The sequence below is a fragment of the Solea solea genome, chromosome 20 (assembly GCF_958295425.1).
Source record: "Solea solea chromosome 20, fSolSol10.1, whole genome shotgun sequence".
Taxonomy (NCBI): Eukaryota; Metazoa; Chordata; class Actinopteri; order Pleuronectiformes; family Soleidae; genus Solea; species Solea solea.
Genome location: NC_081153.1, coordinates 1,071,190 through 1,143,278, shown reverse-complemented (window position 1 = coordinate 1,143,278; position 72,089 = coordinate 1,071,190). Strand labels below are relative to the sequence as shown.

Genomic DNA, 72,089 nt, shown 5'->3' with positions numbered 1-72,089 from the left:
AACATATACGTGACCATGAAAACAAGTTAATATATGTAAGTAGACCTCCATAACTAACATATACGTGACCATGAAAACAAGTTAATATATGTAAGTAGACCTCCATAACTAACATATACGTGACCATGAAAACAAGTTAATATATGTAAGTAGACCTCCATAACTAACATATACGTGACCATGAAAACAAGTTAATATATGTAAGTAGACCTCCATAACTAACATATACGTGACCATGAAAACAAGTTAATATATGTAAGTAGACCTCCATAACTAACATATACGTGACCATGAAAACAAGATAATATATGTAAGTAGACCTCCATAACTCACATACATGTGACCATGAAGACAAGTTAATATATGTAAGTAGACCTCCATAACTAACATATACGTGACCATGAAAACAAGTTAATATATGTAAGTAGATCTCTATAACTAACATATACGTGACCATGAAAACAAGTTAATATATGTAAGTAGACCTCCATAACTAACATATATGTGACCATGAAAACAAGTTAATATATGTAAGTAGACCTCCATAACTAACATATACGTGACCATGAAAACAAGTTAATATATGTAAGTAGACCTCCATAACTAACATATATGTGACCATGAAAACAAGTTAATATATGTAAGTAGACCTCCATAACTAACATATATATGTGACCATGAAAACAAGTTAATATATGTAAGTAGACCTCCATAACTAACATATATGTGACCATGAAAACAAGTTAATATATGTAAGTAGACCTCCATAACTAACATATACGTGACCATGAAAACAAGATAATATATGTAAGTAGACCTCCATAACTAACATATACGTGACCATGAAAACAAGTTAATATATGTAAGTAGACCTCCATAACTAACATATACGTGACCATGAAAACAAGTTAATATATGTAAGTAGACATCCATAACTAACATATACGTGACCATGAAAACAAGTTAATATATGTAAGTAGACCTCCATAACTAACATATATACGTGACCATGAAAACAAGTTAATATATGTAAGTAGACCTCCATAACTAACATATACGTGACCATGAAAACAAGTTAATATATGCAAGTAGACCTCCATAACTAACATATACGTGACCATGAAAACAAGATAATATATGTAAGTAGACCTCCATAACTAACATATACGTGACCATGAAAACAAGTTAATATATGTAAGTAGACCTCCATAACTAACATATACGTGACCATGAAAACAAGTTAATATATGTAAGTAGATCTCCATAACTAACATATACGGGACCATGAAAACAAGTTAATATATGTAAGTAGACCTCCATAACTCACATATATGTGCGATACCAACATTCTATGTCACCTTTAAAAGGCACATTGCATCTCAGGTGGTGCAAATTGACTCCACTAATGTATCGGGAGGCTGCTGGATTAAACATTTTTATATAGTAGTTGGTTCCCTGCAACCCCATGAAAACCATGAAACAGTGGTCTGTGAATCAGTATATTTGTATATTTTGTCAATTAATATCACTTGATTTTTACAACCCCAGTGTTTCTGCATTCTTTTCCTCGTCTCAGCACAGCACAGTTGCTAACTGTCAGTACTATTTACTGCTGCTCTGTTTGCTGATGTTTGCATCTTCACAACATATGAATCTGAAAACACAGTGAGTGAGGGAAGCCACAAATGCAGGCTTAATCCCTTTGTATGCTTTCTGCCGTGTTCTCCTTCCCCACACATTCACTGATAACCCCACTTTTTGCTTTCTCTTTGTTTTCGCCACCACCGTTCTTCATGATCTGGAGCTTAGCACCGGGGTCATCGATCGCTCGCTCTCAACTTCTGATCCCACAGTATTTTCAGTGAAGATCACAAACACAACCTAACAAATGTCTCTGAAAGTCATTGATCCACTAGGAGCCATTAGCCTGTTCAATGCACGTTTTTGATCTGAATGGTTGTGTGCTATCCTGTGATATTTGAAGTCCCACTCAGGCTCCTTTGGGGGAAAAAAAAACACAGCACTCAGGTTTTGGGAAATTGGTGATTCAACTGAACAGATAAAAAAAGATGGACTTTTATATCTGTTCTGCACATGAGTGGATTTTTCCTGCAGAGTCGTGCTTTTTACCCGACAGTGTCAGGTTTGTTTTTAAGATTGAACACATTTACTCACCTGAAAACTGCTGCACTCTTGGTGAAAACAACACTCTTTGTTTTCCTCAGACCACGTCTATTCAACATCTACATGCTGCCTCAGCTTATAACGTAATTAGATCATCTCTTCTCACACCTATGCAGATGACACACAACTTCATATTTCAGTGTCATCACATGACTGCAGTCCCTTACTTTCACTCAGTAAGTGTATTCATCAAATCAGTGAGTGCAGGGAGGGAGGGAGGGAGGGAAGGGGGGTGAGAGAGAGAGAGAGAGGGAGAAAAAAAGAGAGAAAGAGAGCGAAAGGGAGAGAGAGCGAGAGAGAGGCCCCCCCACCCAGGGTCGACCCAAGGGAGTCGGCGGCGACAAGACCACGGACAGAGGCCAAGCCACCCCACACCCAGGCAGGCCCAGGATCCCCGCACCCAGAGCCCGCCAGCGCCCGAGGGCAGGGCCAGCCCACCACTGGTTCCCTGCAACCCCATGAAAACCATGAAACAGTGGTCTGTGAATCAGTATATTTGTATATTTTGTCAATTAATATCACTTGATTTTTACAACCCCAGTGTTTCTGCATTCTTTTCCTCGTCTCAGCACAGCACAGTTGCTAACTGTCAGTACTATTTACTGCTGCATCTTCAGACCGCCCACCGAGGAGGTAAGGCCAGAGACGCACCCCAGTCACCCCCACTGCCCCCCAGAAGCCGACCGCACGCCCCCCAGCCCAGGGAGGGACAGGCGGAGGCCCACGTAGGGCCACCAGCCAAGGGGGCCCCCAGAGACGGAAGAGAGGCAGACCCCCAAGCCGGTCCAGGGCAGATTCCCCAGGTAGAGGCGGGCCAGTGGTCCAAGGACCTGCCGGGGACTGCGGTACCCCGGAGAGGGGTCCCCCGACATCTAGGAGCGTCTGCGCCCACCGACGACCCCCGCTGGGTAAGCAGACCGCCGCCCACCACAGCATCTTCAGGGAGGTGTGTCATGATGGGCCACAGCCATGCCTCCCGGACACCCCCCAGACCGAGCGCAGGGGACCAGATCCCCCACATCCATCGATGCCCCCCGTCCACCACTGCTGCCCCCACCCAGATCACCAGTCCCAACACGGCCGGGGGGTGAGCAGGAATCGGGCGCTCAGGAGCGCCCACGACCACCACCCCCCACCCCAGCCCACCGGCGAATGATTTGGAGGTGTGTGCGTGTGTGTGGTGTGTGATATGAGGTATGCTGGTATCTAATGTGCAGTTAAAATGGCGGGGGGAAATGTGGCACGGGCGCCCCACTGCTGGCAGACAGTGGAGCCGTCGACGTGTCTCTCGCCCACCAGGCCCTAATGTCTAACATGCGATAAAATTAGGGGGAGAGTGGCAGATCATCGGGGGGAACGGAGAGCCCCATTGTGTGATGGTCCCACCCCCCGACCCCCCATCAGCTCAGCCACACCCTATTGCGTCTATTAAGAAGTGCAATAGTCTCGGAAAGAGAGCTTTGTGAGTGTTGGAGGAAAAGTAATACATCATCAGCATAGAGGCTTATTTTGTGATGTAGTTTTGTTGTTTGAATACCTTTGATATTTTTGTTTGCGTGAATAGTCACTGAGAGTGGTTCAATAAAGATGGCAAATAGTGATGGAGAGAGTGGACAGCCTTGTCTGGTGCCTCTCTGGAGAGTGAAGCTTGGAGAAGTTTGATCATTTGTTCTGACAGAGGCAATGGGTGAACTGTATAAAGCTTTGATCCAGGAGATGAAGTTTTCTCCGAATCCAAATTTTTCCATTGTGGCAAGTAGGAATTTCCAGTTTACTCTACTTTTTCTGCATCTAGTGAAACCACTGCTGCTCTAAATGTATTGATAGTGCAGTAGTCTATTATATTTACTAATCTGCGCGTATTATTAGTTGAATGTCTATCCTTAATGAATCCTGTCTGATCTGGGTGGATTATGAAGGGGGTGATTTTTTCCAGTCTCCTTGCTAAGGCTTTGCAGATGATTTTAAGATCTGCATTTATGAGTGAGATGGGGCGATAGCTGGATGGGAGTGACGGGTCTTTCTCAGGTTTGAGGTGGAGACAGATATGTGCTGTATTTCTGTGTGTGGGGAGAGTGTTACTTTCCTTGATTTTTATTATCATTTTATAGAATGTTGGTGCTAGTATGGACCAGAATGTTTTGTAGAATTCCACTGGAAATCCGTCTGGTCCTGGGGCTTTCCTGTTTGGCATATGGTGTAGGGCCTCATTTAGTTCAGCTATTGTGATATGGGACTCCATAGACTTAACCTGTTCATTATTAACTTTTGGTAGATCTATGGAGTTTAAAAATGTGTTTATGTCTGTACTTGATGAGTTATTGTTTGATGAGTATAAGTTTTTATAGAAATCTCTAAAAATTTTATTTATTTCTTCCGGTGCATGGGTTAGTTTACCGTCTGAGTCTTTTATAGAGTGGATAGTTGTTTTTCGTTGTTTAATTTAAATTGGTTAGCTAGGTATTTACTGGATTTATTGTTATGTTTAAAGTTTTCCAAGCGTAATCTCTCCAGTTGGAACTGCGTTTTTCTTTCTATTATTTTGTTTAATTCGAGTTTTAATTTTCTTACATTATTCAGCAAGTTCTCATCTTTGGATGCAGTATAGGCAGTCTCTAATGTTTTTATTTTATGTTGTAGTTCTAATTCCAGTAAGTTTTCTTTTTTCTTTTTAAATGAGGAGTATGATATTATTCTACCCCTCATAACTGCTTTCGCTGCCTCCCAGAGGACATCTGGTTGTGTTCCTGGCAGGTCGTTTGTTTCTAGAAATATTAACCACTCTTTTTCAAAGTATTTGATGAAATTTGGATCATCTAGTAATGATGTATTAAATCTCCAGTTTCTGATTGGTGGTGTGATGGCCTTATTAGTTATCTTTAGTGAAACTGGTGCATGGTCACTAATGGTGATAGGGTGAATCAAAGTGTCTGTGACGTCTGATAGAATTGAGCTGTTGGTGAGAAAGAAGTCAATTCTAGAGTAGGAATTGTGTACAGGTGAGAAGAAGGTGTATTCTTTATCAGCTGGATGACAGGAGCGCCAAGCATCACAAAGACCATAATCACTCATGTATTGTTTAAGTGTTTCTGTTGATTGCCAGTTCCGTGTTGTTCCTGCCTTACTGAGCCTATCAAGTTCTGGTCCCCTCCTATTATCAGTGTTGTGTCTAAGTGAGTGGACAGTGAGGAGACCATATATAAATATATGGTCCAAATGTCCATCGACATTAGGACCATATATGTTAGATATACAGAAGTCTGTATTATTGATTAATAAGTGAAGTATTATAAATCTACCTTCTGGGTCTATCATAGTGTTCTTATGTATGAAGTTTAATTTTCTAGTGATCATGATGGCGACTCCTCTCTGTCTAGAGTTGTAGTTTGCTGTGTATATGTGGGGAAATTGTGATGAGGTGAGCTGGCAATCTGACTTAGCTAGGTGAGTCTCTTGTAGTAAGACAATGTCCGCTTGGAGACTATTTAGGTGGTTGAGGACTTTATGTTTTTTATGTTTCGAGCCAATTCCAGTGACAAGCCTGAGTGTATTCATCTTATTAACCATATCTACTTATCTAGTGTAGCCTGTGTGTGTTTTCTGTGCATTTGCACAGGCTGATGTCTAACACAGGGTGTGTGTGCTCCCACGTATGCATGTGTGTGTGTGTGCCTGTCTGTCAGCCTATGTGCGAGTGCTGTTGTCTAGGATAAGGTATGTGTGTGCGTGTATGCATGTGTGTGTGCTACAGCCTGTATGTGGATGTGTGTGTATGTGTCTACGCGCTTGTAACGTGTTTGTGTGTGTATTATGTGCATGTGTGTGCGTCTGTCTGTCTGATAAACTGCAATACTACAGCTTGTATGTGGATGTACATATGTGCGTGAGTTTACGTGTTCAGCATGTGTATGCATGTATATGTGTGTGTGTGAGAGAGAGAGTGCATGTGTTTGTGCTGTTATATGCAGGGGCCTCGTTTTGATGTGGTCATTAATTACAGGATACATGTTGTAGATTGTGACATAGTATACTCTAGAAATACATGAACATAGAAAAACATAAAAACATAAACATGAAAAACACATAGAGGGATACAGTGACAGAAATAACCAACCAAAGTCCAACAATATTCTTACCGTGTTGTGTTTTTTTACCTTGGTGTACGTTACGGAGATGTGCAGTGATTGTGAATTTAGTGGCGGATTAAATGAGGGAGCGGGGGAATAATGTTAATGTGGATTTAATTATGGTTTTATTCTATTGATTTAATGTGGGCGATATATCGGTTTACTGTGTGTTTAGTAGAGCCAGGGGGTTACCTCTTTGTCCCGGTATATCTGACCGTTGACATAGAGCTTGTCCACTGCTATTACTGGATCCGCCGTCAATGAACTCTCTTCTCACCGGGAACAGTCTCCTGCGTCGCTCCAGGATCTCTTTCGGGAACTGGTCGTTTACGCTCCTCGCAGCTCCCTGCCTCGACTCTTGACCAACTCCTTTTGTTTAAACTGTTCGAATTTGACAACAATCGGACGTGGTCGCTGGCCTTCCTGTCTTCTCCCTCCTAGACGATGGGCCCGGTGGAACGAAATGCTTTTGACGGTGTCTGCCGGGAGTTTGAGTTGATAATAAAGTTCTTTAGTGTCGCTTCTGCATCTTCCTCGTTTTTTTCCGGGATCCCAGAGAAAACTAGATTGTCTCTCATACTGCGTGCCTGTAGATCAATAATTGTGTCCTTCATGTGAGTATTTTTGTCTCTGAGGCGCCTCGTTTCCTCAGTGAGGGTTTTAACCGACCCTTTAAGTGCGTCGTTTTCCGCCGCGAGCTGGGACACCTGTTGCTGGCTGAACTCTAGAGATTCTCGCAGTGATTGGAATTCCTTGTGCAAGACCTCTACCAGAGAAAGTCGGGCATCGAAGGTGTCCAGCTTCGCGTTTATGGAGGTAAGGATCTCCATAAATTCGCTGTCGGATGATAAGGCTGTTCCAGGGGAGTCCTCCGGGCGACTGCGTTTGGAGGAGGGGGTAACCGCTGGTTGTTTTGGTTTCCCATTAAGACTCGATGAAAGTACTCCTCCAGATCCTCCAGTCTCCTTTATTTGCCCTCTTTAGTGCAGAAAAGGAGATGTGACTGACAAGTATTTTTTCCTCTTGAAAGTATACGATGTGGAAATGTTTGGGCTAGACGCGCACCGCCATGTTTTGGTTTGATTGCACAATCTCGCAAAGTCTCGCGATACTACCACATCTCCTTTCTTAAATGTTCTTAAATTCTTAAATAATCTTCTTAGTTAGCATAAATGCACTTCGTATTGGTAATTCACACTTTTCTCTCGCATGATTTTAATGGAATTTAATATCTTGCTTTTATTATGATTCCTGTAATTTCAATGTTTTGATTAGTGTCATTTTAATGTCTTTATTTCTATGATTTTCATAATGTATTTCTATGCACTGTTTATGTTTAGTGCTATACAAATAAACTTGCCTTGCCTTATACAGTAAATTTCTGCTTCATTAGCTCTCTGCCTAATGAGCTTATCATCAAGTAAAGGTATGTCATGTGAAATAAGATTGCTGCAACCGAGGTCACCCTCAAAACCATTCTTGGTCAGACTCTGAAAGTACAGGTAAATCAATGGCCTGAATCTACTCCCTGACAGAGCTAAACTGGCTGTAATGGATGTCGACCCCTGGGACAATCTCGAAAATTAGCTATGGGGGTAGAGTGTAGCACGGGTGAACCCAACATTGACAGCAGGGACATTGTTCCTCGCCGTGCGGCTTCGTAGAAAAATGTTTAACCTCTGAAATAGAAGTAGCACACACACACACACACTGTTGTTGTGATCATGTGATCTACATGCATCCAACACGCAGAGCCCACGTGATCACAACGAGCGCTGCTGGATAGAAGAGCTGGAGCGGAATGGACTGTTGTATTGGAGCGTTTATATTGGAGATTTTAGAAGCAGACTGATATAATCCGATACTCGTTTTTTGGGTGATATCGGACCGATATCTGATATCAATATCGGATCGGGACATTCCTATTGCTAGGCCATTAGCAGCATGTCTATGGACACCATAGACTCTGTATCAAGAAGGCAGTTCACAATTAAACCCCCTTAGTGGCCTGCACGGTCCTGACATGTTTTCAGAAATTTCAGCTGACCTGCTTATCACAGGTTGGCTCGTCGTCATCAAGGGTTGTAATGAGTTTGAACTTACTCCAGTAATTTGTCTTTCTCCTCCTGTTCTCTATGATCTTCAGTTCAGCATCTCTAATGATTATTTCTGTGTCCAGGTTTGGTCTTTTTGTTGTTCTCCATTATCCAAACCTTGTCACCAGTGTAGATTCTGTAGTGGTACGTCACTAAAATGAGTCCGGGTTACCACAAAACACAACTCACGCCGCCCCTTGGATGGGTCTCTCGTTCGCCTCCAGTGCATTTATCTGTACTGAGGAAGGTGTCACCCAACGACAATAATTACCATAACTCCCAGAGTTTTAACCCGATTTCCACATGGTTTAGTTTGGTACAAACGACAGAGATGTAGTTATGATACAGGACGCTATCACACATTAAAAATGTGTGCTTTCATGTTGAAATACTTTGTATTATGCTTGTAGAACTTTCTAGCAGGCAAAGCTATTTGTCTTTCATTCTATTAATCTGTTCATTGTTGTAACTGGTATCAAAGCACCGTTGCCTTTAAAGTGCCTTTAAGGTGCATCGTCAAAGCCATGTTTTGTTATATATTGCCTTCGTATGCGCCTTTGTAAATCTATCTATCATTAGAACTTGTACGACTTGTCGCTTTTACAAACTAACTGACTGTCTAACTGATGTCTAACTGACTGTCTAACTGATGTCTAACTGACCGTCTAACTGACTTCAAACTAACTTCAACTTAACTTAACTGTTGCTTAACTGAGTATGTGGAATAAACCTTCAGAAAGACAGTCGAGTTGTGCCCGCCGTACTTGTTCTGGTTACCCTTTCCAGAAGGGAGCATTGGGCTGGAAAGACCAGCCAGCAGAAATCTGGACAGTTGTAAAACCGACAAGTCGTACAAGTTCTAATGATAGATAGATTTACAAAGGCGCAACTGGCTGGAAAGACCAGCCAGCAGAAATCTGGACAGTTGTAAAACCCCATCAGAGATTAACTGGTGAACCTGTCCTAATTGCCTTGCATGGAGTAAAAACATTCAAAGAGATAATACAAACAAAAAGGTACCTTGTAGCAATAAAGGTCTGGACTCCGCAAAAGACTTTGAGGCTTCGCCAATTGATCTGCTATGGGTTGGACACCATCGCGAGAGTGAGTCACTTAGTGACATCAGAGCGCTTGGAGAAGTTCTTCTCGGGAGTTGAACCGGGAGAGCTGACTCGCCCAGAAAGCATCGAGCTACTAATCGGCGCTGGAGAAAGCTCCCTAGCCCCAAACAAATTGCAAGAAATCGGTAATTTGGTGTTGTGGGATGGCCCTCTGGGCAAAACTGTGAGTGGCAGGCACCCTCGCCTTATTGAAAAAGTAAGGGCGACCGAACAGTACCTAAGAACGGCTATGTGCAATAAAGAGATCCTTGAATGGCTGAGATGGGATAGCATTGGCGCCGCCTGCAACCCTGCCTGTGGCGGGTGCCGTTGTGGAAAGTGCCCACCGGGAGGGAAGGAGATGACTCTTGCCGACGAAAGGGAGCTTGAAGTGATAAAGGCAGGCTTAACCTTTAAAGAGAGTGACACTCACTGTAACCAGCCGCACTGGGACGCAAAGTACCCCTGGAAAGAGAACCCAGCATCCCTTCCCAACAACAGGAAGGCCGTAGAAGCGACGTTCCTGAGGATGGAGAAGCAATTAACAAGGGATCCCCTTTGGATCCTACACGAGGCAGATTCACGAGATGGTGAAAAGAGGAGCTGCAGTCAAGCTTACCAAGGATGTGATGGACAGCTGGAAAGGCGCCGTGTGGTGGGTGAGTCACCTAATTGCACCAAACCCCCATTCTGTAACCACGCCTGTGCGCCTTGTCTGGAATGGTAGCCAAGAATTCAGAGGAGTGAGCCTAAATAGTATTTTGCTCAAAGGTCCGGACGTACTCAACCCCATCAGAGCAGTTCTCCTCCGATTTAGGGAAGGTAGACATGCCGCCATTGGCGACATCGCCAAGATGTACAACTCGGTGTGGTTGGAGGAACAAGAAGTCCATGTACACCGATTCCTGTGGAGAGACTCTCCTTCTGATGAAATTGAGGATTATGCCGTTGTAAGAGTGAACATGGGAGACAAACCCGCTGGGTGCATCGCACAAGTGGCCATGCGGGAGACTGCAAAGCTACCCCAATTCACCGACATGGTGGAGGAGAGGAGGGTCATCGAAGAGGACGCTTACGTCGATGATCTTCTCGTGTCACACAACGATTCACAACACTTAGACAAGATTCTAGAGAGAGTGGAGAAGATCCTGGGAGCAGGAGGCTTTTACCTCAAGCCTTGGGTCCGGTCTGGTCAAAGTGGGAGGAAGGACGAGGCAAAGCCCGACCAAATGACGCTGGTGTTGCCCAACCAGTTGAGGGAGGAGGACAACAAAGCGTTAGGGGTGGGTTACCTTGTGCAAGAAGACAAACTCTTTGTGATGGCCTCCATTAATTTCTCCAAAAGAAAAAAGATGAGAACCGGAATTGACCTTACCGAAGGGGAAGTGGAGGAGAAAACACCAAATCCATTAACTCGTCGCGTCCTACTGAGTCAAATTGCTGGATTGTATGACCCCATCGGTCTGATAACACCTGTGAAACAGAAAGGTGTCATTCTAGTGAGGAAGGCTTTCCAGGAAGCTGGCAAGCTCTCTAAGGACGAGTCCCTCTCTAACGAACTCAGAGGAAAAGCAATCGAGCTGTTTAAGGAGTACATTACATTACATTACATTACATGTCATTTAGCAGACGCTTTTATCCAAAGCGACTTACAATGGAATCAAGTACAATTTAGCCAGGGGTGGAATCGAACTTGCGACCATGATGTCTTTGGTACACAAGGTAGGGTCTTAACCACTGAGCCACTCCACCCGCTTAGGGAGCATCAAGTTCCACAGAAGCCTCACACCCCCCGGCTGGAGGGGCGAGCCCTGGGGAATCACATTCTCTGACGGAAGCTGTGAATCTTACGGCGCTGTACTGTATCTGCGATGGGAAACGTCAGATGGTGTAGTTACCCGGTTAGTGGACTCAAAAGCCAAGTTAACCCCCTTGAACCAGAAAGGTGACGCTGTCAAAGCCGAAACTTGTGGGGCTGTCTTCGCCGCACGCCTGAAGGAATACATGCTGAAGCATGGACGATTGGCTGTAGAAAAGTGGTACCACTTCATAGACAGTCAGACTGTGCTGGGAGCCATCCAGCGAGACAGTTACGGATTTCAAACATTCTTTGCAAACAGGGTCGGGGAGATCCAGAAGGCTGGGCCCGTAACTGATTGGTGGTGGATCCCAGGTGAAGTCAACGTCGCTGACCTCGTCACAAGAGGGTGTTCACCCGAGCAACTAGATGAAAACTCCACGTGGCAGAACGGTCCCAAGTTCTTGTCTAGTCCAGTTAAGGATTGGCCTATGAAATCTGCAGCAACAGTGGCAGCTGAAGCTAGAGAAACAGTGAACGGACTCCAAAGAAAAGCTTTTACAGCGGTCCTCACCAGAACTCAAGCCAAGGGGTCATTGAAACCTGCTAACAAAGCCACAGACGTTCTAGAACCCGCAGAACTTGAGGCCAAATCTGTTGACACGAAGGCGAATGAGACACTGTGGGGAGCTGCGCTCATAGATCAAGTGGGTCCGGAAAAGTACAGCTCTCTAGCTAAGCTCTGTGGAGTAGTCGGCTATACCAGAAGGGCGGTGAAGACGTGGTTGGCTTGTATAGGGAGAGCCCCTATCCCAGCAAAGTGGGGGGTGGTACTGTCAGTAAAGGAACATGAGGCTGCGTTCCACGACCTGTGCCTGGCCGCCCAAAAAGGGGTTGCATTCCCTGTAACGACACTAGACAGACTCGTCGTCAACAAGGACGAAGCTTCGGGGCTCCTGCGGTGCTACGGCAGAGTCCAAGCCATCACCCGGGGAAACCCCGGAGTACCCCTGGTCCCATATAATGCCTGGATCAGCACCCTCCTCACACGGGAAGCCCACGGAGCCAACCATGAAGGCATCGCTGGCACACTCCTCAGAGTGAGGTCCAAAGCATGGGTAGTACAGGGGCCAAGAATCGCAAGAAGCATCATCGACTCCTGCGTGCACTGTCGAAAGACCAAGGCAAGGTTATGCAGGCAACAGATGAGTGAGCTTCCTAGTGAACGATCTGAACCAGCCGCACCGTTTGAGCTAACAGCACTGGATCTCTTTGGCCCCTACGTTGTCAGAGACACTGTAAAGAGAAGAACAAAGATGAAAGTCTGGGGAGTAGTATTCAGTTGTATGGCTTCCAGGGCACTGCATGCTGACATCGTGGAAGACCTGTCAACGGATGGCTTCCTAAAGGCGTACCAGCGCTTCACAGCTCTCAGGGGCCACCCAAGGAAACTTTGGTCGGATCAAGGGACCAACTTCGTGGGCGCCAAGCCAGTTTTAAAGGAGCTCTACGAATTCCTGAACAACATCGACAAGGATCAAGTCCAGAAGAAAGCAGCCGCCGCTGGGACCGACTGGTCGTGGGTGTTTCACCCAGCAGACTCTCCCCATCGAAACGGAGCAGCTGAAGCAGCAGTCCATACGCTCAAGAGAGCGTTGAGCAACATCGGGGTGGAAAGTCACCTGACAGCACTGGAGTTCCAGACTCTCCTCTACCTGGCAGCTAATCTGTCAAACGAAAGACCAATCGGCGCAAGAGTCCAGGTACAAGACGAGACTGTAGGAGTCATCACTCCCAACTCACTTCTGCTTGGCCGTGCTGGGCCTAGCGGGGACTCTCGGGGGTTCGAATACCTGACTTACCCCGTGGCGCGCCTGAGAGCGGTCCAGATCGAGGTCGACAAGTTCTGGAGGCGGTGGAGCCAGCTGGCGGGCCCGGGCCTCTTCGTTCGACAGAAGTGGCACGCACCCGCAAGGAACGTCACAGTGGGAGACTTAGTGTGGTTGGCTGACCAGAATGCACTGAGAGGCCAGTTTAGGCTCGGTCGAGTTGTGGAGGCCCATCCTGATGCAAAAGGCATAGTACGAGATGTGAAGGTGAGGACGTGCCAAAGTTGTCCGGTTTCCAGTGGACAAGGTGGGAAAGGCAAAGAGAAGGAGAGCCGTCCCTCCACCATCCTTCACAGAGATGTCAGAAGGCTGGTGGTTCTGTTGCCAGTGGAGGAACAGAAATAGATTCCCCACCACATGATGGTGTGTTTCGGAAAAAGGGATCAAGACCCCCCCTCCACCATCCTCCACGAGAGGTGGTGGTGTGTTTCAGAAAGAAAAAGGATCAAGCACCCCCCTCCACCATCCTCCACGAGAGGTGGTGGTGTGTTTCGGAAAGAAAAAGGATCAAGCACCCCCCTCCACCATCCTCCACGAGAGCTGGTGGTGTGTTTCGGTAAAGGGCGCCACTGTGTCGTCAAGGACAATGTGAAACCTTTATTTGTCATTTGTATCTGTTATTCATATCGTGTGTAATACGTAGTTCCCAGCGATGTAGCTTTATGTACCCATTTGAAAGGTAAAAATTGTGTGTGTAATACGTTCATACCCCGCGATGTAGCTTTAAGTACCCATTTGAAAGGTAAAAATTGTGTGTGTAATACGTTCATACCCCGCGATGTAGCTTTAAGTACCCATTTGAAAGGTAAAACTTTGTGTAACAAGTTCGTACCCAGCGATGTAGCCATTTCGAAAGGCAAAATTTGTGGTTGTTGTGGCCTACTTGGATTTAGGAATCAGTAGGCCAAGTGGGAGGTGTAGAACTTTCTAGCAGGCAAAGCTATTTGTCTTTCATTCTATTAATCTGTTCATTGTTGTAACTGGTATCAAAGCACCGTTGCCTTTAAAGTGCCTTTAAGGTGCATCGTCAAAGCCATGTTTTGTTATATATTGCCTTCGTATGCGCCTTTGTAAATCTATCTATCATTAGAACTTGTACGACTTGTCGGTTTTACAAACTAACTGACTGTCTAACTGATGTCTAACTGACTGTCTAACTGATGTCTAACTGACCGTCTAACTGACTTCAAACTAACTTCAACTTAACTTAACTGTTGCTTAACTGTGTATGTGGAATAAACCTTCAGAAAGACAGTCGAGTTGTGCCCGCCGTACTTGTTCTGGTTACCCTTTCCAGAAGGGAGCATTGGGCTGGAAAGACCAGCCAGCAGAAATCTGGACAATGCTCTTTAACAACGACAGACATGGTGGGGCATGTAGCTATAAATATTATATTTATATTTGAATAAATAATGGAAATACTCAAGAGGTGAAAGTGCTCAGTGCATCATCACAGATCCCTTGTGTTAGAGGTTGGCATACAGAGAAGGAGATCTAATAGAGATCCGTGAATACAGATATAAAGAAATATTTCACAAGTATCACTGCATGCACTGCAATAAACTGGACTCTGATGAACAGTTCCTGCTGGTAGCATTTTGTTTATAGCCAAATAATGTAAGTTAGGAAGACATAATATTACAAATGGTCAAATAACCAAAATTATTCTTCAATCTTTCTTGTGAAAAGTAATCCACATGATCTGCTTTCAATCGAGCGCCGGTTATTGCAACAGTGTCGGATTTCACTCCCAGACCACGCCCCCTGTACTGCTCCTCACTCTACCTCACTCAGCTCAAATTCAGGCGTTGGGCATAGTTACCCTCAGAGGAGGGGGCTTAGTTACCTTTTAAAGTTAATCTGCAGCGAGGCTTTTCTGCTGTGATGGACCGGAGCAATCAGAATAACTGATCTGTAACCGAATCAAGATTCTTCACGTCATTTACAGGATGACATGATGGACTCCTCTCAAGCGCTCTTCACTTGGAATTCAATCATGGTGATGCAAGATGGAATGTTTAGTTATGAGCCCACACTTTCAAAGAAAATAGGATCGCTATCTCATTACTTCTTGTTTCTATGAAACCAAACAAGGGCTTGTGAGAAAAAAGAGCTACTTGATTTGATTTGATTTTGATTTTATTGATTTCTGTCACCAATCTCAGGTAGACTTGAAACACTGGACATGTTTTCTACAACAGATGCACAAGGAGAAGCTAATAAGAAGTATTACATCAACTCAACAGAATAATGAACATAATGTCAAGTATCATCATGAACTGTACTGGAGCAATTAGTTAATTAGTTGGACACAAGTCAAATTCACAAATGTACATGTTCACACAGGCATTTTTAGAATTCCATTTACAGTGTGAAGCAGTTGCATCAAAACAGAAACAACAGCAACATAGTTGATGACAATATCAATGCAAGATAGATTACAAAGGTATATAAAATGTAGGGTATGACAGCAGGGGACAGATAAAGCTTGAGTCCATCACTTGTTTCTGAAACATGTTTAATGTTGTTATTGAAATCCACTTCACATCCTCAAGAGAAAAAAACATGAACCAGTCCAGTTTTCCTTTTTTTCCTGAAAAGCCCAGCCAGGGACAGAAAACTGCGATATACTCTGTGTGCAGTACATTAGACGCACTTTATGCCAACTGTGTCTCACTGTGTTGTCCCTGATAAATAAAGATTATTTGGGACTGTCCACACAAAACGTTTTCAACATATCCAGATTTTGACAATTACAATTTTTTAAGTGTTTTAAAATGAAATTGCAGACTAGAGCTTTAAGGGTTAAGCGAAGTGTTCAGTCTGCTCTGCTAGCTCGTCTCCTCCATGCTTAGTTACAGTTCATTAATGTAACATGACAAACTATATATATAGTATATATAGTTATTATATGTATATAGTTATTATATGACCGCTATAAAACATTGAATCACATTCCAAAATTTACCAAAAATCCATATTAGTTTTTAATTCTAAAGTTTTACATCTCAGCACAGCTTAGCACTTACTTGGCAGAGTAACAGAAAGGAAGTACCAATTAATTATTCAGTCTGGGTTCATTGTTGTTATAAAGCTATTTCCATAATTATCCACAGCAATATAATGAGGAGGAATTGGATGTTAATGTGTTAGTGACCAAGCATAGAAATGTTATCTTCACCTGTCAAATCTATTTTATTTCTATTTATATTCTACTTCATTTGTTCATTATAAACACGACAACATTAATATTTTGAGCAGGTAATTTATCCTCTAATAGTGTTTCAGTGCATGAAGCTGTGGTGGGAACTCTCTCCTTGTCCAATCATTATTTAAAGCACAACATGTGCAGTATTTTGCAGCTTATTCTGTTGCTGGTTGCTCTTCAATTTGCCATGACAGTGAAGGTCAGAGGTCAGAGGGCAGTGGGGATGCAGACGAAATCTCCACAGCCGTTAAGGCAACATCGGATCCTACATTGCTTGGTAACACTTGAATAACTTTTGCTACTTTGTTATTGTCACTTTGACTGAATGTTCTTTTTAAACTCAACAAAGAAAACACTGAAACAATTTGAATATGAAAGAATGACAAAATAAACTAAATCTGCATAAACCACGCCCCTCCACTGGTCCCCACTCCCCCTCACTCTCAGGCCACGTCTTTGCTTTTTTGAACATCACACGGAATTTGAAGAACATATTTGTGCTGCGTTTCTCATGTGACTGTGACGCTGGATCATTTATTTGAACAAGGATAACATTTAAGTGAGTCAACACAACCTTCTTTTATTGGCCTGTGCCGAATGCTACAGCTAACCACATTCGTACTGAAGTTGGACTAATTGCTTCACTCACTTTCTGCCCCGCCTCCTCCTTCACGCAGTCTTGTTCACACGGGTTACACACATTCAGTGACTTTCGTCCACTTCTGATACAACATTTGAATGTTGGAGAAATCTCAAAGCTGATTAGCTTTTGCAACATTGTGTCATGTAAATGGTTTACATTTCTAGATTTATTAAAATCCATGTTACATTCAGTTTAAATGCAAAATTTTACATATTAATCCTCCTCATGTGATAAAAAAACATGCACTCACACACTACTTCATAGCCCAAATGCACCTGGTTTATTATCATTATATCAACCAAAACCCCAAATTACCTTTTTGTTTTTATAACTAATTCTATACATGCTACGCCGTCCTTTTATTTGTAATAATGAGAGCTACTCTACAGAGGCAGTGCTTGGTCAAAGCTATGGTCCGGGAGCATGTATACAGTACAGTACACATTAAATCACCACTGTCATTGTATGAAATATTCAGGACCACACTGTGTATTACACTGCTAAAAATCACTGTTACTGTCTGTTTGGGATTGGTTTTAAAATGTATTATTGAGTCATTTAGATTATTAACATGTGATATACATTTTATTTCTGTGTGCAAAATTTCAGGTTCAAGGTTCATATGGACAAATCTTGGTGTGTTTTCCGATATCCAATAACAACAAATACAGTCATGACTATGTGGCATAAATGTTATTTTCCTTTTTAGTTAAACAAAACACAATAGTTTAACAGTTTATGTTAATTAGTAATGAAAACAATTGTCATTTGAATCGATCATTTCACCACATTAAGATTAAACAACATGAAAAGAATTAATTACTACCACATAAAGATGCAATGACTATCGACTTCTATAACAGCGATATTGGATGACAATATTCACAAGGCTGACATTTGTTTTGGAGGGTGATAATCCCATGATTCTGTGAATGATTGACAGGTTATTGTTGTCATTGTTTGTTAATGTGCATCGATCGTTGCGTGTGGCTGTGACACGTTGCTGCTGCAGCTTGTACCAGAGCAGCACACTGACAATTACTAATTCCTCCAATTCCCCCCCAAAAAACTTCAATGTTAATGTTTACGTCCATAGATGCACATATGTGGAGCAACAGCGAGCAGGAGGGCTCAGGTGTGCTGCTTGTCCAACTGATCTGAGGATGCAGAAGACTTTCCTTTTAATAATCTCAAGCAGGTGGGCATTGAAGAGGCCAGATTATTATGACTGAGACTTGTTAATGTCTGCTGCAACATGAGGATGCAAAATATGACGTCACTGCAGAAGAGACTAAATGGCCTCTGCAGTTGAGTACAGGGAAAAACATATACATATATATATATATATATATATATATATATATATCTCTGTGTGTATGTGTGTGCTATTATGTTTGGATGTGCTTCATGTGCCACGTTCAAATGTGACATGTTTACATTCAATATACTGCATGGCCAATATAATTAGAACACGTAAATGTATTAAGCAGTAAAATAGTCCCATGTGAGAGCAGGAGCGAAACACATCTGCATCTGCAGTACTGCTGACATAAACTGTTATGCAAAGCTGAACTGGTCATTTACTTCACATTGATTGATGCCTTTAATACGATCGTTGCTGGAGTAAAAAAGTCAGAATGATTCAGTCCACTGGCTGTCTGCTACATCTGCTACAGTTTTTCACTGAGACAGATGACAGCAGTTTTTCTCATTTAACTTGTAGATCAATAATCTTCTTGGAGCCATTTGTTGACATCAGGACTGATGTTTTTATCTAGTTCAGGCATGTTCTTTGAATTTATACTGGTCTTAAACCATGAACTGATAAGATGAGTGTGCAAGTGTTTGCAGGTTTATCACAGTCAGACTCTCCGTGTCTGAGCTGAAAGAACATCCATAGAACTCAAAACATCAGTGGTTTACATCGAGAGATGCTTTGATCCTGATGTCATGGATCATATTTTGACTGGCTGGAGATTTCCATAAGGGCAGTTACTTGTTAAATTTGAGGAGGTCCTTCATGTAACTCAGCTGTAGACTGTAGCAGGGTTTCCTGAATTTAACTTTTATGGGGCCCACATGGACGTGCTGCCGCGCTGACATTGGCCCTTTGTTATAATTACAATATAAACACCAAGACAAAGAAACAAATGTAAATCATGTCACATACAACGGCCTTGTGTAAGTTTGTGCTGTAATCCACTGGCCAGCAGCTGGTTGGTAGCAGTGGTTCTGCTGTGTAAGCCTTCTGTTCTGTTCAAATCTCACTTGTCTACAATGACATGATTCAACCTGACAGGATTTTTCAGTACAATGCTCTTCGACGTGTCTGAACGACAGAGAAAGTTAGGTGTTTCCTTGTCTGTTTTTTATCATCAAAAGACATCTCTGTCCTTCATCCACTGTCACTGCCTCTGTATGACATCAAACTTCCTGTGTGGATGATAATGTTTCCACTTTGTTAACATTTTAATAGATAATTAAGATCAGAATGAAACTTATTTTCTAATAACGTATGCACTCCTGTATGAGTATGAGTCAGTACGACACAGACTTGAAACTTGCTTCTGTTGTGTTGAAATCTTAAAACTCTGTCGTGGTGATCTGAGTATCCTCTGATTGCAGGTCTTGTTGGATCCTCCTTGAACGAGAGCTGTGGGGGACCAGGTCCATGCCTAGTCATGCTGGCTTCTTTCCCACCTCTGTCGGAGCACACACGGACACAGGCTCCCTAATGGTGCTGCGGCCTCTTCTTAGGCTGCTTTGCTCAATGTGGGTGCGACACGGGAGGCAGAAATCTCTGAAGCATCGCTTAAAGTTTTCATCCAAAAACGCGTAGAGGACAGGGTTGAGACTGCTGTTGGTGTAGCCCAGGGCGATGCACAGGTGCCAGCTGGCAATCACCAGAGGGTTTCTGGTGTCAATTTCTACCATGGTCTTCACGATGATGAAGATGTGAATGGGGGTCCAGCAGATAATGAAGGCAGCCACCACCACCAGCACCATGCGGGTAATGCGCCGCATGGTGCGGTCTTTCTCTTTGGAGCCCGAGAGTAGACGGACACCCCTGAGACGAAGGATCATCAGGCCGTAGCAGATGGTGATGACCAACACAGGAACCACAAAAGCAAAGATGAAGACGCAGATCTTCGTCACGGTGTCCCAGTACCACTCAGGCTCAGGGAACTTCAGCATGCACATGGTTTTACCTGCAACAACAGGGCAGCAAAAAGAAATGGGTTACAGTATTAAGCCTTGCTAAAAATGCATGTAAAATGATGAAAAATTATGAAAAATATTTCTTCCGAGTTTGTCACATTAAGTTTCTACGACAGAGTATTAGGGCAACATTGAGGGAAAAAAAATTCACAGACTTCGAGAATAAAGTCTTAAATTTACGAGAATAAAGTCGTAAATTTATGAGAACAAAGTCTTAAATTTAGCCCTAATGCTCCGTCGTTAGTTTCTAACAGAACAAGAAACATTAGGGCATGGCCATTATTTAGTTCTTCATGTGCCCGCAGTAATATTATATAATATTAAATATTATTCTTAGTATAATATAATATTGTTCCTCTCCAGATCTGAGACACAGGCTTCAGAGTTTTTGTGATACTGGCGTTGGAACTTAAACTTTCACTTTTGTTTTTTTAAATCATAATCATGGTCTCCATCATTTTGAGACCATGAGTGGGACTGGACACGTGGGTGATCATGTTGCCATTAACTGTACATGCTCATTGAGGATTCACCAGTTAATGAAATCCATTTTGCAGAACTCTGTTTATGAAACAGCAGGAAACACAGTCTTACCATTATCTGCCACTCTGGTCACAGCCATGATCATGATGGGGACACCGATGGCTGAGGACAGCACCCAGATGAGCACATTGATAAACTTAGCTTTGACAGGCGTACGAAACTCCAGCGCCCTGATGGGGTGGCACACAGCGATGTATCGGTCCACGCTCATCATGGTGAGGGTGAAGATGCTTGTGAACATGTTGTAATAATCAATGGCAATGATGAGCTTGCACAGGACTTCCCCAAACGGCCAGGTGTTCATGAGGTACTTGGCACTCTGAAAGGGCAGCGTGCTGGTGGCCAAGGCGTCAGCAAGAGCCAAGTTAAAAATGTAGATGTTGGTGGCTGTCTTCATCTTGGTGTACCTGTGATCACAGAGCAGAGAAAGCATGTTTGCTGTCATGAGTGCAGCTGGGAATGTAACTCTCTCTCTTATTCCCTCATGCTACAACCGTGCAGTGAGCAGTTGTTCTGTATAATGCTAATTCCTTACACTTAAGGTGTTGTTTTTCAGATGAGTAATTGGAGATAATGGTTACATTTGGGTTTGGTGGCATTTGATGAACAGAGGAAGAACCAGAGAGCTGCAGAACGAAAATACTGCATACGGTATTTATTATGTACAGAACTGTGCCTTCATCATGTCACTATACATTTCACACTGTGTGTAAGACATCATGTTATCAGCACTGGACATCTTACAGGAGAGCACCAGAGTGCCAAACTCCATGAAGATGCAATGTATTGTGTAGTGCTAGTACATACAGTATTACCAGAGATGTATAAAGTACTAGAGACCAAGACTTGAGTAAAAGTACAAGTACTTCAACAAGTAGTGACTTCAGTAGAAGTTGAAGTGTTCTTTAAGCACCACACTTAAGTGGAAGTACTAAAGTATTCAACATTTTTTGAACTTAAGTATTGAAAGCAGTTCATGTTAAAATGTGCTACTCAAGTACTGAAAGTAAAAGTAGAAGTATTGTGTTAAAGTTTGAGAATAGGTTGAGATGGTTTCGGCCTCTAATCGTTGGCTTTACCAGATAAAACTGCGAGGTGAGCGCCAGCATTCCTGACGGAAACTTGGGAGGGAACCAGCTACTAGATGGTTCCATTAGTCTTACGCCCCTAAACCCAGGTCAGACGAGCCATTTGCACATCAGAACCACTGCAGGCCTCTACCAGAGTTTCCTCTGGCCTCGCCCTGCCCAGGCATAGTTCACCTCCTTCATCTTTTGGGTCCTATCACGCACTCATCGGAAATATGTAGTGAAGTACAAGTGGAAGAAAAGTACAGCATTTTAGTACTTAAGTACAGTAGTGAAGTAGTTCTACTTCGTTACTATACATCTCTGCATATTACAATGCTGTATGACTGTCCTTTTGTACTTGATGAAAGTGCACATACCCGTGAATCTCATTTTCATATTGGGGGTTCAATACTTCTGTTTGCTGCGTTAGAATGTGCATATGTGTATTGATTTTTCTTTTAGTCAGTTTCCACTGAGGCTTTCTGGGCAATAATCTAGGGGCATAATAGGTTGTGATAGCCAGAAGGAGCTTTGGAGCAAAGTGATGACTGATTTAAAAAGAAACCTGTTTTTCTGGGTTTAAGTTAAAGCAATACTGCGCCCCCACAGTCGTAAATACCACTCGGAGACACGCCTCCTCATCCACTGCTCCTCAGATCAGCACAACGTTGCAGAAAACAACGACGTCATCCAACAAGGTACAATAACTTTTCATGTTTTCCAGGAATATAACTTATGTGTGCCCCAAACGTTTAAAATAGCAGTTATTAAACCCCTTCTCAAAAAAGCGACCCTTGACCCAGACATTTTAGCTAACTACCGACCTATATCTAATCTTCCCTTTGTTTCTAAAATCTTAGAAAAAGTAGTTGCTAATCAACTATGTGAATATTTGCGCATTAATGGCCTGTTTGAAGATTTTCAGTCAGGTTTTAGATTAAACCATAGCACAGAAACAGCACTAGTTAAAGTTAGTAATGATCTTCTCTTGGCTTCTGATAATGGTCTAGTCTCTTTACTTGTCCTGTTGGATCTTAGTGCTGCATTTGACACCATAGATCATAATATTCTACTGCAGAGACTGGAGCAGACTCTTGGTATCACAGGTGCTGCCCTCTGCTGGTTTAAATCATACTTATCTGATAGATTCCAGTTTGTTCATGTTAATGATAAAGCCTCACTTCAAACTAAAGTTAATTGTGGAGTTCCACAAGGCTCAGTGCTTGGGCCTATACTTTTTACCTTATATATGCTTCCTCTAGGGAACATTATTAGAAAGCACAACATACATTTTCATTGTTATGCAGATGACACACAGCTTTATTTATCAATGAGGCCGGATGAAATAAATCAGGTTGTTCAACTCCAGGAATGTCTCAGAGACATTAAGTCCTGGATGACCTGTAACTTTCTACTTTTAAACTCAGAAAAAACTGAGGTCATTATACTCGGCCCTAAACACCTCAGAGAAAAACTTTCCGATCACATTGTCACTTTAGATGACATCACCCTGGCTTCCAGTTCCACTGTGAGGAACCTTGGAGTTACTTTTGACCAGGAAATGTCATTTGACTCACACATTAAACTAATTTCCAGAACAGCCTTCTTCCACCTGCGGAACATTAAGAAAATTAGAAACATTCTGTCTTTACGGGATGCTGAAAAACTAGTTCATGCTTTTGTTACATCTAGATTAGATTACTGTAACTCCTTATTATCAGGATGTTCCAACAAGTCTGTTAGAACCCTTCAGTTAATTCAAAATGCTGCAGCACGAGTTCTGACAGGAACTAGAAAGAGAGACCATATAACTCCAGTGTTAGCTTCTCTACACTGGCTCCCTGTACAGTTTAGAATTAAATTTAAAATCCTCCTCCTCACGTACAAAGCACTTAATGGTCAGGCCCCTTCATACCTGAAAAACTTAGTCTTACCTTATCGCCCTAATAGACCACTTAGGTCACAAAATACAGGCTTACTTGTGGTTCCTAGAGTCTGCAAGAGCAGAATGGGAGGCAGAGCCTTTAGTTACCAGGCCCCTCTCCTGTGGAACCAGCTCCCAATGATAGTTCGGGGGGCGGACACTCTCTCTGTATTTAAAGTTAAACTTAAAACTTTCCTTTTTGATAAAGCTTATAGTTAGAGCTGGTTCAGGGAAACCTGGACCAGCTCTTAGTTAAGCTGCTATAGAACTAGACTGCTGGGGGATTTTTTATCTGTGGTGCACGCACATTCACTCTCTCACACTCAGGATATGATTTTGACTTTTTATATGTCATTAACCTTGTCTCTTTCTCTCCCTAGTTTGTGTATTTCCTTCCTTCCCTCTCTCTCTCTCTCTCTGTATTCTCATCATGCAGGTTGCGGGACCAAGATCCAGTTTTCGAGGCTACCCACATCATCACCATTATTATTGTGCTATAATTAAAAAGTCAATATCATTAATTGTATTAACTTGTAACTTGATACAGTTGTTGTGTATCTGCTCCTGGTCTCTCTCTCTCTTCTGTCTCTACCTCATCTCCCTCTTGTCCTTTCTCTCCCCCCTCCCCTTTCTGTCCTCCACCTCTCCTCTGTCCCCGATTTTCCTTTCACCCCAACCGGTCGAGGCAGATGACTGCACATTTCTGAGCCTGGTTCTGCCAGAGATTTCTTCCTGTTAAGAGGGAGTTTTTTCTCTCCACTGATGCCTAGTGCTTGCTCATTGTGTGAACTGTTGGGGTTCTCTGCTCTCTTTGATGTTGTCTATGTACAGTGCCCTGAGATAATGTATGTTATGATTTGGCGCTATACAAATAAAATTGAATTGAATTGAATTGAATTGAATCCAACAAGGTACAATAACTTTTCATGTTTTCCAGGAATATAACTTATCTCACACAGTGGTCATTGTTTTGGCACATAAACTTAAGTTAGAACAAGTCAGGTTTATGCTTCCCGTCGCCTCTGCTACGGGAAGTTCCCCACTAGCGCGTCATTGAGCAGACATTAGCTTTAGCTGTAGAGGCTAAGCAGAAGTATAATCATATAAATGAGCTGAGAGTCGTGGACTCACTGATTTTAGCTAGGTTTTTAATTTTAATTTCCAGAAAATTTGCAGATTATACTGATTATACAGAAGCAATGGTGGTGTCCATTTTTCACTTTGATGCTCTAATCAATGAACATTAAATTCAATAAAAAAAAATATTTTTCCCATTCCCAGTCGTTAAATTTCCCAGAAATCGGGAAATGTTCCTGATTGGATTTGCAAGGAATCCCGTTTACTGAGCTTAACCCTTAATACACACTCTCATATAGCAATAGTCTGAGTAGCCAGACCACTAGCACAATACTAACCCATACATAATGAATTTTATTACATTTAATTTGTAAAGAAAATGACCAGTGTACCCACCTTCTATTTGCAAAAATACAATTTATGTCAAACATCAACACTAGAGCTGCAACTAACGATTATTTTCATAATCGATTAATCTGTCAATTATTTTCTCGATTAATCGATTAATCGTTTGGTGTTCAGAATATCAGAAAACCTTAAAAAATGTGGATCGGTGTTCGTCAAACCTGGAAATGATGATGTTCTCAAATGTCTTGTTTTGTCCACAAACCAAAATGATTCACTTCTACACACTTCTTTGTTTGCAGAGCAAAGAAATGAAGAAAATATTCACATTTAAGAAGCTTAAACAATCGGAAATCTTGTTTTAATCATAAAAAGAGCTTCAAACCGATTATTCGATTATCAAAATAGTTGTCGATTAATTTAGTAATCGATTAATAATCGATGCATCGATTAATCGTTTCAGCTCTAATCAATATGCATTTATTACATGGTAATCCTGGGGTCCTATTATGTAGACGACACTACAGAATTGACTCAGTTTGGTTTCTGGATCTGTTTGAAACTTCTGATTAAGCACCTAAAGCTGAGCTTTTCACACAGGTAGAGACATTACATTCCACTGCCAGCTTGATCCAAACTAAAAAGACAACTAGCACCTAGTTTAACGGTGAAACTAGCAGCTGACAGAGTGCCCCTCAGCCTTCTTCCTCCAATCAAGAAGCGATGAACAACCTCCACTGACAGAAGAAAATATTGACCACCCTGACCTCTGGTCTCCTGACGCAGGAACGTGAATGATTTCTGGCTATTCATCGTGATTTAGTGTCATTGATCAGTGTCCATACAGCTCATCATGAATCAGTGCCACCGACCCTGCGCTGCTTACATCCCACACTGACTAGCAAATGTTGCATGTGCAGTTCCACACACGTCTGTGGAATCCTGACAAAGCAGAGAAAAAGACCAGTATCAGCAGATTCTGGACATGCATGACTACAGTTTGCCTAATATGGTTAATGTTTTTGTTAATGTTAAATAAATTTACCATATGTTATTAAGTGGCTTTTTTAAGCTATTTTGTCATTTTCATGATTTGTTTTAATCAATATATCATATTTAATCATATCTATGTGTATATATATACACATATATATGTATATATATATATATATATATATATATACATATACATAAACATACATTTAGTCCATTTTACACATTTATTCTCTAAAATATGATTATCAATGCAACAGCCTTTAATACCAGGAACAATTATCACACATACCTTATCACGATATGGCAATAGTTTTATAACGTTGTTGTTCTGTTTGTTTTTTTACAGATATGATTACATTGTTACATTTTCATGACATTGCAAAGGAAAACTAACCCTGAAAAAGAAAACGACATATGACAACAGTCTACTTTGGTAGAATGTTGTAAATCTTTTTGTGGCGTGGATCCGAAACCATAGTGCCAATGTAGGTGATGCAGGCTTGAGCATATTCACCCTGTTCTAAATTGATGTGCCATCAAATTGATGTAACCATTGTTATAATAATATAATATATATATAATATAATAATAAATGGGTCAGTTTTTCTCATACTACTGTTCTCTGTTAAAGTAATATGTTAGGAACGGTGAAGACACTGCTTGGACCCAAACGCACGAGACAGGAGGCACGATGAATGATTTCATGAGGCTTTATTTTCCTCTTGAATAAAGCAGGCAAAATCAAAACTGCTTCTTCACAGAAGGAAAAAACTAAACAAGACTAAACTAGACTTGGCCCTTGAGCTTACTATCAAAAGTAAAAACAGGCTTGAACTGGGGACACTACTGTATATAGGGGAGAGGGAATGAAGGGCAGGTGCGAGTGATTACTAAAGGATCAGCAGGTGAAGTGCATCAGGGAATTAGGGGAGATGTGTCAAAACAACTGAAGAAACCACGCGACAGGAAGACATGACATTTACCATTTAACACGATAACTAAACTAAGCAGAACAAAAACGCTAACAGACTTGAAGCTTTGTGACATAATATCACTTGATCAGGTTTATTCTAACATTCCACACTACAAAATATGTCATTAAAGTATGTATGATTCATGCTGATATCGTATCAGATCAATATCGGTATCTGCCAATGCTCAAGGCTGCAATATCGTATCGGAAGTGAAAAAGTCGGGACATCCCGAGTTTAATGTGGTGGAAAATAGGAGGGAGAGCAAGACACGGATTAACACGTCATTTATCACAATCTGGTCATTGACGCCACATGCATTTTAGGTTCACTGATCTGATCTGACTATAATATAGAGTGCACAGAAAATAGACCAGATGCCAAAAAACATCACATAGAAATGTGACCTCCTTTCCTTCAGAAAGGAGGTTCAGCCTCACCAGGACCAGGTTTCAGTTCACCATGACATCTACTGGTCCAGACAAGGTCAGTGTTTCTGCCAGAAAATGTCTTTAAAAGTGTTTCAGAAGTAAAATATAATGAAAATGCACATTATTTACAACTAGGAATGGTCCAATAACACTTTTTACTCATACTGATATCAAAAACTTGATGTGCTGATACCGTCATCAGTCTGATACAGTCATTTTAGACCTTTTAAACTTTGAAGCTGTTCACAGTGGTGGTTTGCTGGTCTGTAAAACAGGGGAAGCTTATATCAGACCCAGTTATTTATACATAGTTTTCAATATTCATGTGGCCCTGGACTGCTGTCGTGTAAAGCAGCTTTGAGTGGTCATCAAGAGTAGAAAAGACTATATGAATATAACCATTTATTTAAGACTCACACAGGGGAAACAATTGTGCTCCTCCTCCTCTCCTCCTCAAGGAGGTTCTGTTGAAAAAGTATAGTTGTCAATATTTGAAAATAATCAAACAATTAAAACTCTCTTGTTTGTTGTTATGAATACATTCCTGTTCCGATTGCAATCATTCATTGTGTCTATTTTATATTGTATTTATATTGTTGTGTTGCATTTTTACTATATGTTGTACTGTAAAACACTGTGGTACAACTTTGGTTAGATTGAAATGTGCCATATAAATAAAGGTGACCTTGAACTTGGTGGTTTACTGTTGCTTAGTCCACCAGCAACAGATCATTTAAGATTCTCAGTTTCTAATTAATCCTGCTTTCCAGTGACTGTGCATGGAGCTGATTTCAAATGAAGACCTCTTGACAATAAATTGCATGAGCACTGAGCCAGTTGTGATAATAGGAATGGGAGGTGAGGTAGAGGATAGCCGGGAGATAAGTGGAGCGTCATGCTGCTGACCTCTCCTGCGTTACAAAGTGGACCATCTCCAGAGGAGTCAACTATCAGGCTGAGAGCTCTTGGTGCCACAGGGGCCCACTGCCCAATCCACAGTGGCGTGAGCATCCATGCAGCCACTGCTATGAAGGAGGTTTGTGGGGATTTGATTGTCTCGATAACGCAGGAGTCTGAGCTGAGAGAATTATCCAAAATGGATTTTCATATACTCTATAGCCTGGTGTGGCAGGTTGAATGATTTGAAAAAGGTTTTTGGTTTCTTAATAATATTTACTGAGATGGGCCGCCCATGGCTAAGTGAAAAAGGGAACTTGGCTAGAGGGTTGCCAGTTCAGTTACCAAGGGCTGGGACACCCCTGAGCAAGGTTCCCAATCACCATTGCTCATTGTTAATTCTAAATTACCATCCATGGGGGGCCACATTCCTAGTGTCACTCTCAATCCGGGTTTAACGTGAGGGTTGCGTCAGGAAGTGCAGAAAGCACACATCTGCCCTGGCCATGGCGACCCCCAGAGAGGGAGATGCCAAAAGAGTATGTATAATATGATGAGTGTAAAATTAAAGAATTCTAGTATCACCTTGCTAGGGCTGGGCGATATCTCGATATTTTAATATATATCGATATATTTCTAACACGGGGCAATATCGCTTGTATCGATGTAATTCATTCTGTGCTCGCTGCAGCTGCCTCCTCTCCACCTCCCCTCCCCCTCCTCTCCTGTTGTTGCCTCAAACATGACACCAGCTTTGAGTGTGACTGGCTGTTCTGCCTTAAGTCCCGCCTCTCTTGGTGTGTTAGATTTATTGTTCAGCTCGTGCCAAGGAGGCGGGAACTACCTGGTTCATAGTTCACACACTACAGAGTTACTGTCAATTACTTTTGGACATATGGAAGCCTGAAGTTGTCAATATTGATCATAAAATATAAGACATTATTTAATTATCTGTGTTAAATATCTATGTGAAATAATTGAGAAAATTGTTCAAATCCAGTTCATTTTCACAGATACAATTTTTATTTTATTACTCATGTTTGTTTCACTTTTATTAAGTATTAAGTTTTTATTTCTGTTATAATTGTAAAATGAACTTGAATTAATGACTGGAAAACATTTGATCTAAGATGCTATAATGCTTTGGGAGAAATTCCAATGACATCACAGAATATCCAGATATGACTTTTAGTCCATATCGCCCAGCCTTTAAAAAAAACAAGGTTTCAAACCACATTCTCTGCTCTGAGACACTGGGAGTGAGTGACCTGAACACACACTAGTCTTTACTCCACAGATGCCATTTATTGTGCTCAGCCACTATTTCCTAATACCTTGGTTCTCAAACTGTGGTACATGTACCACCCGTGTTACGCAAGCTTCCTCTGGTAGTACTTGGAGGAAAATCAGAAATAATCCTCTAGTGTATATACTAATAAATATGTGATGAAAATGAAACAAATACAATTTAAGTTTAAGTTAATTAAATAACAATGATTTTGAGTCTCCTTATCTCTCTCTCCATCTTAATCTAATTTGGCTACACCAGTGTCTGAAGTTTATGTGAGGAAGAACAGGATGATGAGAAAGCAACCTTCCCCAGACTCAACGACTAACCCGAACCCATCGATTCAACTTTGGCTCAGTTAGGTTTTTTTTCCCATGTTGAGGTTTCTATTGTGTTTCTCATTCAAGATGGAGTCAACGTGGGGGCCATAAAACAATCCCTTATCTTCCACACACCAGTGTGACCCCATGTGTCACCAATAACAGAAAAGCCAGACTTCCCCTCCTCCTCACTCGTTCTCTTCTCCATCTCACCAGAGGACACTGACTCCTCTTCTCTCCCGGACACAGATGCTTCTCCAGTCTGTCCATCTGTAACCGGTGTAGTTTTGCGGTCTGCGTTGTGAAAAATTTGCCGTACGCTGGATATCTTTTGGAGGAAGTCTCCGTTTATTTCTGACACAAAGCAAGTGAAAGAAAACTCCCATCGGCATGTGGAACACAGGGAAACGTGCCCTCTATAATATAAACATGTACAGCTTGTCAAATTTAGCATGATAATCTCCATATTAGCATAATGACAATGCTAAACAATACAGAAATCACACAAGCGCACATCACGTACCTCTCCCACAACATGCAACAGCAGAAGGGGAGAGGTGAGGGCAGACACACCCTTAAATACTGGGTGGGCACCCCAAAAGTGAACGTTGGGGACAGAAAATCATGAAGGTTCCACATGACAACTTAAAACCTGCCGTGTCAGGGTAATATATAAAAATTAAAACTTAAAACATACATTTTGTGTAATTATAAAATAAAAAGCCAAATAAAATAGATATCAGGTGTAAATTGCAGTACCTTAAAAAAAATATACTGTAGTAACTGACCCTGTTACACTGACCCCCCTAGAATTACACAAAATTCCAGGTTGTATAACAAACCACACACAGAAAACCAGCCTTAACAGAAACACACGTCCATATCAGACAGCAACACCAGCTTCCTACTGAAAGGATAAGAGAATTAGAGGCACTTAGCAAGAGCTCATAACACTCCATAGACAAAGTGTGGTGCCATTTAGATGACACACCCTGGCTAACAATGTGGATCAAAAAGAAATACTACATACAACAGCATATTATTACATCATCAGGAAAAGCAATCCAGGAATACACCACACACACAAAAAAAACAAAAAAAAAACAAATTTCACGCATGAACAACAGATCCAGAATGCGGTTCACCCGCTAGGATGGACTCAAGTTGAGTCATAGACTCGATCAAACGACACACTGGTCTAATAACCCTGCCAAAACGTGAGGCAAGTGGGCCTTCCGTACCCAACGCCTGAGACAGATCGAAAGAGACAGGTGACAGATGTGGCAGGGGAGCAGGGGGGGCAGTAGGAGGGCTGAGAGCAAAGCTGTCCGCAATAGTGGCCAAGGCAACAGGGGAAGGTGAGGGGCTGCCTGGGCCAGGGCTCTCACACACAGAAGCCTGCTCATGGACCCATGAGGCAGTACGGTCATCCTCAGGTTCACCAACACGAGAGAGGGAACCGGCAAGGGACAGTCCAGCCACTGCAACATTAGAACCCACCACCGACAGCTCTGTTCCATGCCAGTTAGATGGAGGAGGGCCACTAGCTGCACTTGGGACAGGCATGGATGCGAGGGCCACATCACTATCCAAGGACACAGTAAGGGGCAAGAAGTTGACTTGGAGCAAGAGGTTGGGATGAACAACACAGTCATGTCCACCTTGACTCCTGATGCGGTAGATATGTAAAGCAGGTTTAGAGGACACCACTGTGTAGATAGTGGGCTCCCACTTGTCAGTAAGTTTGCATTTTCCTCTGGCACCTCTGTTTGCCACCAAGACCTGATCTCCAATAGAAAGAGGCTGACCCTTGACTCGTTTATTATACTGATCGCACTGATGTTACTGCTCAGCTGTACAGTTCTTTTGGGCCAGTGTCATGGCACAGTTCAAGTCTTCCAACAGCAACTTCACATAGTCATTGTAGTCACACACAGTGGCGTCATGGAGAACATTTTTAAAGAGGAGGTCAACTGGCAGTCTAGGCACCCTGCCAAACATCAAATAAAAGAGTGCGAACCCGGTGGTCTCATGCACTGTGCAATTATACACAAAGGTGGTCTGGATCATCTGAGGCCATTTCTGTTTGGAGCGAGGGGGTAGAGATCTCAATATATTGCCAAGAGTGCGATTGAACCTCTCAGTACCGCCATTTCCCATAGGATGATACGGCGAGGTGTGCGACTTCTCAACTCCTGACAAAGTTCGCTCCTTGGTCCGAGTGAAGGCGCTGAGGGAAACCATATATGCAGAAGAAATTGTCCCACAGCTTGTTTTGCTACTTTCTTGGCTGCAAAATGTCTTAATACTCTCCAGTGGAGCTCTTGCGGCTGGTTCAAGAGTCTTGCTAAGATCACATCTTTGGCAGCATATCACACCAAAAGAAACGCTGGCGGGACAAAGCAAGTGTACGTGGCTGACCTTGATGACCAGCGTGGTCATGGACACCATGTAACACGTCTACCTTTAGTGACTCAGGCACAATGAACTGAAACTTTTTATGTTTGGTCAATGGATCTTTCACGACCCTGTAAAGGCTTCATTCAAGAGGGTCAATGTGTCCCATTGTTTTAGGACTCTCAAGGTCTGTTGGCTCTCATTGCAGCGTTCACACCTTGAGGGCCTCCGCTTCCTCTCGACATAGTGTGCAACCCTAGAGGTGACTGTGTCCTGTTGAGACACAGTCCTGTTGAGACACAGAGACATGGAGGGCTGAATGTCCTGGCCAGTGGGCTCCAAGACAAGGAGATGTTCAGCAACAGAGGTGGCACGTTGCATCGGGGCAGAGTCCCACTCATCTAGGGAGGAAAGGATAGAGGAAACCTCATCCGCAGATAGAGAACCATCAACCGCAGCCAAGGAAGGGGAATTGGTCAATGATTGGGGCAGGCAAGTAAAACGAAAAGAGTCTTGCACATGTTCATCACTGACACCTTGTGACCAAACAGCACATTATAAGGTTCACAAAAGGGTCCCTGCTGAGGGCATCCGCGACTACATTCAATCGTCCAGGAATGTGCTTGATCTCAAAGGAATATGGAGCCAACTTCGACACCCAACGCTGCTCGCATGCATCAAGCTTAGGTTTGGTCAAAATATGCGTGAGAGGGTTGTTATCTGACCAGACAGTGAACCTGTGACCCTTGAGCCAGTGACTGAACTTGTCACAAACTGCCCACTTAAGGGCTAGGAACTCCAATCTGTGAGCAGGGTAATTGACTTGACTCCGAGTGAGAGATTTGCTTGCAAAAGCAATGGGTCGCGCTCTTTCCTCACCAACAGGTACCTGGGATAAGACAGCACCAAGGCCATCAAGAGATGCATCAGTTGAAAGGATGAATGGCCTGTCAAAGTCTGGATTGCCAATACCACGCTATTGAGCAGTTCCATTTTCAAGTCGTCGAATGCTCTGTCACAAGCAGAAGTCCAGTCTTGAGGGGATAGCATCCGTCTTAACTTGACAGTGCCAATCTTGTCAGGCAACTCAGAACCAGACCAGCGGGTAATGCAGCTAAGCAACTGGACAAACCGCTCACACTCTGGGTCAGAGGTGTTGGAACGGATTATTTCCCAGTATTTATCATCAGACTTCATCCTTTGTATCATTGGTCTAATAACATTGCTCCCGATGATGAACTCATCCCTCTGTCCTGGAACAAGGAAAGCTGGCACTGTGAATTTCAAGCCATAAATGTCAAGGTCCAGATCGTAGATGCATTTCGGTTGTGTTGTCAAGCCACCACAGCAAACGAGAACTACCTTTTCAGGGACAAGCTGGGGGTTCAAGAGGACGCCAGCAGCTCTAAGCTTAGATTCCGCCTCCACACTGACTGTGCATGACATGCTCCCTGAATCAAGCATCCCTTTCAGAGTAGACCGACCACCAATGGTCACCGGAGCATAAAACAAGTCACTAGCTCCCTCCACTCTATGTGACCCCACAACAATCACTGTTGACCCACTTTGAAGACTGCTGCAGCAGTTTGCATAAATTGACTGGGGATCTTGGTTCTCAGCGAGGGTGTAACTTGTGAGGCCCATGCTATCCCTCTCTTCACATGGGTGGCTTAGTTTAAATCAGGCGAGAAAACTGGTTGCTTAGGTGCTTGGCGGTTGTATTGCTGGTGGTCATCTAGCCTTTGACTGTTTGAAAGAGAAGCTTACACAAAGACAGAACCTTGTCAAACATAGCCACGACCTACTGAACACCAGAATCAGTAGTTGGGGGGGGTAGCAGCAACTGATCCAACAGAAGCAGTAGGCGACACAAATAAAATAGATATCAGGTGTTCAATAAACCGCAGTACCTTAAATCAATTTAAGATCCTTCAGTACAGAACTTAACAAGGTCCCAGAAGCAAGAGAACCCTCTCTGTTAATGTACAAGCAGACCTGCTCGAAGCAGCCTGTTATCCTCCCATCAGAGGCAGTTACAACATGCTCTACTAAAGGAAGAACCAAGGATCCAGAGCCAAGTTAGCCCCAACTAGTTCACTTTGTGAGGAGGAACCTGAGCAACAGACACCAGAAACAGTCTCTGGACCTTAAAAGGACACTTCCTGTATATGTGAAAGACTTGGTAACATAACAGGACCTAGCATAGCATCACCTCTCATCTAAGCACTCTTCCTACAGAAGTGGTTAACAAAGAAACACAGCAGCCACGGGGTCAAGAGGCCGTCTTTTATTTCCGCCATCTTGTTGTAGTTTCTTTGTCAACTGCCACCTTGATTTGACTCATTTGGTCTGTACACAAATACGCGTTTTTATTTCCCTGGGAGAGTCCTGGTGGGATCCACCCTTTCTGAGTGGTCTAGAGACTTGGTTTTAACTGCAAAAAATGTTTTAAATTTATGTGAGGATGAATATGACTTAAAACATCAAACACTCTAACATAAATTTTAATCCTGAATTTTGGTTCCTATTGGGACCAGTCATGGGTCCCCATGGGGCTTCCAAACCCCAACCCCACCCATATTATCTCTATATTATGTCTGTAAGCCTCTGTAAGGCAGAGAAAATATGTTTCTGGCCTTCAATGATCAACACTGATACAACTAGAAAGAACAGGAATCCATGAGTGTTATAAAGGTTCAACAAGTGTTGTGTTATTTGACAAAAGACAGTCAATCAATGAATTTATTAATGTCAACCGTGACCACGTAACCACATTGATGACCAAAGAGTTTAAAAGAAAAGAAAAAAGACATGCACAATCACACAGTGTGCAAATGTATAACAAAATGTTATGAGAACAAGAACTTAATACAATCTTTTTGCATTTTCATGCTGAACGGCAGCGATACGGTTTTTAATGAAGAATTTTACCGCTGACCAACTTCTTTTTTCCAGTGCCTCTGGTGAAGCCTTAATGCAGGCAACACAGTCTGATGTTCCTGCTACTTTACCACATTCAATGAAAGACTTAAGGCCTTAAAGACTTAAGTCCACAGCGCGGACTTCACTGCCTGACCAGCTCCTCTTCTTTGAGGTTCCTATGAAAGAAAACACAAAAAGAAATCAGGAGTCTCACCAGGTTTCTGTCTTCTTTTAGATCCTGAGGATCCTGTTAAAATATGAATGATGGTGATTCCTATTTATTATTATTATTATTATTGTTGTTAATATAAAAACATGGCAGCTACATCTCTGACTGAAAGCCATCTATCGTAAGACAAGTGTTAACTACTGAGAGAAAACATCATTTTCATTTTATAACTTATCTTTTGTTTGAGCTTGAGGCTACTGTTAAAATAAGGAAGAATTAGTATATTATATTATGATTCAGTTTGAATGATTTCTTTGTTATGTGGAGCAAGGAAACAAAGAAAATATTCACATTTAAGCTGAAACAATCAGAAATCTTGTTGTGAATAATAAAAAAAACCTTCAAACCGATTAATCAATGATCAAAATAGTTGACGATTAATTTAGTAAGCGATTAATAATCAATTAATTGATTTATTGTTTCAGCTCTATTGTCCATGACATTTTTTTTTCACCAACAGGGCATGTGTTAAGCTCATCAGAGCTTTGCTGTCCTCCTGTCAAAAGAATAACTTGTATAGAATAAAAACAGGAACACTATGGGAATTCAAAACTATTGTTGAAAGGTCCAGTCCACTATCGTCAGACACAATGAACACATATATTGTCAGATGAAGCAGATATAATGCTGCATGCAGCTCTTCCTTATAGCTTAGACTCGAGCCAGGTGAGGCAGAGCCCAGCTTGACTGGCTGGCTGACAGACTAACTTCAAAACACCTTGATTCTTAATTCATTTAATTCTTCCAAAAGCAGTTGGCTGTCACTTGGTAGAATATTGAATGGTGGTATATATATATATATATATATATGTATATGTATATATATCACGTCCTCAGCGTCAGAGTTCTCTTCGGGAAACGGCGCGGCCAGCATGTGGGCGGGGACTGTCACTCATTGTTGTGTCTCTGCTTTTTATATGAATACATTCATGTCCACAAATATACTGTATATAGAGAACACTCTTTATTACTGCTGTTCAAAATAAGGGTGTATGTTACCAAACATTACACTCGCTTGCACACAGAACCGTTGCTGTGGACAGACTCCACCTCCCTCCCCGTCCTCACGCTGGCTACGTCATTTGCCGAAGATTCACGAGTGAGTCACAGACCGCGGCCCGCACGCTCGCTGCTGAGCTCAACTGAACTAAGAAAGGAACAAATCAGTTCATGGAGTGATTCCATTCAGTTCATTCACTCAAAAGATCTGTTCTTTGGAACGACTCGTTCATGAACGACACAACACTAATGAGGACAGAAGAGACAGGAGGGAGGAGACGGAGAAGAGTTTTAGCTTGATTTTACTGATGTTTTAAATAAGTATTCCTGTCCTTTTGGTACATGACATAAGCTAGAGAGAAACAGTATTTTATTTCTTTTGTGTATGTTAATAGAACAGAGACATCTGATCATTAGTTTGTTTGATTGGCAGCACTGAGACAAAAGACTGCACATTATTAATCATTTTATTACTCGTTTTAAAATTGCTAAAAGATTAACTGAGCAGAAAACAAATCTACACCTTACTTTATTATACATTACTACTATTTTGATTCCAGCCTTTTTTGTAAAGACAGGTAACTAGATGTTAAGGTAAATCATGATCTGTCTCTCAGTGTTTGTAAAAACAATGATTGTCATTAACTAGTAAATGACCTTAATGCACACAAGTAATGTGTAACCCACCTGATGAGTCCTTGTCCATCTCTGTCTGTGACAGGTCACTGTCCACAGCTTCCAATACCTGTTCTGAACGCCAGGAAAACAAAAAGAAATATATGAGGAAACGACGTAAACTCAATGTGTTAAGAGGAAGTTTCTTTTACCATTGGGATCAATCTGGATTTCATCCAAGCTCATTCCCTTGTAATCTGACAGCCGGCCCTGTTCTAGGGCAATCAGCACTTTACTGACTTTAGCTAACTCTATTGTTCCTTCAGGTAGTCTGTAATACTGTCTGTGGACCCGGATGTCGTGGCCAAGAAAATGTAAATTGAAATAGTAACGCTCTGACACAAGTATTCACGATTTTGGAGTTTATTTTGTGTGATTTCTGATCTTATTTCGCACCAGGAGGAGCACGTTCACTGTCTCAAGATGCTTAACATCAGGTGTACGTGCGCGTGGCCCTGAGCTGATCATGCAGGGCAAGCATGGCAGTGCCCCATTGTTTTTAACAAAAATAAACACATTCATGCATACGTTTAGCAGTCAAACTCTATGGACAATATGTAATACCTGAAATCGTAATTACAACTTTTTAAGGGCCTTAACTCATTGGCTTTTAATGCCCCTTAACTGTGGCCGAATTGACGTCTATAGCAGTCAATGGCAGCCAATTCATTTTCCCAAAATTGATTTATCAACTTTTAATAGTTTTTTAAACCCCCGCGGAAAAAGCATCTGACTGCAAACACATCACACAGAAAGCCGAAATAAACGAATTAACAGTTCAAAAAAATCACACAAAAAGTCTGAACTAATTACTAAAACTTACGTCGTTTCCATTTCTTTCTCCATCCACGGTTTTTCATCGCTCCTCGTTCGTCGTTTCCGAGCTGCTCCTCGCTGTTTGACTAACCATGAGGAGCACGGGATTTGACGTCATCACAGGGTGGGGGAGGGGGGGTCACAGCGGTGGGGACCACTGGAGTCAGGAAAGGTGTGTTTCAGCGCTCAAGGTGAGTTAAGTTTCGGTGAGGCAGACAGACACACCCCTACCATCCCGCCCCCACCCTGACGTCCTTGACGTCTACCGTCAATTGTCAGACATAACGACACTACTTCCTGTTAATGTTCCTTCACAATAAAAGGAACCGGATGCTTTTTAATGTGAAGAGAACTAAAGTGTATGTGAGCGGAGCTTCATCAGCGGTGCTTTACTCTAACTATTGGAAATCATGTACCTACTAGAACGACCATAAATAAATAGATGTGTAATGTAAATGTAAATACAGGTGATTAGAAAAATGTGAATTCTAACAAGTGTTTATTGACGAACAGAAATTGAATCAGCTTTTGAAATTACAGAAAAAAGATCAAAGCCCCCCTTTATATTTATTTTCATTTATAACTCAATAGAAATTAATTATTTCTTTAAGCTTAAAACGGTTTCATTAATGAATGCATTATGTATATCAAAGCATGTCACTGCTTTCTCTTCCCCATCTCTTGTTGCTCCTGTCGGGGTTCACACACCATGACGTGGACAGAACGGTTCAGATTGTGACGAGGTCTGTGGCACAACAGGCACTCCAGGGTTTTGAACTATCACCAGAAAATATCGTGTTAGTTTATTATTATTATTATTATTGATTCATATAGACTTTGATTCATTCATGTAGACACCGAAGATTAACATGAATAAACTAGCAGCAGTAGTTTATAATAATGCAATAATAACGCAGGTATGGACATATTCTGTTGTTCAGTCAGTTGATCTCTAGATCATATACAGCCATGTGAGGTGACTCACACTATGATTTGTAAAATCAAAAATGGACCGAACTGCTAGAACTTGGCCTGTGGACCTTACCTAAGACCCTTATCAGTCTTCCAGTCCCAAGTCTGTAGACCCTCAGCAAAGCTAACTAGCTCTACAGGGATCCTATCACAACGGGACAACAGTCCTAACAGGAGGCTCTGTGGCGCACAACATAGTCGAAAATCAGACTCCTGGCTTGATGCATTTATGAATTATTACAAAAAACTACACCCGAACAGCTTACCTTTGACCTTTCTGAAGGCACCCTGGATCTGCCTTAGTACCTGATACGCATACTGAAATTTCAGCCCCCTTTATTGAAGAAAAGAGTTTCCCGCCTTTTTATGTTTGAATTTTACACACTGTCTCTTTGGCCGCTATGCGGCGACCTTTGACCCCAGGGCCCCCAGATTCAGAACAGAGGATCCTCCAGAACCACTAAACAATAATGCGGGGGGAAAAAGCCCCAATTTTTTTTTGTCCTTTGACAAAAACTGAATATCAGGTCGTTTCAGACTATACAGTCTTAGACCCTTTGGCCAGAGTGGAGGTTTTGGAGGAAATCAATTTCTAAAGGTCACAGGAGTCTGATTTTTTATATGTCGTTTGGGGTTCTGAGACGAGCGGATAGATGTCAGTCTCGTGCCGCTCGGACGAGTACATTTCGCGTGAAACTGCGTGAAACTTACCCTGCGGAACTTACCAAAGACCCTTATCAGTCTTCCAGAGTCCCAAGTCTGTAGACCCTCAGCAAAGCTAACTAGCTCTACGGGGGTCCTATTGCAACAGGACAAAACAATCCTAACAGGAGGCTCTGTGGCGCACAACATAGTCAAAAATCAGCTCGATGCGTTTATTAATTATTACAAAAACTACATCCGAACGGCTGACCTTTGACCTTTCCGAAGGTCGCACAGGTCTGAAACTCTGCACCCTGGACAAGCGTTTGTCATTGATGCCCCCAGACCGCTGACCTTTGACCTTTATAAAGGTTGCACTTGTCTGAAATTTGGCACCGTGGTCGCCTTTAAATGTATTATTAAAAACTAAAAATCTGTGGCCTTTTGGGCCTACTACCTTTAACTTTTTAGACATTTGTGTGAAGTTTTGTCATAATTAGTGTATTAATTCTTGAGTTATGGTCTAAAACATGTTTTGTGAGGTCACTTTGACCTTTGACCACCTTTTATTTATTTCTAAATATGTTTGTGCACATACTCATTTATACTTTCACATACATACAGCAGACAAAAGGAATGAGACTGCTTTCAAAGTAAGTTATACTATTTATAACTAGTATTAAATTAGCTCCCTTATAGATTTTGGGCAAAATAATTTGATAATATTGAAGTCTGATCACTTGAAAATATGAAATATTAAGTTTTTTGACATACACACTTACACACTTGTCAGGAATAGGACCCCACCGGTGCAAACTTACACATTGCAATACCATTTGTGACCCCTGGGGACCCAATCCCACACACAGAGTGTGTGTGGTAGTCATGAAAACTGACTTCATGGGGTCCAATAAAAAAAATAGAATAGAATAGAATAGATAGAATAGAATATACTTTATTAATCCCTTGCGGGAAATTCTTTCGTCACAGCGCTCCAGTGTACAAAGGTAACGAATGTTGTAGCAGCAATTTCTTTTGAAAATTACAAAGTTAAAAACTATAAGAATAAGTAGGAATAAACCTAAGAATAAAATTACAAAGTTAAAAGAATACGAATAAAATAAGAATAAATTTACAATGTAAAAGATTTCCAGAATATACTTCAAAACTTCAAAAACTGGGCAGGGCCTATCAGGAGGCTGTTTTCTATTGATTGCAATGCTCGGGAAAAACTGGGTCCCACCACGTGAGTGAAGAGTCACGATGTGGTCCCCATCAGGATAGAAAAACACACACACACACACACTCTCTCTCTCTCACACGCACGCATGCACGCACACACACACACACACATTTAGTAGATAGACATTGTTCAATAGAAGTTTCTGAAATACACGGTCTGTATCTAATACATAGAATAGAAATACATACATACACGGTCTGTATGTATAGACCATTTCCCTGTAGAACTCCAATTCTTCAATTCAAGCGAACTACTGATGTGTCATTGTGATTTATCGATTAGTAAATTCATTATTAAAATTGGTAATTGACTAATTAACAAGACCTTTTTTTTTGGAGGTTATGAATTGATGGTTCATTTAGACTCAATTCCTGAAAAAGAAATGATTATTCCATAATGAATGAATTATCCATATTCAAAATTCCCCCAACATTATTGTTTATATTCTAATGTATGGGGTGTGTGGACCAAATAACATGTTGTCATTTTGAGGTTTGGGAAATACAATCGAAATGTTTTCACCAATTTCTGCATTCAATGGATGAAACAGCTTCTACAGCTTTCTACAGTATATATAATGTATTGTACACGTTCTCCCCGTGCACACAGGGTCTCTCCTGCTTCCTCCCACAGTCCAAAAACCATACATATCATTACCTCTGTGGATGCGAGAGTTGTTCATGTCTCTGTGTTGGCCCTGTGACGGCCTGGTGACCAGTCCAGGGTGAACCTCGCCTTTCACCATATGTCCACTGGGATTGGCCCCAACCCCCCATGACCCTCATGTGGAGGATGAAGCGTGGATAATGAAAGAAAACAGCCAATTGATTTATTAAGAATGAAAGTAATAGTTGCAGCCCCACTCCATTGAATGAGTTCTGGTTCCATGTGGACTCAAATAGATGATAAAGCTCAGCATGTAATGGGAGCACGGACGCTGTGTGAAAATGGCAATCTCAGTCTAAAAGAGAATAGTCTAAACAAACATGGACAAAACAGGAAACTCATGACTTATTCAAAGGCAGTTCACAAATAGGTGATATCAAGCTGGGTTGATTGGTGTTCTTATTTTAAAAGAGACTTTCATATGACCCCAGCTGAGGGTTTTATTATTATTATATGTGTGTGTGAGAGAACGAAAGGGAAAGAGAAGAAATAGAGGCTGGTCTCAAAGCTCCATACACTCATGGACATTATCATTAATGGTCTTAGCCTGTTGATCAAATACGTTTATTATAGTATTATTAGTATATTTAACCTACAGCTGCTGCATATTCCCTTTTCATACTAAAACTCGCCTCTTTCCCCCTCCTCTCTGAATCACAGGTGGTCTTCAGTGAGGAACCATCTACCCAGGTTGTTGCACTTAGGTCTATTTATCAGAAAGAAAAATACTTAAGTAGAATGAATAACATTTGTGAAATTACTTTTTGACCCTGATATTATCATGCGTCCCTGGTATTATCATGCATCCCTGATATTATCATGCGTCCCTGATATTATCATGCGTCCCTGGTATTATCATGCAGTGTCCCTGGTATGCGTCCCTGGTATTATCATGCAGCGTCCCTGGTATTATCATGCAGCGTCCCTGGTATTATCATGCAGTGTCCCTGGTATGCGTCCCTGGTATTATCATGCAGCGTCCCTGGTATTATCATGCGTCCCTGGTATTATCATGCAGCGTCCCTGGTATTATCATGAGTCCCTGATATTATCATGCGTACCTGGTATTATCATGCGTCCCTGGTATTATCATGTGTCCCTGATATTATCATGCGTCCCTGGTATTATCATGAGTCCCTGATATTATCATGCAGCGTCCCTGGTATTATCATGAGTCCCTGATATTATCATGCGTACCTGGTATTATCATGCGTCCCTGGTATTATCATGTGTCCCTGATATTATCATGCGTCCCTGGTATTATCATGAGTCCCTGATATTATCATGCGTCCCTGGTATTATCATGCGGCCCAGGTATTATCATGCGTCCCTGATATTATCATGCGTCCCTGGTATTATCATGAGTCCCTGATATTATCATGCGTACCTGGTATTATCATGCGTCCCTGGTATTATCATGCGGCCCAGGTATTATCATGCGTCCCTGATATTATCATGCGTCCCTGGTATTATCATGAGTCCCTGGTATTATCATGCGTCCCTGGTATTATCATGCGTCCCTGGTATTATCATGCGTCCCTGGTATTATCATGAGTCCCTGATATTATCATGAGTCCCTGATATTATCATGTGTCCCTGGTATTATCATGTGTCCCTGGTATTATCATGCATCCCTGGTATTATCATGAGTCCCTGATATTATCATGAGTCCCTGATATTATCATGTGTCCCTGGTATTATCATGCGTCCCTGATATTATCATGCGTCCCTGATATTATCATGTGTCCCTGGTATTATCATGCGTCCCTGATATTATCATGCGTCCCTGGTATTATCATGAGTCCCTGATATTATCATGTGTCCCTGGTATTATCATGCGTCCCTGGTATTATCATGTGTCCCTGGTATTATCATGCATCCCTGATATTATCATGCGTCCCTGGTATTATCATGAGTCCCTGATATTATCATGCGTCCCTGGTATTATCCCTTTCATAGTGCAACTATCACCTGTAACCACAAGTGACACTACATTATCCAGGAGTGAGGTCTTTAACATGGTGTAAATTGATGAAATATATCTCAGGTCTGTAAGTGAAAACCATGTTGTACTTTTTTCTCTTAAATAAAGGTTCAAGTGATTCCGAAAATTACAGATTTTAATTGTTATTGCATTTTCAGTGGGCGTACCTCTTATATCTCAGTTCTGAGGGGGAGCTGAGAAATGGGATTGGGTCATAGTCATTCATTGTTACCACGATGGAAGTGCAGATTAAACCCAGCGTGTGTTGTTTTCTATAAATCACGATTCATTTAGTGATGTGTCATGCACAAAAGATGCGGCTCTGAGAGCCGATGCTTTGTAGTGAATCAGAAGAGCCGGCTCGAGGCTCAAGGCAGAACTTTGTTTTGATTGGTCAGCATCGCGGCCAATCAGATGTGAGGATATAGGATCATACCATTAGGTGAAAACAGAGAGGGGGGGCGCCCCCTCTCTGAAAAATGAAATGACTTTGCCTGCCGCAACATTCTGTTCGCTTGCTGCAGAGCGCAGCCTGGCTGTTCTCTACACGCATGCGCAGTGCACACCAAACACATGTGCGAGTTGTTTATGTGGCGACAAAATAGCTGCGAGCAACAAACCTATACTACCTGCACCGTCTGCTTTAAAAGGGTTCTATGAGGTCGGTGGGAAGATGGACAAGACCTACACCGTGTGTAAGGTGTGTAGAAGTCAAATGAAATACCGGAAATACAACCAATATGCAAAACCACATTTCTCGATATCACTCAGAGTTGGAAGAAAAGTGACCCGTTCCTGATGGCAGCCAGAGGACAATAGCTGCCACCGAACTCGGATAGGGCCAAACGGATTACTAAATCCACTGCAAAATGTATTGCAAAGGACTTCAGACCATACTCGTAGAGAACGAGGGCTTGAGGTGATGGTTCCCCTGCTTTCCAAGTTGGGCAAGCGATACTTCTGTATTCCGGCCACCAGTATCTCTGCAGAAGGAGTATTCTCTACTGCAGGGGATATTGTGACTGCATAACAGAGTACACTCACACCAGAGCATGTCGACCAGCTCCTGCTCTTTCACAAGAACTTGCATATTCCATGAGTATCCACCAGTTATAAACTGGAAATTAAGCACCTTTACTGTTTACTATGTTGCACTGCCATGATTATAGCACTATTGTGATATTTTTGTTTACTGAATTTCTACCTCATATTGCACAGTGTTTTTGTATGAGAGCTGAATTCCAAGCCATACTTTTTTGTACTTTTATGTGAAGCATAAAGTATTTGTTTTGGCTGCTTACTACCAATAACAGGAGGAAAAGAAAGAATAATGGATTTATTTTCCATATTGTGTTGAAATGCAAGTTGCATTTATTATTGCATTGTTCATAGAAAGTGTTTTCTCTAATAAAATATTAGAGAAGGTAATTCATCTGTTGATTGTCTTTAATGATCATAAGAAAAGTAAGAAGTGAGTAGCAAAGTATTCACATATTTTTTTAAATCACACATGGAAATGTACATGTACTCACATGTACTCAAACAAACAAATTGTTTGTTTGAGTTTGGTTCTGTTCTGTGGATTTATTTGCAGTTGTGTTGTTAATTTGTGCAATAAAATGTTTGATTAAAATATTAAACAAAAGAATGGTTTTGTAACAGAATAAAGGCACAAAATTAGGCAATTATAAGGCTTCTCATAAAAACACTGAACATGAAAGGGTTTTTAACACACAAACCATTCATTTTTTGCAAAGTTATGGTAAAATAAAGATTAAAGAAATAGAAAATCCTAGATTCATTTAAAATAAGTAGGAAACTGAAATATGGAATGGAAGACAGCTCGGCTGTGAATGTCTGAGATTAGCATGTAACTGACATGATAAGTGAGGACAAGCATGTGTAAGCTGTTTCACTCCTGACTAGTGCACAGGTTGTGGCTTCATGGGAGAAGTATTTGTAGGCTTTGTTTTTTTGGTTTTAAAGCTGCAAAAGGGCAAAATGTAACCTTGGATAGAAAGTTAGACATGCAGCACACATTCACCAATGGATACTTTAATAAACGTCATTCTAAGATCACATTGTTGGAGTTTGAAAGCATTATCAAAACTTGCCATTATGATTTGAACCAAAATTACCTCCCAACAACTCTTCATGGTAAGAAGACCTGCTGACATACTGGACACAGAGAGAGACAGAGAGAGAGAGGGGGTGAGGGAGAGAGAGCGACAGAGAGAGACAGAGAGGGAGAGAGAGACAGAGAGCGAGCGAGATAGAGAGAGAGAGTCTGGTTTCCATGGATTCCTGGGGAATAACTCTAACATTAACCATAACTGCTAGTGGCCTAAACCTAAGAAGTTTCTTCACCTTTAAATGTAGTAAGGTACATTATGGAGGCTAAGTGTGGACAATATGTCTCACCAATAATCTCTGGATGTTTTTCGGCTATGAGATGTAACAGGTTGTTTCTCAGAGGACAGTGACAACACACTGTCAATAGAAAGACATGTAAAAAGCAGCGTTTACCTGACCACCCCGTACATGACGAGGACGTTTCCGAGCAGTCCCACCACGCAGATGACGGAGTACAGAGCCGTGATACATATGGCTATGATGATGCCCCCGGCGCTCCTCACCGGGTTCTGCCGCTCCGTGTAGTTCCGCGGCCCGTCCACCATCAAGCCGCGCTCCTCGTCCGGGAAGGTGACATTAAAGGGGAGGACGGAGTACAGGTCCTGCAGGGAGAGCTGGGCTCCTGGGACCGTGTACGGCTCCATGCTGCGTAGAACTTGGATCACACACTCGGAGTGTGTGGATAAACTCAGCCGATGCGTCACGAGAGAGTGACAGAAAGAAAAGAGGAAAGGAGAAGACGAGAGAGAGAGAGAGAGAGAGAGAGAGAGAGAGTGGTCACTCAGCCAGGGTCGGCAGCTCGTGTGTGTGTGTGTGTGTGTGTGTGTGTGGACGCACATCTCATTATACTCGTCCCCAGATCCCCTCCTCACAGCTCCGCGCGCGCTCTTGCGTCAAAGGCGCGCATTCACTGTGTGCGCAGTGTCAATGTCCAGGTGATGGCTGCGCTCTGTCTCCTCCCACTGTAGAAGTGAGTGACAGGTTTGAAATCACGCTCAACCTGTTGCAGCCATTTATGTCAATTGTTGCTGAGATTCAGACACAGTCAAGACTGCTGCTCATAACATGTGATAATAAATGAGAACCATGGGAAAACAAAAGGATTGTTTATTGTTAAGATTACAATGCCAACATGCAAAGTTGAAAAAGAAGAAGCATTATTGGTCTGCATTTATATACACAACGCTGCTTACACTACAGTTTGGCACATGTGATCAGAAGCATTTGATAATGTGACGATGATCCTTTAAGAAGTAGATATCATTCTGGTGTGTTTTGACAGGTTGTTAGACACACATATACCTACAGAAGTAAGCACACACAATTGATTCAATAATGCATGCTGGGAGTTGTTGTAGGTAGGCAACAAGGAAAACCTGGAGTACGTTGTCAGTGGTATGGATTTATGGTGAAGCAATGGAAACAGCGCTGGGTGGATAGACGGATTTTGCAGTAATATTTGACATGGTAATTGTGAGACGGTCCAAAGAAATACTTTTGAAATGTGGGGGGACACATGCACTGAATCTTTAGAATGAGTTCACTAAAAAGATTTGTTGACTGAGTGAATGTTCAGTTCTTCCTGCATGACCAGGCCAGCATGTCCCTCACCCTACATCAGCTGTGATTGGCCCTCATGTGGAGGATAAAGCGTTAGACAATGAATGAATGAAAGTTTTATAATTGCTTGTGATACCTGGTCACACTGGGTGTGATATGTTAAGCCTTCGTCAAATGGATGCTCACTCTCATGAAAACATGACTGTCAGAGGGGACGAGGAAAAGAAATATTTAGACCACAGAGGGCTCACCCAGAGGCATAGGCCCGCCCACTTTCTTAAGAATCCCAGCCAATCAGAAGACTCTTTTAAATCCAATCTTTATGAATAAAAAACATCTCTGAGCATGTTATCCAATCAAATAAATGAGTTAGTTGTCCTGCGAGTAGTAGTAGTGTCAACCAGAGACTGTATATTTCAACCAGGATCATAATCGGAGGCTAGCTCGCAATTGTATGTGATATCCCCGTCATTTCCCCAAACCTCTCACAAAGACACGTTCACTGTGTGGCTTTAAAAACTGGAAAGCTTTTTCCGAAGCTTGTTGCAAGTATGAAGCCGACAAGACGCACGGTAGCAAAAGTCACCTGCCAGAGCGAGGAAACATCATAAACCAGCTCAATAAAGAAGCACAGAACAAGTCCCTTATAGAACGAAACAGGGATCACATTATGGAGATAATACATCTGCAGATCTACAGATACTCAAAGTATAATGCTGTTTACTTATCTGCTTAAAACTATGTTCATTCAGTTCAATTCAGTTTTATTTGAATAGCATCAAATCACAACATGCATTATTATCTGCACAGAGAGCAGAGAAACCCAACAATCCACACCTTTTAACAGAAGAACCAGACTCAAACATGTGCAGCATCTGCCTCAACCAGGAAAAATGGGGGACAGAAGAGCGAGACCAGGAGCAGATACACAACAACTGTATCAAGTTATAAGTTTATATAGGACATGATGTTATTTATATAAGCAGCAGCAGAAATTGTTCATCAAAATGTAATTATAACTTAATAATAATGGTGATGATATGATATGCCATGTCCTCCCATCTTCTACCCCCTAACAATTGTTGTTGCAAAAAAAAGCAGCAAAACAGCACTATTATATCAAATAATCACTATTTGAAGTCAACTAACCAACAGAAATAAAGACAGAAGAAGCCTTTCATAGATTTACCCCTGCATCAATGTGTTGCACCAACGCTGTCAGGGTCTGTCCCACACTTCCTTTCTTTGCCTTGAAGATCTCAACAAAGCGTGGTGTGTAGCGGTCCAGGGCCTCAAAGAAGTCCACCTTCTTTGAGGCCCTGAATAAGATTCTGGAAACACCTGCAACTCACAGCAAAAAGCATGGTGACTGTTAATAGTTCATTTTTATTACAACAGTAATTGTCAGACATTTAGTATTTAGTCACCAGGCTACGGAAGATGGTTAGAGTATTAGGGGCCACTGGAAAAAAAACCTAATTATAACACAGGGGTAAAAAAACAACAACAAAAAAAAATTATTACGGGGGTGGAGTACTGTAAAAAAAGGCTCATAAGGGAAAAACTACTTTATTGTTATTGTTATTTCAGTACTTACTTGTCTCTCCATAAAAAGAGCTGGCCACCGCTCCTTTAGAGTTTTCACATAATCTCTCTTCTCCACAATGGGAAGGTATGGTCCATCTTTGAGGCAACGACAGCTCCGCTGGGGTTCCGTTTTTTCATTTCTTCAACAAGGAGTTTTCTCTCAGCCTCCAGGCTATCTTCACTCTGCCCCTCAGGAATGTCCGGTAGGTAATTAACCTCATACCTTTTGTGTCTTTTGAGGCCTTTCAAAGCCATTTGTGGTCCACCTCCTTCCCCAGCATTTATCGCAACCTCTAGACCTCTATTCAGTTTACCACGATAGTTCCCCATTTTGAATTTCAAGCTATGCCTCCAGCCAGAACACCGATCTGGTGAACCTGGTTCCGTCAAACAGGGATGTTTGCTGATGAGCGCAAGGGCCACAGACTGGAGCCGCTCAACACTTGGGTAGGCATCAAATGTGTAAATTGTTTCAGCAAGCTTTGCCAGAATGCTATGCTTCACGTCTGTTTGTGGATTCCAGTGTGTTCTGTCTCTTAGATACGCAAGATTAGCCTGTCTCTGTCTAAATTCCACATCAACTGAGAAATTTGGAATGTAAAAAACTCTGGCCATGGCTCTTGTCTCATTAATGAAGTTGAGCTGTGTGGGGACAGAATCTCTGTATCATCAGAGGCACAGGAGGCCTCCGATGTGCTGGTGTTGGCGACAGTCACCATCAACAGAATGACCTTCACAGAAGCTCTTGTAGCTGGCAGGTCTCATATGTCATCGAGGTTGCATTATCAAAGTCAGGATCTTCATACATAACACTGATGTCATACTGCAGCTTGCATTTTTCCTTGATTTTGGTCTTCAGTTCTTCAACCATTTCTGGTTTTCTATCTAGTGACACTTTATGTCCTGTTCCATTATGATGACTCTCAGTTTGTAGTGTTCCATGGTCCTAGACAAAGTGAAAATAACTTTAGTGCATAGTCCACATACTGTCATTCAGCATGATATGTAACGCTTGAGTGTCACATACATGCTGCCTTTCACTCGGAAGGAGGATAAGGGGAAAACGTCATTCAGCTCAGACAACGGTGTGACAGAGAGAGAATCTGCCTCACTGGGGCACAACTCATAAGCATGTAAATGTTGGACAAACCACGCAGACAAACAGGATTTCTGTGTTGATCACAACAATGTTTGTTATTTTCCTGAACTCAGAGAGACCTGAGCAACTGCCAACTGAATCATGTGATCATATTTGTGCTGTATTGAACACCATGGACATAAGCAGCACTGTACTTTGCTTGGCATTTCGCTGATGTAGCAAACTCTGAACATTGTCAGGGAAAGATGCGACCAAAACTGACCTCACTTTATCAATTTCCAAAGGAAGCTTGAATGATGTTGAGGAATCTAAATAAAAGGCCATCATCTTCCGGTGTCTTACAGCCAAGGTGTTCGCCACATTCTTGAAATTGCAAGTGTCATGCACCACTTTTAGTGGTTGTCCACACATCTGCTAATGGGCCAAAGATTTTTATCCTTGGAGGGTAGTGTCCAAAAAATGATTTTTTTGGACAAAGTTTGTAGTTCGGAAAGGTTTCCTGCAGCAGCTCTCTGTGTTCTGAGATTTTGCAATCCAGGAAGTGGATTAACTCATCTGTAAAGTGTGATGACATAACCAACTTCAGGATATCTTTAAGAAGCATCAGAATCTCCCATGCTTGGTCTCCCTCAGGGATATTGTGGCCTATCATCAATGGAAGCAGCCTCAGGAGAGACCAATTTTCAAGGCCATTTCCTCCAATAGTTCCCTTAGAGATGAAGGTCTTTGGAATGATCTGTGGTTTATCAGCTTGATCAGAATATGTATAAGGAAACTGCTTAATAGCCTTATTCAAAGTGTCTAAAGAAAAACACTTCTTGGTAAGAAAGTCATGCAGAATGTCAGTTGGGAAACCATCCACCACATGGAAGTGTGTCAGGTTTTCATTTAATGGACACACTCTTTTTACACCATGATGTCTGGTCGTAGTAGGGTCACGTATAACCTCTTGCACAGGTGAATCATAGTTCTCTTTTGTCCTTGGCTGGTGTAGACCTGATCGAACCTCCTTATCCTGTATTTTATCTCGCTTACACAGACAAAACTGAACAGAACTGATTTGCTGCAAAACTCTCCTGGAATCCTGCCAGAGAGTGAGCCCCCAACTTGTCTGCTGCTACATACAATGCAGTGCCTCCGACACTTTCGGCTAGTTGTTCTATATAAACACCATGTTCCTCAAGAGTTGCAAGATCCTGAAGGAGTGGACGAAGAACCTCTGCATAGCCGTGTTTTATCACAGTGCTGACCTTACACAAAAGTGCTAGTTGAATGGAGTGACGAGCTTATCAAGATTAGCAAGTACCCAATATACGGCACATAGTTTGTGTTTTTTCTTGGAAGTTCCCAGTGGATTAGCTACTTCAAAATCGTCGATATATAGCCCAAGAGCAATCCTAAATTCTTCCATATTGAATAGAACATTTTCTTTGAAATAAGAGCCATCTCTGAATGAGTGGTATCCTTCTGACGAATTACCGGTAATCTCTCCACACAGCACCTTGTCCAAAATATCCTTATTGCTTAACAAAGCATGTAGCATTTTCAGTATGGGGACATATACAACAGATTGACTATCTCTGTCAAGAAGAAACTCAACTGGCATTACAACTGGAAATTCTCGCAGTACATACAATGCTCTCCTGGCAGCTGTTGATAGAGATCTTTATTTATCTTTGCACCTCAGCAGGACTACACCTAAGATCTCACTCACTATGGAATTATCCACGTCACCACAATGTTGACTGATAATCCTCTGGACTGCACTTTGTAGTAATGGCTGTGAAAGTAAATTCATCTGTTTGATCTGCTGAATGACTTCTTGTGCAGCACTTTCAGATATGTGCAAGATTGCTTGCATTTTCAAAAAAAGTGCAGCCAGGTTACGTTCCAGTTGGATTTCCAAGTCCTGTATGTCATCAACAGACTCAAAGTCACCCTCAATGTCATCCTGTAAAGGGGTTTATTCCTCTACTTCAGTCAGCTGATCTGGACCTTCAATGTTTGACATTATTCCAGTTTTAAACTGTGATGTAGCAGTCCCACTGTGTACTGTTTGAAAAACTCATCTTCAGTGCAGGGCTCCATGAATTCACAGAGCTGGCAATGAAACGTAACTGTGGGTTTACTTGCTTGTCCAATGTCTGATTGAGAATGCCGAAACAGATAAATGCACTTTGAGTGCATTAAAAGATCTGAAAACGCACAAGCAATCCAGATGAAGACATGGTATTGGTTGTTGCCGATTAAAAGCTCCATGTTTTAGGCGACAGTTTTTTAACAACTGTCCTCTTTCTGTCTGCGGAAAAGAGGCACTGCTTACAGGTCCAATGCATCTGCAAGAAATATTTTCAAAGGAGAGTTTAAGTAAGAGTAGTCTGTTAGGAACGGTGAATACACTGCTTGGATCCGAATGCATGAGACAGGAGGCACGATGAATGATTTCAATAGTCTTTATTTTCCTTTTGAAAAAGGCAGAAAAAAACAAAATCACTTCTTCACAGAAGGAAAGACTCGACTCGACTCGACTCAAAAGGCGAAACCAGCTTGGATTCTGACGTGTTCTCTCAAAAGCATAAACGACACACTGGCAAATGACAAGGGAACTGGGGACACTATAGGGGAGAGGGAATCAAGGGCAGGTGCGAGTGATTACTTAAGGATCACCAGGTGAAGTGCATGAGGGAAATAGGGGAGATTTGTCAAAACAACTGAAGAAACGATGCGACAGGAAGATATGACATTTACCAAAATAAAAGGGGAAGTGAAAATCAAACCCACACCAAAAGTGACATGAACTTAACGTGACTTTAAACCTAAACTAACACGATAACTAAACTAAGCAGAACAAAAACACTAACTGACTTGAAGCTTTGTGACGGTCTCCCAATTTAATCTAATTAAGGTGCATGACCTTGTCAAAAACTGTTCTACTGCTGGTGGTTATAACTCCTTACAAGGAGTAGTTCCCCCAAAAATGAATATGTATTTTTCCAAACAATGGATGTATGCAAAACAGAATAAAGTACCCCCAAAAAAGATTCAAAATCCTCAAAACTTCTCATCTGCCACAATCCATATGTAGATATATAGTAGATAATGACTGTATTTTCATTTGTGGGGGGTTATTCCTTTAAGCTGAAATATCCTTCAGAATATAAGCTACTGGCATCTCACCTCCAGTGCACACTGATTATCTTCAGTAGCTCTGAACACTTCTGAAAAAGACAAAGAATTTTATAGTTAAAGGAAGTTTAACTGATATTGTGGTTTGTAGATTACTGAGACATTCCTTAATATGTGCATGCTTCACACAGGTATTACAAGAATGTATTTTTAATAATAAAGTACAACTTCAGGCAAATACACCCTGGGGCTATAGTTTCCTAATATTTTTGGTCAAAAAGCATTAATCAGATTTTTTTATTGCCCCTATTATGCAGATGGAAAATGTGAAAATGTGAAAGGTAACATTTTAATTCCATTACAACTTAAAGTGTAATGAATCAATCTTAATTTATATAGCACATTCTACACCCAATGTGCTGCACATGATACTGCAACAAAAACAAAAAGCAAAGGTGACAAAGGGCACAAAAAATAAAGATAGCATTGTATTGATAAACTAATAAGCGTAGTTCACCGGGAGGTTTGCAACTCACCCGGCTACCCTCACCTGGTTTAGCCCACCTGCCAAAGCGGTGGCCCAGGGTGTGGCCGCTGCACATGCTACAGCTTCTAGGAGCCTACAGGTGAGAGCTGAGCATCAGGTGGGAGCCAAAGCAGGAGGAGCTACCCTGCAGGCTGGTGTTTTTACCCTATAGGGCATGGCAAGCCCCCCTCTGCAGAGGTACTGACCCTACCTGATGCCCCATACACCCCACAATTGGAATTATAATTAGTAAAAATGTAATTACAGATATCTGTAATTGAATTCTTCCTAGTCAAATGAACATTGTCAATAGCCACAATTACATTCTTCCTAGGACAAATGACGTCACGTACCCCAGAATGCAATTCGCCGGAACATAGCAGCAGAGAAAACCAATATAAACCTGAAATTAATCATTTTCTGGGTCCCGGAACGCAGTTTTAAGAGCCAATCTTTTAGAGCTTTTTAATTTGAATTTCAAACATTGTTTGAAGATGCTTATGCCTGATTAATAGGTCTCTGAAACAAAGCTGCGAGGAGATGTGTATTCAAACGTGTAGATACAGTCATCTGAGTGTTTTATTTTGAAAACCAGACGTCGATGTCCTTAAAAATCAGCTTGACTGCAGGCTTTCTTACTGTAAATCCCCTCGTAATTCAGGCGTTAAAATTGAGTGTCAGGTAGTTTGGCTACAGAGAAATGAGTGTTGGATAGCTTGATCACAGTCAGATAGCCTCTTAATAAAGGTCTTTTAATAAAGTAAGAATTACGGCTGGTCGTAGAGCTGCACGAGAACCAGCGCTCCCACAGACCCGAGCACTTCTGTTTTTGAGTGCGCTTCCATTGTCGGCCGAGAGGGGCAAACACACTGCAACGACCCAAAACACATGCAGGAGGAGAAACACGCTCCAGATTCAAAAAACCTGAATTTTGTGTGTGTTTTATTTAAGGTTTTCTGATATTCTATGGACCAAGCGATTAATCGAGAAAATAATCGTCAGATTAATCGATTATGAAAATAATCGTTAGTTGCAGCTCTATTTGTGAATATGCAGCTCGTTCCTCCTGCATGTGTTTTGGGTCGTTGCAGTGTGTTTGCCCCTGTCGGCCACCGTAGAAAAACCCCTGAAGTCGATGCACTGGTGATGATGGTGACCTGATAAGACTGATGAAGAATGATGGATCAGATGAGACTGTGAAAACTTAGTGGCAATGGGGAGGAAAAGAGTGCACATGACAGAGAAGCAAGACACTTATGACAAAAAGAGATGCATTTAAAAAGATATCAACTAAATGATTGTCTTCAGTTTGACACACTGCACACAATCAGCTGATGAACAGTTGGTCACAGTATTGACACCTAGAGAAACGACAGCTAAAAAGTGAGAGTGCATCAGGATGAGAATATGAACATGAAGTATACGACAGAGATGTCTTACTGACAACATCTGCTGGAGCTTCAGTCTACTTCTGTAACAAGTTGCTCTGAAGCATCAGAGTTAACCCACCAGAGGCAGTGACAATGTAATTGCTTAACATCTTACCTGCTATTATATTTTCTAATATTATCTATTATAAGATGTTGTCCTTTGTCTGGTGAATTTTGACACGAAAATTTCACAAAAATCTGCATGCAAAAGCATCTAGGAGGAGGAGCTTCTTATCAGCACAGAAGATCAACAGTAAATGAAAACATCTACTGTATATCAGACCATTAGCCTAGTTAAAACCAGCCGAGTCGGATTTTTCTCTGCTAACATGTCTGGCAAGGATGCTGTTTTGGCCAACTTCAGAATCTCTCAAAATAATAATAAGCCACTGGTGCTCAGGAGGTGGGCTTAATGCATGACGACAGAGAATCAATGTCTCACAGCTTTTGTATACATCCAACATAGTTTCCACTGAACATACGAGATCACAGCCATCGCAAACTACAACAACAGAAAACTACAACAAGCACATTGTTGTCACTCTGCATACATCATCCTGGTCATTGTCTGATTGTTTGTAGGTCTATCCAATTGCATATGGGGCATTTTGGTCATGCCTATCGTAATGGGAAGTGACTACACCCTTTCCAGACTCATAAATTCCAGTTCTAAAATCATGATGCCATAAAAGTGCACATAGTAAAATAAAATGTCTTCCTATAGTTATTTGAAATCCATCCTAATTTATAGAAGAAAAAGCATAGAATTATCTAACTGCATACAAAGACATTTTTGTTTAAGTCTGTTGGTCATGCCTCTTGAAATTGGTAGGTGATTACATCCTTTAAAGACTGAGATTGAAATGCATTAACTGGCATTAAGATGAATTAAATAATACAATAAGTAAACAAATATCATCAAAATGAAGGACTACCCTCTCCAATAGGTTCATCCTTTGTGATCACGTTTGTGTATGAAATACAGCATAGCATCATATTAAACATACCATAATCATCTTCTCTGTGGTGTCCATAGAATTGATCACAGTGAAGCAGCATTTCAGACAAAAAGCATTTGCTGCGTGGTCCCCCAGGAAGTCTGATCGATCCTGGACACGTTCCTCTTTCTCTGCAACGCTTTGGTGTCCCCCTGGGAAATGAATTGCTAAGCAGATCATTTACCTGTGTTAGAATTCAGATAGATCATTGAGCACTGACGATCCATCACTCACAGTAACATGTCCTGTTTCTGCCACCCACCCCCATACACATCGTCCATTATGATCAACAACTGCTTTGGCCACAGCTGCCACATCAGCCACTTACCCTGCATTTACAGAGTAATATGCATATGGCAGAGAACAAAGCACACCACTTACCACTTACTCCACTGCTGACTCCCTTTATGCTACAGTGTAACTGAAGTAGCTCTTGATGTTTAATTACTGTTGAGTTTTTGCGCTGTTCTCAATGTTCAGTGCAGCTGTGCAGCTCCCCAGCAAACATGCCCGTGTGGGCCCCACGTGGGCCCCCATACCGTCGTGAAATGCAGGGCACGTGTGGGGCCCACACTGTGGGGCCCATGCGGGCAGCTCCTGGAGGTACAGATTATTGATGGCCTCAGAGAAAAATGTCTCTGGAAAACTGATTATATTGTTTATTTTATTCACCAGAATTGTTTCTTTATTTTATTGTTACACTAATAACCTCACAAATAATGGAGATGCAGAGGGTTAGTGTGCCGTGCATAACGGCTGCATCACTGGTCTGAATCTCACACACTTCAGATGTTCTGCTACACTGTTTGCACAGGGTTTGCCTTTAACAATGCTCATGAATAATAGACAATGGATTTGGTTCACAGAAATGCACTGATGTGGGTTAACATCTGAGTTTTTACTTTGAAATGGGTGCAGAGTGTTTGTAAAATCATCATTTTCACTCCAATTTTTCTCTGAACCGCATGAAATGCCGAGAAAAAAAGGGTGAGAGCCTGACTCCAGAATATTATTGCAGCTCACTTGCATGAAGGGCAAAATATTCCATGACAACTACATGCTGCTCATGGATCCTTTGTCCATTACATACAGTAAGAGGCAGGGACAGTGATGACTAAAGAGAAGACCAGCCAGGATGGTAAATTATTACAAATAAGTACAAATAACTTTCTGATGGACCCTAGAGCAAGGCATTGGCTTTCTGCACACACTGAAGCAATGTTCAGGAGCTTCCACTAGGGTCTTTTATAGTTAAAAAAAAAAAGTTCAACGTTCAAATTTTAAGAAAAAAAGTAACAGGACTAGGTTGGAATTCTGTGTTTGAGGTTTTAATTTAAATGTCGCAAATCAATTATTTCTAATCCTTACTCTTTTCTTTTTCTAGTAATTCTAAGTAAAACACATTATTTTGGAAATATAAACCATTATAACAGCAAACAATATCATTTAGTATATAATTAATGGATTACTGTAAATAAATGTCCACATGGGACCCATAAGGGTTATATTTGTGACTGACAAACACAGGTGGGGCCACCATAGAAATCATGGACAAACCAGCTTGGGACCAATATTGTATTATAATTTAATAATATGCAATACCTCCAGACTCTCCCAAGAGGGGCGGAGGAAGAGCGACTCATTAGGACAGACACAATGGTAATGGCTTGGAATGATTCAAGGACACAGAGGCGCTCACACAAACAACATGAACTGTGGAGGCTTTGGAAGTAAAGTGTCACTGCTGCAAGGTCTGCAAAAACAGTCAAGGGCCCGAGATATACCAAGCCAGAACCAAGTGTGTCGAGAGATTTCCAGGATTGTCTTGTGTCACCTCAAGGCGGCAAGAGTTTGCTGAGAGCAGAAGACTGTTGCCAAAAGAAGAGCCCTCCTCAACCATCTCTCTCCTCAGTGTTGAGGGTAACATCTTTTCTGTACTGGCTAAAAGGATGACCTCATGCAGTAGATGATTATGAATGTATATATCGATACCTCTATCCAGAAAGATGGGATTTCAGGTTTTTCGGGGGGGTCTGGAACACACAGGAGTTCTCAATCAGATGATCCGGAAGGCCAAAGCAAGTAAAGGCGACCTGACAGTTGTCCCTCATGTCCTCATGTATGCAGCATTGGACCATTACCACATCCTTCAGCACATCAAGGTCATCAGATCATCAGCTACTTCGGTGGCATCCAGATACGATTCAAGACAGCCCATTTTACAACCCAGCAGCAAAACCTGGAAAAGGTAATCAAATCCTAGTTCACCTACAATTTCCTCATATTAAACAGTGATAAAAAGGGGAATCCTTATCATTAGCACTACATCCACATTATCCAAAGACATGGACAGCTCCTATGTTTCCCCCTCCCCTCAGGTTAAGAGTCTGGGTGCCATCCTCAACACTACATTATCATTCCAATCCCACATCAATAATATTACCTGGTCTGCAACATTAAGAGGACATTACATTGAAATACATTCATTTCCTGGAAACCTGTTTGGACCTGACGGGGCGGTAACAAAGGCATGGCAAGACCATTTAAAGGAATATTTCACCGTTGGAAAGATGAATGTCTGTGAAAACACACAAATCCCTGTGAGGAATTAGTTGGCGAATACATTACAGACCTGTAAATGACTCAGGTTTGCTGGTCAGAGATTCAGAGCGGTGCAAGCCTGATGCCTCAAGGCTAAGCTAAGCTAAGCTAGGCTAAGCTTGTTTGGAGTTTTGGAGAAGACAGTGAAGACATGGAAACCCTGGAAACTCAGAGGGTTCACGGTCTCCATTTCCAGCACTGAGAGGTAAGACTGATGCTAATAATGTTTTAATCTTATTCATATTTGTTCATCTCATGTTATTCAACATTAGAATGTTCACAGCGAACCCAGTTGGCACATTTTGCTCAAAGGTTTATGTTTTCTGGAAAAAAGTCAAATCTTCGTTCATATTTCATGTGTCATTGTATTCTTTGTCCTTTAGAAACATGGTTGAATCAAGTCTTGGAGAAAACTTTCCAGACTCCTCTTCCAGACTCTTCCAGACTCTTCCAGACTCCTCTTCCAGGCTCCTCTTCCAGACTCCTCTTCCAGGCTCCTCTTCCAGACTCCTCTTCCAGACTCTTCCAGACTCCTCCAGCTGTGCCACATCAGATTCTGTTACCTGTACATTTTTTCTTTGCATATTGTGTTTCTTTTAATTATTTTAAGACACCTATGTCTCCTTGTTTAGTTTAATTTGTACCCTTGAAAATGATGGCAAAACATTTTCCTTTGTGAATAATAAAGCTTTTTTTTTATTAACCTGCATTCATGTGTTCACCACAGTTCAACAGTAAAGACTCGTGGAAGGAGGCTGAATAGTTACTGCCTTTGTTGTTATATCACTTACTATACTACACAAGTTAGATTTACACAATAAAAATGATGCACTTGTCATTAGTAACAGTAATAGTGCTACCAGTCCATAACAACCTCTATGTGGTATTTGGCACTAACAGCATAGCAACATGTCTATGGTTAAACATTAGACAGTACTACACTGACTAACAGTGGAACACATGTGTATGGTGGTATGTTGGTTATGTTGCTCCAAGGTTCTGATTTAGAAATATTCTTATTATATTATATTACATCATAATATTGTGATTCACGTCTTTAGGCAAGCAAAGGAGACAGGGATTCATTTATAGAAAACAGCAGTCCATGCAGCATTTTCTCTTTTTTTGCCAAAAAAGGGAAAAATGTAATGAATTAAACCCACAACCACTGTGGAGAGCATTAAAGCATGAGTGGTAACTCTGACTAGAACCAGGATCTTTGATCTGCTGGACAAATATTGACGTCCTGCCTCATGTTGGGAGGACTCTGGATGTCCAGAAGAAGCAGATGGCTGGTTGAGGAGGGACATGTCAAATCACATTAACTCCTGTCTTTACACAGTTTGCAGGGCTGAAACTTTGTTTGTGCCATAACATATGGTCAGAACTGCTGGTCTCTCAGTTTGTGCCAGAACTTTCCAGTTGAGTAACTGTGTTTTGAGACATACATTTTTAGAAATATTATGGCTGATTTATGCCATGTACACCTGGGGGTAAATGTTCAGACTGAGTAAAAATATGTTCCAGTATGAAAAGGCATGAAGCGATGCCTCACCAGTGCTGCAGGGTTGGGCATCTTCTGCTTCTCTGGGGATCAATAAAACACATCTGTTTTGTTGTTGATGAAAACCCACGTTAATGTCCCCTCAGCCTTCTGCGTCTACATTTCAAATATTCCTATGAACTATTTCTATTTCAGGCAGTGCCTTTTTCAACTTAATGTGAGCAGCAAATTACAGAGCAGATGATAATCTGTGTTTTAAAAAGGCTTCAGCCTCCCTGCTGTTTCACTCCGGCATTGCCCTCACAACCAGGCTGCTCTCCTGTGAAACCAGCTCCCAGTGTCAGTTCTGGAGAAGGACACCCTCTCTGTATGTAAAGTAAAACTTAAAACCATCCTTTTTGAGAAAGCTTAGAGTCAGTAAATCAGTTGCAAATGTGGCAGAATTTGACATGATACACTTTTGTGGGAATGTGAAGATATATGTCTTATTATAAATAATTGGGAGACCTTAGGTTTCAGAAGCAGGTGTAAAGCGGCCATAGCATGGTCCTCCTAATATACGTATTGTTGGCACTGCTCCTTCCTTTAGGTGAAGTTTGGTGCTGTGTCCTGCTTTATATTGAAGAAGAAGAAGAAGAACTACTCTAGTTGCAGCTGCTGAGCGTATCGGTTGTACGGAGCCCCGGACATGACATGGTAAAAAAATAAAATAAATTGTGCCCACGAAATAAGTATAACATGCGAGTGTTGTGTTGTTATTGTCGTACCTGTGCCAGTAAAGAAACCTGCCTCTCAATATTCTGTTTAAATGCCTCTCGGTAATAATGGTTCCTTGCAGTGACAGGTTTTTCAGAATGTCTTTGTGGTTCATTCTCAGCCTAAAATAAAACTCTGTCACGCTATGTCTGTCCATCGTGTAGCTTTAGCCACTCTACTGCCTCTACCTTTGACCTTAGAGGAGGTGTGCCCCATTTGCTTACCCAACTGTCCAGGAATGGTGATATTATTAATTAGTATAACGTGCACACAAAATACTACTTCATGCCCCGGACATGTCCGTGTACAACCAATACACTCAGCAACTACAACGAGAGTAGTTCTTCTTCTTCTTCTACAGTTGAAAGTACGTCACTGGATGTACGACTTACAGTGTACAATGTAACTGAATCATTAGACTGCGAGCCTCCTGTGGAAGATAAAGCGGTAGATAATGGATGAATGGATGAATCATTAGAATCAATGGAAAATATTTGTTGAGGACTTCCACCATGACACAGTCACTGGACTGAAATACAGGGTTTGTGAAGCCGGTCGCAATCAGCAGTGTTGTCCCTAAATACACCAGACTCTTAATATGGAGATTTTAGACATTTCACTATGAGAGTGAGCCATCTCAGTCAAAATGAAATATATAAATAAGTATATAAAATGATTCTTATTTCCTGTCGCTACATTTATTTCTGAAGGTCCTGTTTATTTCCAGGCTGTATTTCATTTCCTGTCTCAAACCACTCAGAATTCGATCCTCTCTGTCGATCTTCTCCAAAGCATTTATCCGCTCGAGAGTCGTGGTGAAGATTGAGTCTGTTGGTAACGCTGATCAATCTGGTCTGTTACGGATAGCATGGTACCACGGACACCGCTTAAATCGTCTGTTCTGGACTCACACCACCAGACCTGGTCCTGTTACTGTAACCTGTCGACCGTGACCGCTAGCTAGTTGCTGCGACCACTGAGTTGTTTGAGACTCCCGCGTGAACAACAGGTCAGCTGCTGTTGCTTCGGTCAGGATCTATGATAAACCACGCCCCCTCATTTGCATACAAGGATTGGAAATGAAAAACAGAGGGGAAATAAATGTGGCACTTGAAAATAAAAGTCTCCGGAAATAAATAAAAGTGTCAAAGTCCCCTGAAAAGAATCATTTCCTTTATTTATTTTATTTTGACCACGTTTCCCTCGTAGTTGTTGGACATTAACCCACGTTTTTTTTTAGCATTGTTAAGTAGTTTTGATTGATTCACTGATTCACAGTTTCGGCTCAACTTCTGTGTCGGATGTCTCTTCCTGTGACGTCACTCTGACCAATCGGTGGCCGGCAGTCTGGTGACATCACACATATAGTACCACGCGCTCGGAACCTCGCCAGAGCAGGTACTAACAAAGTATAATAGAGGAGTCGCAACTTAACAGCGTCATGCTGAGGCGAGGCGAGTAGAGCCGCTGATGAAAGCTCAGTTGAGTCTCAACACATTTATATAAACCATACATTTGGCAACATAAACACATTTGATCAAACCCACACACCTACTGTGGAGGGAGGGGTTTTTGTATCTTTAAAGAAAACATGATGAGAGGTGAGAAGTGACGTGGAGAGAAAAACAATGTTTTTCAGTGGGAGCTATTTCTCACCCGAGAAGAAGCTTGAAAGAGTACATGAGAGACAAAGAGGAGGAAAACATGAAACACACATCTATAACTCAGCTGGCTTTATCTTATATATATATATATATATACTGTGTGTTTACAGCTGCAGGGCTGAAACAAAAGCTTTGAACTTGTCCAGTTTATTATTGTGACATGTATTACTTTTGAAAACCAATGAAAAACCCTGGGTTACGTCCGAGGTCTGTGCTGACCTGGGAATGGAGTGTTGCCCCAGTCGTGTTCGGGGTGTCTTCATTTGCTCCTCCATCTTCCCTGGGTTAGGGTTAAGATTGGGGTTCCCCCTGCCCACCACCCCATCCCCCTATCCAATCCGGTTATCCCACATCACAGAGAAAATAAATAAATAAGAATAAAAATAAGAGTATCACAGACACCAACTATTCAACTAAATGTCCAATGTTTTCTTGTTTTCTTTTGTTTCATTCAGAGTCTTCAGTCCTCGAGGCCAGAATTCTGCTCACGTCCACAGGAACAGACCAATGCTGAAAACCTAAGAAATATTTGCTTTCACTTTATGGATAAACACGTCCATTATGTTAGTGTTTTGTACAGAAGTGATATTTGTTGCCATGTTCACTCAGTGTTGTGTCATGATAGGTAACAGATATTGAATTCAAATGTTTGTAACTACAGTTTGAGAATGCTGTAGAAGGAAAACCCCAGCAGATGCAGCGTGTATGTCCTGAACCTTCATCATCGTCTTCATGTGCATCTCTCTCTCTGATCTATACAATAACAACATACAGTACATCAGTAAAACTACAGTCACAGATGATCTGCGGAGGCCACCGTAGCGCTCAGGGAAGGGAGGGGGTGAGCAGAGGAGCATTTCCTCCAGATGTCTCTAGAAACTCCAAACATCTCCTTTAAGCAAAGGAAAAGAATTGCCTGCTTATATTTTAGCTAAATGCATGGTGGCTGGTTAGACGTGTGCTACATGTTCCAAGTTTCTAACAAGAGTGTGAATGTGCTGAAGTGAGTGTCCAGCCCTCGAGCTGCTGTCTTGGCATGTCTGGATACCGTCTGTCTCCGTCCCCCTCCTGTGGGACAGCAGACGGCACAGAGTCCATCTCAAAACAGATGCCAAGCGCTGCATGTGGCCAGAATAACCCAGGGCAAATCTGTCTGCACCAAAGCAGACACAGAGATGTGTAGCCAGAGGCAGCGTCAACACAACGTTGTGTTCATTCACTGGAGCACACAACTGAGCATTAATGAAGCGCTGTGAGGTTTAACAATGTGTTACACTTCATACTCTGAATGTAGAAAATAAATAAATACAAATTCATTGTTTCATTATATTTTTGCTTTGTTGGATTCTCATGATTAAAACTAGGAATAAAAACATAAAGTCATTATTAAATCCCTACAATGAACTTTTGCTTCCAGACCAAATGTGCAGTTAATAAAATACAATGTAATATAATGTAATGAGAACAGTTACACATAAAGATTAAAAGGAGGATTTGTTTTTTTCTGTTATATATTGTGTTTTTTAGTAATAGTTTCTTTTTGAGAACTCTGCATTCACATTTTCACAGATGCTTTGCACTAACAGTTCAAGCTTAAGACAGACATGGTTCCATTTGATGGTCAAACAAAACATTTGAATGCAGTGTGGTTGGTGAGACGTGTACTATGTGTTCCAGGAAAAAGAGACGCAAATCAATCACATACAAGTCCACACAGAAGTGAGTGTCCAGCCCTGGAGCTGCTGGCTCGGCTTGTCTGGACGCTCTGTCTCAGTCTGAGAGACAAACATTGATCTGATCGTGATCCAAGCAGCTGTTGTTGTGTGGCTTCTAAACCAGGCTGTCTGTTAGCATGGAGCATGAAAGCTAAAGATGTGTGTGATGTTGTGATAATGATTATTATTATTATTATTGTTCATATACATGAATGCATATATAGTTATATCATATGTGTTTATATTCCCTTCTTAGCAGGGGTGGACTGGGACAACAATGTGGCCCTGGACTTGTTGGTCCAGACTGGTCCACTACAATCTGCATGTAGATACTGTGCCCACTCGCCCCACTGATGTACATATAAACACGCACAGCCTTAATAACACCACTGTACTGAGCACTATCCTTTATATTCTGGAGCTTTGAATAAATAAATGATGACTATACAGGAGAAAGGAAGGAAACAGCGCGTGGTGTTCTTAAGTATTCAGGTTTATGACAGAAAGTCAGTAGATTTGTCGCTAGTCGCTTTTTTGAAGAAAAACAAAGTCAGCGTAAACAAACAAACATTATTTCCCTTTCTTTCCCTTGGCTCGGTTCATCCTCTCTCTCTGTTTCTGTTCTTATATCTGTAATGTGTCCAACGTCGTCTTCTTTGTTTTTGGTTGAGTGTTCCAGCACAACTTCTCGTCTGAAACAGGGAACTAACAAACATTCAGATCTTTTGACTCTTCTGGTTCCCAAATGGCTCTCACTGTGTCTCACTCAGAGCCTTCTATTTCAGCCTAATTTAACAATAATGAATGGTTTGTGTGTTGGTAAGAATTCTTTAATCAAAGACTATTTTTTAGGCATTTGTTTCATTACAATACATTTTAATCAAACCTTGAAATGAACAACTGAACCTGATAAACCAACCTGTCCCTGCACTGAGCTTTGCACTTTCCAATGTCTTTGAAGCCAGATGATGCTTCTTATTCAGTTATTGCTCATCTCTTAATTTTTTCCATTTGACAGATCAGTCAGATCAGTCAAATATATATGTATATACATACATATACATATATATGGATATGTATGTATATCTGCACTCTGTGTGTGTGTGTGTGTGTGTGTGTGTGAGCACTGTGGCTGAGACAATGCTGCAGACAGAGAGAAATGACTCAGTTTTAAATTGATATGTGTAAATGTCTTTCCCTAGTTCTGTCACATAGGGACACACTTGTCACTCACTGTAATACATGGCCACTCCTACTGCCTATATCTCTTTTCATGACTGCAAATTGCTTTTGCATTGACAAATTCCTCATTGAAGGAGCCTGTGCATGTGACTTGTAACGAGACAATAAAGGCAGGAATGGATGCTGTGACGGTCATCACTCCTCAGTCCAGTCTGTCCCTCTTTCAGATTAGAGAGACATTACACACACGCGTCTGATGTCTCTCTGAACTGTGGACGAGTCATTGATTTGTTACATCATCATCATCATCATCATCATCATCATCATCATCATCAGGAGACATAAAGACACTTTGTACATGAGATACAGTTGTGGAGTTACACAGTGCTGCTGCCACCTTGTGGTTCCAAGAAAAAAAACAACTTTATCAACTTAGAAAAATTAAGGACAACAACATGTACAGTATGTTAGTATCAATCAATATTTAATTATGAACATGTAAATGACTAATGTATCAGTGGTTGAGCACATTTCATACATATAAGGCTGAAATAGATTCAAATGATAAAAGAGCATTTATTTTATTTTTTATTATTAACAAGCTGATGTGAAGTTGTTGAATGTGATTTATATATTATATGAAACCCTCAATGTTTATCATCACGTAAATAAATAAGTCAAATGTAAAACAGAATGATTGTGTTTATTTCATCGTGTCATGTGGTGTGCTGCCCACTGTTGCCCCTGGGTCAATAAAAAATCTAAATAAAACATTTGGTTTTGAGTCTGCATAAGTATAATCATATGGTGCAGCACCAAATTTCCCACATTACACCAGCAGGGAGCAGTGACGCCACATCAGAGAATATAAACTGTAGGTATTGAGCTCCGCCCCCTCTACCTTGCATCCAATTTTCCCAGTTGCCACTTGTGGTTCTGCAACAATAAAACCTCACACTGCCCTAAAGTCATGGAGCACAATAGTAAAAGAGACGCCTGTAAAAGTGTCCTCAGGACACCACGACACATGTATGGATCTTTATATTCTATATTTTTGATTCACAGCGTTTACATTTTGTAAAACCTTCCTAAAGAATCCCAGAAGATCTTATTTCCCAGAGTGACGTCACAGCTGTGGACGAGCACACCAGAGCGCGACCATGTGGCGTCGAGGGGACGGCGCTACTGTCAGAGAACCGTGTGAAAACATCCTGGCAAATGTGAATGAATGAACCCTTGTGTGGTGTTCATGTTTTTGCTTCTCAGACAGTGTTCGTGGACCCGCTGCATCAAACAATTTCATGTTAAAATGAATTATATTTAAACAGCATATATTGTTAATATTTGCCCGTTACCTTCGTTAGATCGTGTTTATGAATTAAAACATTTTTGATTTTTAATTATTTATAAATTGAACCCATTCCCATCAGTTTACACAGCACAAGCTGACACGTCCGTCGAGACAACACTCCACATGTTCTGTCCCTCTCGGGTCCACACATACTTGTTTGTGCAGTTGCTGGTCGGTGGATTCTCTGCCTGAATTCTCCTCATAATGAACACAGAGGCTGGGCTCCTTGGACCATGTCTTCTCTGGATTTGAGGTCAGACCAGTGTCTCTCCCAGTTCCTCTGGAGCTTCTTCAGTTCCATCCAGATGACAAAGAAACAACACTGAAGTGTACAGTCACCTGACAGTTTGAATAGTTGTTTTTCATTGCCTCATAATGAGCCTTTGATATTTATATCAGGGGCCGGGTCAGCTCTACCAAGCCCACATTGGACCATTTCAACATCTTTTGAGTTTTGATGCTTTTGAGGTTCTTCAACACACTTGGAAGGGTGAGGTGACCTCACCAATAAATACTGATACATTTTACCTACTGTACCTTTAATCAGCATTGATTATGTAGTACAGTGTAAAGGTGTCACAGGGCACTTTAGTTAGTTTGGTTTTTAGGTTCTTTGTTTGGCTCCTTGTGTCTGTATTATGGAGAGGGGTCTGGCTGCAGACCTGCACTGTGAGGACCCTTCGTTGCAGACCTGCACTGTGAGGTCTCCTGCACTGTCAGGACCGGAATTTGATTTGAAGCCTTTCAAAATAAAAGCGGGCATACCGGAAGCACATATTTTTCGTTACTCATGAGAAGTGTGGAGACGACGAGGTGAGTAAACAACTTTGCGTCATACGAAGAAACAGAAACAGTCTTTATTCACTAGAACGTTATGTTGCACACTATATATTGACTATATAAAGTTATATTAATTTGAAAGAATTGGGTTTTGGACTTTTGGGTAGTTTTTAGCGTTGTTATCGTATTGATAGTGCTCACTTAAATGTGCCATTTTCCTACTCAAAGACCAAGAAAACTGAGTTATATCATATAGTTTTTATATAATTTTGTTTTACTTATTACGACATTATTTGTCTCTTACAGATGCATATTTCAATCTTAAGTACCAGCACTATGCCCAAAGTTGATCGTGTCATGCTGCAAGCGATTTCACTGCCCCCCTGTTCCTAAAAATGAAACCAACAAAACTGTCCAAGCTGCAGAGCCACTTAGAGGCACATAGGAAAGGTGGCATTTTATTTAAAGGTAAGCATAATGTATTTGTGTGTGTGTTTGTACTCATAAGTATGAGCCAATGCTACTAACTTCTGACAGGTTGTGGTTTGGCTGGTAAAAGGGGAAAAGGAAAATGAAGGGAATGTAAGTTGCAGTGAAGAACATGTGGGAAATAACTGGTTTTCTTCTTGTTTCCTGTAATGTTCTAAGACAACAATTAACAGTCAACCTGTGAATGGAGGCTGGGGAAAGTGTATGATAAGGAAGGGTCAACTTAGGGTTTCCACAAATGGTATCTGTTAGTCGTCGTAAACATTAGGTGACATCTAAGGGGATCATAAACGTTGTTTATTGTGTCTGTTCTTGTTTTACTTTGATGTTTCTGTATAAATGGTAGAGCTTTCTTGAGAAACGGGAGAGACCATTTTAGACCGTCCTTGGTGACAGTGTCTCTCCTCCATGCAGAAATCCATGCATGCAGTAAAGATATGATTTACTCAACACTGATGACTCAAGAATTTCTTTCACAAACACCTGACACCTCACTTTTCTGTGTGTCTTACTGTTCTGAAATGATGTTAACGATGTACAGTTTTAGACACTGGTCAAAAATGAAAAGTTTAGAATCACATTCTCTGCTCTGCAAGTCAAAATGTATGTGAGTTATGTGAGCATTAATAAAGTTGTTATGTCGCATCATCAATTCCATCATTTCCAGCTGAACTGAATCCCAGAACTTATCGATGTCCACGTCACCAGTGAAGTTCTCAGAGGGTTCTTTTATGTCACTCACTAACAGAAATATGAGGTGCTTGTAAGATGATGATGTCAGAGGACCGGCTTATTGATGAGCTATTGAAGCAGAAGGTATGTATGTGTGTGTGTGTGTGTGTGTGCGTGTTTGTGAGTGTGTGTGAGTGTGACTGCCTTGCAAGAAGCCACCACACCCATTTCTTTCCAGTGTCCCAACTTTTATGGTACAACAACTATAGTGCATGAACTAAAAATTGCTGAATAGTTATGTGTAATCCTGTTGTTTTTGTCATAATAAAAATAAAAGTAGCATCACACTCTTGTCAGAGAAACACTAATAACATTTAATGACATTGTACTGACAGGAATTGCTTTTCAGCTCACTTACAGATAAATGCTATGTGGACACAGGTCCCTTAAGTTTTTATTTTATATATTCTCAAAAGGTCTCGACAGTGCGCAAGTTGTGTAAGGCATGTAATCTGGACAGTAAAGGATCACGGATGGATCTTGTTGTCCCTAAATCTTCTGGAAGATTAAGCATCTGGTAAGGGTTACTCGTACAGATGAGATGAATTATTTCTACATTTACTACTAACTTTGGTTTTTTTTATTTAAAGGTGGATGGTCAGTGATCTTATGCCTCCATGGAGTTGTTTACAGTTTAAAATTTAACTTAAGGGCTGAGTCACCAAGGGATTTTACTGACCTACTGTTGTCCTGGACGCATCTACCAAATGTGTCTGTGTATGATTTTGCAAGGGGCTTGGCAACTCATGCAAATCTCCGCCTCCCAGCCTCACTAACTTTTAAACCTCATGAGGGGAGACTGGCTGTATCTAGTCAAGACAACATTACAGCAGCACAGCAGAATAAACTCAGCATCTCTCTGCCGTGGCTAACTGAGAAGTTGCAAAGTCCTGAGAAAGATGCTCATGCACTAACTGGTTCCTCAGACCATTATGTGCTTTATGACAAGTTCCACGAGGCCAACACCAGAGACCCCCAAGAAGTCCCAAGTTCAGGGATCAACTTGGTCCCAGAACTTCAGGGTTCACTAAATAGTCAGGTGGCTGTGCAGCTGTTTTCAAGCATGCAAAAGAACAATTACTACCTCAACAACCTTTTTTTTATGAGAAACCTCATCCACCACAGAAACAACAATACAAATGCAAGGCTTGTGGAGCAACAGCTAAAGCGAGGACGTGAGTTTCATCATTCGCAGCACATCACCCTGAATGAGTGAGGAAAAGCAGTGCTTGGTAAATATCAAGTCCGAGAAATGTATCTTGTAACTTGCTGTAAATTGTCTTGTTTAATATTGAGTTGTAAATGCCTCAGGACCACCACCTCTTGGAAAGTCTGCAGAGCATCAACAGTGCATCACCCTACCAGGTGGTATCCCTCCACAGACACAAGGGCTTCACTCCGATGCCGCCGTGCAGCTAGCAGGCCGCTCCATGCACCGATGGGACCGCAACAAAGACTCCGGTAAGAGCAGAGGTGGTGGCCTGTGCGTTTACGTAAACAATGACTGGTCTAAAAACAACATAGTCACACACACACATTGTTCACCGGACATAGAGTTCAACTGTATTAAAGCCCGTCCTTTTTTCCTGCCCAGAGAGCTAACAGTCACGCTAAACACGGCTGTTTACATCCCACCCGATGCTAACACTAGCATAGCTCTCTCGCTATTGTCAGACACTATTAACAAACAACAGCAGTCTCATCCCAACGGCGTACACATTGTTGCAGGTGACTTTAACAAGGCAAACCTTAAGTCTGTCCTGCCTAAATTCTACCAACATGTAAGTTGTACTACGAAGAGGCAACACTTTAGATCATGTTTATACAAACATTAAACATGCTTACAGAGCCATACAACTCCCACACTTAGGCCAGTCAGACCACCTCTCTCTGCTCCTCACCCCTGCATACACGCCTCTAAGAAGAAGCAAAACTCCCGTAACCAAAACTATCACAACCTGGCCTGAAGATGCGCTTTCTCAACTACATCACTGTTTCCAGCACACTGACTGGAGTGTCTTCGAACATCAGGACCTGACTGTACACACAGAGGCTGTACTTTCCTACATCAAGTTCTGTATGGGGAATGTAACAGTGGAGAAACGTATCCGAGTGTTCCCCAATCAGAAGCCCTGGATGAACAGCCAGGTCAAGACACTCCTCAAAGACAGAACACTGCCAAGTGCCTGGAACGGCTGGTCCTAACCCACATCAAGACCCGCCTCCCTCCCCCCCTCGACCCTCACCAGTTCGCCTACAAAGCAAACAGGTCGACAGAGGATGCAATAGCCATCACACTCCACACCGCGCTGAGCCACCTGGAACACCGGGAGAGCTACGTCAGGATGCTCTTCATTGACTTCAGCTCAGCCTTTAACACAATCATCCCCGACATCCTGGTCAGCAAACTGTCCTGGGACTCCCCCCACCCACCTGCTCCTGGATCAAGGAGTTTCTCACAAACCGACCTCAGACGGTCAAACTGGGTCACCACCTTTCCTCCACCCGGACACTGAGCACAGGCTCCCCACAAGGGTGTGTGCTGAGTCCACTGCTCTACACCCTCTACACCACTGACTGCAGACCCACCCACTCCAGTAACACCATCATCAAGTTCGCAGATGACACGATGGTGGTGGGACTGATCACGGGGGAAGACGAGTCTGCCTACAGGGACGAGGTCCAGAAACTGTCTGAGTGGTGCTCAGTAAACAACCTGTCTCTGAACACCTCGAAGACAAAAGAAATCATCCTGGACTTCAGGAAACACAGGTCAGATTCACTTTCCCTCTACATACACGAGGACTGCGTAGAGAGGACCCACACCTTCACCTTCCTGGGCACCGTGATCTCTGCAAACCTTTCTTGGTCTGCTAACACCTCAGCTGTCATCAAGAAGGCACAACAGCGTCTGCACTTCCTGAGAGTGCTCAGGAAAAGTAACATCTGCCAGAAGCTGCTGGTGGCCTTCTACCGCTCTACCATTGAGAGCATCTTAACCTACTGCATCACGGTGTGGTTCTCCCACTGCACCGAGGCAGAAAGGAAGAGGCTACAGCAAGTGGTCAAGACAGCACAGAGGATCATCGGATGCCCCCTCCCTTCCCTCAGAGACATCTACTCTTCCCTGATTTCTGATCCAAATCAAGGTGGGCACTGGGTTTTCAAAATGATATGCTTTTTTA

General features: G+C 41.8%; 1 protein-coding gene across 1 annotated transcript; it reads right to left on the bottom strand.

Annotated features, from left to right (window-relative positions):
• Nucleotides 1-19,724: 19,724 nt before the first annotated feature.
• Nucleotides 19,725-46,572, bottom strand: oprd1a (opioid receptor, delta 1a). Its single transcript, XM_058619740.1, has 3 exons — nucleotides 46,198-46,572; nucleotides 20,859-21,214; nucleotides 19,725-20,254 (listed from the first exon to the last, which is right to left on the bottom strand). The coding sequence occupies exons 1-3, from the start codon at nucleotides 46,446-46,448 to the stop codon at nucleotides 19,725-19,727; spliced, it is 1,137 nt and encodes a 378-aa protein (XP_058475723.1). The 5' UTR covers nucleotides 46,449-46,572.
• Between the last annotated feature and the right edge of the window lie 25,517 nt (nucleotides 46,573-72,089).

Bases quoted from the DNA above. Each gene is read 5' to 3' on its own strand.
- oprd1a (XM_058619740.1), bottom strand. From the start codon at position 46,448: ATGGAGCCGTACACGGTCCCAGGAGCCCAGCTCTCCCTGCAGGACCTG. The intron at 21,215-46,197 runs GTAAACGCTGCT...CTGTGATCACAG, and splicing joins GTCATGTACGGGGTGGTCAG to GTACACCAAGATGAAGACAG. The intron at 20,255-20,858 runs GTAAGACTGTGT...CTGTTGTTGCAG, and splicing joins GACCAGAGTGGCAGATAATG to GTAAAACCATGTGCATGCTG.